Genomic DNA, 72,089 nt, shown 5'->3' with positions numbered 1-72,089 from the left:
TTCTAATAGATTGCAATTACTCATTTAGTATGATTTGCATAACCGAAACGCGTGTTCTGATGAATCGAATCAAACGAACTCAAATTTTAAAATTCCAAATTATAAACTAATATATTTTGAAAGAAAAACAAACAAAAGGGGAGGAGGGATCGCAACCTATATCCGAAAAAACTGAAACGAAACTAACTTAACTACATACAAGGAATACAAAAATCTATTTGAAAAAATTAGAAAGAATTCAAAAAATATATATTATTTAAAACAACTACAAAAAAGCAAAAGTGATAATAGAAAAACCTGGAACATATTGAAGGAAATAATAGGTAAAAACCATACAAAATCAAATAGTTTACCCGATAAAATTATCGTTAACGGAACTGAATATATCGACAAAATTTCTATCGCTGAAAACTTCAATAGTTTTTTTACAAACATAGGCCCTAACATGGCTTCAAAAATTCAATGCCCTGATATCTCCTTCGAAACCTACATCACAAACGAACATTTTTTCGCTAGACTAAACCATGAAGAACTAGAAATTGCAAAAAACTCGCTAAAGACGAATAAGGCTCATAGGATAGACGACATTTGTAGCTACATAGTTGTAAATGTGTTTCCGGTGATCAAACAACCAATCTATGAAATACTTAAATCTTCAATTATTACAGGATCTGTACCGAATAAATTAAAAATAGCTAAGGTAATACCAATATTAAAAACCGGGGATTCATTTACACTAAATAGCCTATACTAAACCTATCCCAGTTCTTCCTGTACTTTCAAAACTTTTGGAGAGAGTAATATACAGTAAACTGTATAAATATCTAACAAATAACAAAATTCTAAATGAAAAACAGTTTGGCTTCCAAAAGCAACATTCAACCAAACACGCAATTCTTGATCTTATAAATAATCTAAATGACTTCTTTGAAAACAAAAAATACGTCCTTGGAGTCTTTGTTGATTCATCTAAGGCGTTTGACTCAGTAGATCACGCTATCTTAGGAAAATGGAAAAATATGGAATAAAAGGTGTTGCACTAAACTGGTTCAAAAATTTTTTACTAGACAGAAAACAATGCGTTATTGCTCATGAAAAAAAATTTTCAAAATTACTCAAAATAAAATGCGGTGTCCCCCAAGGTTCCATTCTTGCACCTCTTTTGTTTTTAATATACATAAACAATCTTCCTAAAGCCTCAAGTAAATTGGATGTCATAATGTTTGTAGACGACACTAATTTATTTTATGCATCCTCATCAATTACAGAACTACAAATACTGAACTTGAAAAAATAAACAGTTGGTTAAAATCTAATAAATTATTGTTAAACACCGAAAAAATCAAATACATTCTTTTTCATTCTAACCTTATAAAAATACCTCTCGATTTACCTTCGCTAAATATAGAAAATAAAGAAACAGGGAGAACCCAAGCAACTAAATTTCTAGGGATATTTATTGATGAGAAGACCTCATGGAAATCACATATAGATATATTATCAGGTAACCAAAAAAGTTCGTGCGGTTTTTCAGTATATAATAAAAACACACAAAACGACAAAAGTAAGTACATTTATTCATCAAAATAGTGCCTTTAGCACCTAAAACCTTTTCCCAACGTAAAACAAGCTTATTTATTCCACTTCTAAAAAATTCTCGGTCCTTTGAGTCTATAAAAGCTTTCAACTCCATTTCAACCGCGTCCTGGTCTCGGAACTGCTGTCCTTTTAAATGATTTCCCAGGGAAAGGAAAAAATGGAAATCAGTAGGGGAGAGGTCTGGCGAGTATGGTGGATGAGGCAAACTCTCCCAACCAAGGCTTTGGAGCTTGTCCTGAGTCACGCGAGCGGTGTGCGGTCTCGCGTTGTCGTGGAGAAGCAGAACTCCTCTCCTGGGCACCAGTGCAGGCTGCTTTACAAGCAACAGGTCGTGAACTCGTTGCAGCTGTGCTGAGTAGACCAGTCCAGTAATGGTTTGGCCTGTTTGGAGCAGCTCGTAATGCACCACACCAGCTGTAGTCCACCAAATGCAGAGCAAAACCTTCCGCTCGTGGAGATTGGGCTTGGGTGTCTTTGGGATGGGGTCATTGGGGGACAACCAATGGTAGCAACGCTTGGTATTGTTGTACACAATCCATTTTTCGTCGCATGTCAATAAACGATCAAGAAAAGGCTTAACATTGTGGCGTGTTAAGAGTGATGTGCAGATCGTAAGCCGTTGCTTCTTGTTGTCGATCAACAATTTGTGCGGAACCCACCGACTCAGCTTCCACGCTTTCCCAATCGCATGCAGATGCAGGCGGATGGTTTCAACACTCACAGCAAACCTCACTGCAAGTTCTTGGCAAGTTTGGCTGGAGTCAGACTCGACAGCGTCCTTCAGTTCATCCTCATCAACCAACAATGGGCGTCCAGAAAGCGGCAGGTCTTCGATGGACTCATCTCCCGAAGAGAAAGGCTGAAACCACTTCTGTGCTGTGCGTTCACTTACTGTACCTTCTCCAAATGCTGTGCAGATGTTTTTGGCCGCTTGTGTTGCATTCCTTTCAAGTTTGAACTCGTAAAGTAAGCAAGATCGAATAATCGTTGGTTGGGTTGCCATCCTTTCTTTACACAAAACCTTTCCTGTAAGCTCGTTACAAGCCTACACTATATATGCAGCAACTGCGCGTGACACACGCGTTCTATTACGCAACAAAGCTACTTGCCTTGTGCGATGTGGGAGTTGTAAAAAATGCTAAAAACAATTCAATTACCAAAAACTGCACGAACTTCTTTGGTTACCTAATAAATACCAAAATATCAAAAAACATTGGTATCCTTTACCTCCTGATAATTTATAGTTCTTATACTTCTCGTTCATACAAAGCTACTACATATATACGCTAATATTGCATGGGCGAGTACTCATAAATCCAAACTAACCACACTATATCGAGAAAAAAAACATCCTGCAAAAATAGTTTTTAATAAGGATACTTTAAATATTTTAATAAGGAAAATAGTTTTTAATAAGGATATTTATAAATTTTAATAAAGAAAATAGTTTTTAATAAGGACTTTAATAAGACTCCCGCATCCTGAGCCACTTTTACAAAATTTGAAAGCATTAAATGTATATAAAATCAGTATATTCCAAAATTTCGTATTTATGCTCAAATATAAACTTGAACTTGTTCCTTCTCACTTTTCAAAGAATTTCTTCCAAAATAGCAAAAATAGATATCATACCAGAAGAACGGGAAACTTCAACGTACCATTTAAAAAAACTAATCTCTCTCGCTTTTCCATTTCGTGGCCTTGTCTGTATTACAAATAATTATCCAAAAATACTCAACTGGAAAAATTGAATAACTTAAATACTCTAAAAACGTTATTAAAAGATCTCATTTTAAACACTAACAACTTTATGAATTTTTTTTAACCTTAAAACATTTAAAACTATGTATAAAACTAACTTTGTTCCGAAACCAATGTAAACTCTAATAACTCTAAAAACTCTAAATAACTCAAAAACAATAACAACAACAACAAAAAATAGGCTTATTTATCAACACGTGAACGACTATATATTACCTATTTAGCAAATCGTGTACCTACTTATATTTATGTGTATTGAAATAATATTAAAAACTTCTTTTTGTCTGCATTTTTTGTTTTTCGCACTTTGCATTTTTATTTCCATTCTGCCAAAACTGATAACATTATTTAAATATAAACTTATTTTAAATTGAAGTATCCAAGAATATTAGTAACGCATAGCGGTTTCTTGATGACAAGACCATCGACCGATGGTCTTGTCATCAAGCTTCCCGCGTTCTTTGAAGTAATTTCTCATAATTTACAGTTTTATTTTATATATTTTTTGTATAATGTAACTTTGTGATTTTTATTTAAATTTTACTTACTCCGTAAAGGTTCTATTATATATTACGAATTTGTAAAGATTAAAAAACAAAAAAAACAAAAATAAAAAACTCACGGGACATTGATCCGTTACTTACAGGACCAAAATAAAATCGTTGCAGGCTCTACGGAAATGCTTCAACTAACAGATTTTTAGTTTTAAATATAGAAAAAGTAGTTTATTGTGATTTTTTATAATTCTTTCTCTTATTGGATACGATTTTTTAAGCATAAACTTAATGAAAATGACATATTTTTATTAAGTTTCATCGTTGGAAAACTAAAACAAATATTATATATTGTCACAAAAATGAAGCTTATTTAAGTTATTTATATTTTTAAACTTCAAATAAGAAGTATTACATTTGTGGTAGGTAATTTTTAAAAAAGCAGTTCCTCTTAATGCTATACGCTTTAATCAATGAGCAACTTATTTACAATTTATTTATAAAAATTAACGCACAGCTTTAAGTCGCAGCTAAAAAATACAAAACAAACACAAATGTTAACAAATCAAAATAAAGAATCTTTAAACATAAAGTAACACAAAAATAACTTGAGTTTTGCTGGTAATTGGAATTTATTTTTCTGAAAATAACTCACTTGAGTATGAAATCGATCACGGCGTTAATTTTTGTTCAAAATCTCCCGATTGCCGTTTGCATGTGTTTACAGTCATAATAAGTGAAAACCATGTGAAAATAACATTTAAATTTTAATAGACCAATCGATATCAAAAGTTTTTGCGAGTGGTTTCTATCGGTACAGATATTTTGCGCTAAACTTGAATTTTATGTATAAGAAAATAAAGCGTAAGTTTACGTACCTCATCCTACCATTGTTTTAATTATGTCTTAAGATTATACTTTCACGTTTGGTAACATACAATTACAAAAATTGGATAGAACAATTATAATTGTACTTTTGAATAAAAATTAATTATTAAAAAACTAAAAATCTATATATAAAATAATTTTTCAAACTTAAAACTTTGCAACACACTAAAATTAAACAATCTCCAAAAATAATTCAAAGAAACTATGAAATATAAGTAATCTAATTAGTAAATAAAATTAAGGGAAAATTCTTCTTAGAAAACGCTGCTAAGAAAATTATTTTAAATTGGTTTGTAGTTGAAGGTTCTTTTGATTTCCTTGCAGGAAAATAAGTCGTCAAGTACAGACTGCCAATACCAAAAAAACAAAAATAAAAAATTACTACAGTCCGATCAATTTATCATACATGTTCTATTTTCATTCAATTTGTAAATTCTATTTCATAAATCTACACACACTGTAATTTGCATAGCTTGTTGAACAGCCTAGCTTTAGATATATTGTGGATTAAATGGCTAACCTTAACTTAATCTTAAACCAATAGAATAATTTATTCTTAAACCAATAAAATAACTTAACCTTAAAACCAATAGAACAACTATATACATCTCCACCTTAATTTATTTAAAAAAAAAAAGCATAACATTAAGAAAAGTGTCATCTTATTGATATTTTTATAACAGGTAATACTTATAAAATCTAATAGAAATAAAATATTTTCATATTTTGAATATCTTATCTTTTGAATGAAGGTTATATGAAAATATCTTGAAATGATATAAATAAAATCCAAATATATCAATTAATTTGAACAAATATAATTTCTGAAATCGAGATATAATCAAAATGCAAAAGGATTTTCAGAAATAAATTGAAACCAAAAAGTTTGTTGCTTGTACATTCCGCAAATGGTCCTTAGTGTGTTAGGTCCATATTTAGTTAGAGATTTTAAAGTTAATTCATTATTTTAGGTTTTAAGACTTTTTGAAAATAAAAAATGTCAATTTTTACCAAAAAAATGAAGACATTAATGCAAGTATGAATTTCAAATGTAAAACTGTGTGTATAGAAGAGGTAAAATAGTGGTTTATCGAACATCTTTTTGTAGACTTATTTATTATAATTAAAATACATACATTCTTTCACGAACAAAAAATATAACTCATACATCAACATATTAACACATCAAAACATTCACTTTTTGACCAATTAAGTCATGAACCTTGGTTACTTAACTGCATATTTTAGTGTAGACTGAACCAAACATAAAACTATTCCAGTCTACACGACATTTAGGGTGGAATGCAAGAAGCGAACTTAAGTCAAGTTCGACTTGAACTTTACATTGTAACCAATAGCGGCAGAGTATGGGTTTTCCTCTCAAAAAATACTCTGCTGCTATTGATCACAAAGTAAAGTTTAAGTCGAACTTGACTCAAGTTCGCTTCTTGCATTCCACCCTTAGTTTTAATAGTCGCGCGAAAAATTCTCGCTGAAAGATTTTTGGCCAAAAATTAACGCCGTGTAATTAATCTAATTAATTAAAAAAAAATTTAATTTCGTCATTGATTTTTTTTTTTTTTAATTACATTAAGACATTCTTTAATGCAGTGGTTGATTTTTAATTTTTATTTTTCTAAACTTGCCGTTACAAATTATTACTTTTCTTTTGTAAAATATACAAGAAGAAGACAAAAATAATCTTATTGCCAAGCCCCTAAATATCCGTACATAATAAAGTCATTAAAAACTTGTCATTAAAAATTGATGATCATGTGTTTTTCTGAAGTTTGAGTTTAATAAGTTTATTTTAGTTGACATTTGTAGTTTTGTATTTTTTGAAAATGTATCTAAAAAATTAATATCTATGTAGCTGAAATACCAAATTCTCCTGTTTTAGAATGTTATTTTAGAAAAAGAGAAACCTTTATGTATGTTATTTTAGAAAATATTTTTCTAAAATAACATATAAAACAGAAGAAATATTGCAAAAATAACAGAAATTTTGAATTACTTTATTTTTTTAACATATATATAGAATGGTTTAAAAAATATTATCAATGGAAATATAAATTAAACAAAAAACAAGATTTAATTTTAAATTGATTTAAATACAAGTATTGCGTGGTATGATACCGCGTGAAAAGCAATGTAAAAAGGTTTCATAATTTGAAAATGCGGCAATTCCTTTTATCAACAAACCGATTAAAATTACTTAATCAACTGCATCTTTAACTAATAGTATTAATAATAGTTACGTACAAATGAGGTCTTTTAAGGTGTTGTTAAAAACCATATTAAACTCATTTAAAGACTTTATGGTAACCAATAATATAATGTCTACTTGCGTAAATTTTGAGGTGTAATAGACCTTAAGTTTTTATTCACGTTAAGCTGAGCAATTACTGAGTAAATTGCTTAACTTTACGCGATTAAAAATTTGTGCAAAACTTCTCAATTTTTATTCACGTAAAACTGACCAATTACTGAGTAAAAGCAACTTTTTTTATTAACCCGGCCTATTATTATTATTATTATTTTAATTACTTCAGTTTACAAAGTCAGTTGTTAGGCAATAGAATAAAGTATTAAAATACTTTTACAAATATATAAATATAGCAGACTAACAATATAAACTAGGTTTCAGAAAGAAGATCACAAGGATCTTGTCATCGGGACCTTATAAAATATAATAAAATATATAGTTTTTTACATCTTTTTAAATATTTTTTTATTTACGATAATTGTGAAGTGCAAGGTATTATGAAGAATACATATATATTAATCTTTTACACGAGTTAAACTGTAAATAATATAAACTAGCAAAATATTGTAAACAATATAAAATACAAAATGTGAGAAAAAAATAAGAAAAAAAGTTCACAAGTTAAGTTAAAATAACAAGAAATTAAACTTTTTCAAGTGATTAGTAATATTGTAAAATGTTGTCTTGAGAAAGAATAAAATTTTTTGATTGTTTTTAAAAAGATGAAGAGAATTAGATCAAAATCAAAATTTGGCAAAACAAGTTTATTCCACAGGTGTGGCGCACGATAGGCAAGACAGTGTTGATTAAAATTTGTGTGACAAAAAGGTTTTTCTAAAAATTTATATTTCTAAGTTCGTATATGTTGGTTGGTTTTAAATTGAAGAGATCTTTAAAGACTGGAGGAGATTGTTTTTACACATATAAACAAAACATAAAATTTTCAAGACGTTGAGTTCATATATATTTAAAATTCTCATTTCAATAAAGTAAGGTTTACAATGAGAAAAACAATCAGCAAAGTTAATTATGCGAATTGCCCGCTTCTGACAGCGATAAAGACGTTGTAGTTTACTTTTTTCAGTACTTCCCCAGGCAATATTTGCATAGTTTAAGTAACAATGAATAAATAAGAAATAGAGTTGTCTTAAATTTATCTTATTGAGATAATTTCGAGCTTTGTATAAAACTCCAATGTTTTTAGAGACTTTAGAGCATATATAATTAATGTGTTGATTCCAAGTAATGTTCTCATCGACATAAACACCTAGAAATTTGGTGACGGGATCTCTTTTAATTTCAATATTGTCAATAAAGATTTGAGGCAAGTTTGAGGGTAAGGAATTTTTTTTCTTAAGCGAATGAAAAAGTGTTCATTTAGTTTTTTTGGTGTTTAGTGTTAGTTTATTAGATTTGAACCAGTGGGATAAATGTTCAAGTTCTTTATTTGCTGTAGCAAAAAGTTCGTTAAATCACTCTTAGAGACAAATAAATTAGTATCATCTGCGAACATGATGCTCATCAGATTAGTTGCTTTATTTAGATCGTTTATATAGGTTAAAAAAAAGAGTGGTCTAAGGATTGAACCTTGTGGAACCCTGCATGTTATATTTAGACAACTGTTTTGATAGCTGTCATTACCAATAACAAATTGTTTTCTATTCGATAAGTAACTTTTGAACCACCTTAACACTTGTTTATTTATTCCATAGTATTTCAGCTTTTCAAGTAAAATGTGATGGTTGACCGTATCGAAGGCTTTAGATAGGTCAATAAAAATACCTAAAGTATATTTTGATTGTTCAAAAGATTTTGAGATTTCATTTACAAATTGGATGATGGCATGCTCCGTTGAGTTATCCTTTTTAAAACCAAACTGATTAGCGTATAGTAAGTTATTTTTGTCAAGATGTTTGTATACTCTGTTACACATAATTCTTTCTAAAACTTTCGAAAATATAGAAAGCACAGAAATGGGGCGATAGTTTGTTATTTTAGATTGATCGCCCTTCCCTATTAATACGATTATGAAAAACCAATGATTTTGGTTAATAAATATACTTTTGGTAAATAAAACATACTTAAAAGCTAAACTTAAGTGTGATCTTGTGTTTATCACATTAGAATGTTTAGGAAAATGTCGAAACAACCACCTAATTCGGTTTAAGTGTAAACTTTATCATAACCTTTGAATTTTGAATTTTAAAACCTGTCGACTTAAATTTAGTGTAAGAAAATAAAAATTAAAAGTTACTAATTTGTTGCTCTTACAATTAGGGTAGGGATGGTAAATATTTTAGGGTATTTTTTTTCCAGGTTCCGATCACCACAAACATTATTTGATAATCTACGTATAAATCATTGCTTAACTACAGCTTGGGTTATACGTATATTACTCAGTGGCATAGCAAAGTATTTTTGGTCAGTAGACATGCGTGGCCAAGATGCCTAATTTCTGTTGCTCTGGAACAATAACTTTTCTAAAAAAAACAAAAAACCTCTTTAAATATATCTCAGGGCTCCTAAACCTTGCGGCTCAAGGTTCAGTTGCTTTTAGGACCATAAATTTTGCTTATACTGGCCTTGCGGTAGCTAGGCCACTGATACTACACGCAGGTAAAGATATTTACATACAAAGTTCTAAATTTTTCATGCCCATATAAAAGTACTGTAGTTTTTTAAACCAAGACTTTTAGAGTCAAAGGATATTCTTGAGCAGGTGGACTTTTTTTTATCAAAGTAGCAAAAAATCTTAACAAAAATAAAGCGCCCTTTTAAAAAGTTTGGGGCTACTTAATCTTCAAGACATGGTGTTTTAGCCCCCTTATTTTAGGACAGGTTTAAGTTTTCTCTCCTCAGTTTTTAAATAATAAATACATTTACTCAAAAAACCTGTAAAAAAGAACTAACAATTATGCTAATTATTTTCCTTTCAAATAAACTACCCTTTCTGAGTGTCCCATGGGTATATGCGCCTTCTGCTAACTGTCCTGTTTCAGTTTTGTCCAAAATCCAGACCTTCGAATGGTTGGCCAGAGAGTGAATATTTTTGAGACGGTTAGGTTCAGAGAATGGTTATAATAACTAAAACTATCATGACCGGAACTAGAGAGGATTTCTAAAAGATAATCATGGGCAGAAACCTATTACCGAATTAAACTTAGAAATAAAATTAAATAAGAAATAAATCAACAATGAGCAAAGCAACTAAGAGTCTAATAGAATATTTTGATATTGTTGAAATTTTCAAACTTTACAGGGAAGAAACACCTAAAACCGTGCAAATCAAATGTTGCGGCAAACTAAATGTTAGTGACTTAAAGTTTTACTTTTTTGCATTACTTTTGTACAAGATCTTGTTAAAGTTATTGTAAAATATAAGTAAAATTACTCACTTACTTTATATAAATTACTTTTAATTTACTTTACAAATTATATAATTTGTAAACTTATGTAATTTAAATTTTATTTTATACAATTTATTTTTAATAAAGATTTGTTATTACTTTTAAAATAAAAAATTCCTACTTAAAAAATATTATTTTATTTGTAAATTTAATTTACATTTGGTAGCATATTACTTTTATGTAATTTACTTTCATATGCAAGTTACTTTTTAATATAATTTTGTTTTAATTATTTACTTTTATAGGTAAATATAAATTACAGTATGAGGAACTTTTATTTAATTACTTTTTGATGTAATCTTCCTTTACATAACTTACTTTTAAAAGCAAAAAAACTTACATTATAATGTAAAAGTTGTTTCAAAAAAAATAATTACTTACGGAAATGAAAATTTACATAAAACATTCAAAATTATTTATGTAATTTACTTTTTGATAAAAATTAAATTAAGTAAAAAAAAAGTAAGTAAAAGAGCCATCCCTAATCATCCCATAAGCAGGATACGTGATATACCCTCATTAAAGTATAATTCTACCTTCTAAGGTAGATAATAATACTTTTAAGGTAGAAAATTGCATAAAAAATTATTATTTTCAATATAATTTTATACCTCAGAAAGCAAAAAATTATACCTTACGTATAAAATTATACATTAAAGTACAAACTTCTCCCTTTGTTTTTTTAGAGTTTAGCTCTGCTATTATGATTTTATCTTCTCGACAAGTAAATAAATAATCTAGTCGAGTAAACGAAAATTATTATTTATTGTTTATCTAACTATATTCTAGGAATTAAAGGTGTGCCATGCTAGACAAGAATAAAATGAGGGTAGAAAACTAGGAACGAATAATTTCAGAATAGAATGTTTTATAATAGAAATAAAGAAACCTTACTAGAAAAGAATTTTTACAAAAGAATATTTTTTGGCAGAAATTTTTAAAAGAAACTTAAAATACTTTCTAAGAAAGAAAATTTTTTAATAAACGTAAACAACTTGCTTGGAAAGAATTTTATTTAATAAATGCGAAAAACTTGCTAGGAAAGAATTTTATTTAATAAATCTAAAAAACTTGCTACGACAGAATTTTATTTCATTAATCCAAAAAAACTTGCTAGGACAGAATCACCATTTATAATAAAAGTGAATCACTGATGAATGATTCATTGAGACATTGGGCGTTGTCTCTGGATGGTTGTTCTCAGTAGCAGCATCAACGTCAGAATAGTCCTTAAAAAAAAATAATAATTGATTGATAAAAGATTTATTGACAAATTGCGCGCAAATTCTTTCTTAAAATTTCTTTGCTAGCACGTTTTTAAAATTTCTTTTCTAAAATTTCTTTGCTAGTACGTTTTTCCAATTTTCTTTGCTAGAAAGAAAATGACTTTTACTTGTGCGATTTCTATCCTAAAAAAGTCTTTGCTAGCAAATTTTTCATTTTTCTTTGCCAGAAAGGATATATGTATTTCTTTCTTCTTTTCTATCCTTCAATTATTCTATCCTAAAAAGTAATCACGTTTTTTTCTATCATAGCAAGAATTTTCATGTTTCTTTCCTAGAAAGGCTTTCCTGAATTCTTGTCTAGAACCGGCCACCGAATTAAACTTAGAAATAAAATTAAATAAGAAATAAATCAACAATGAGCAAAGCAACTAAGAGTCTAATAGAATATTTTGATATAGATGAAAATAAACGTTCAAAACAATTTGTAAATTTTGCAAAATATAAAGAAAAGGAACATCTGGTTCAAATTTTTTTTTTACATTTTACATTGCATTTACATTTCTTGATTTTGAACTTATTTCTTTGCATAGTATGGATCCATATAATTTCTTTCCTAAATTCAGTCACTAAATGCAGGGAGATCCTGATAAAAAACAGTTCAAAAAGTATTTAAAGATTTAGTGATTGTAGATATGTCAATATAATAAGTTAGGCGTACACATGCATTTTTGTTTATGAAGTAATTATACTTTTGCATACAATATAGAAACACAAAAGTAAAAAAACTGATTTTTCAAAACAATCGGTATCGGCCGATAGCTACCAAGACCGATGCTAATGCTGATGCATCGGCTAAATAGTCGATGCATCGGTGCACCCCTACTTATTATACGAGTTACTACTTGTAATATATTGTGCTCTTGCTCTGGCCATTTATTATGTGTGTACGATCTTTCTTATTGTAAATTTTTTAAACGGCAATCATTTATAGATCAGATTTTTTTTTTTGCAGAGGGAGGGGGAATTAGTTGCGTAATTCTGGCCGACAACTTACCCGCGTAATAAATGCATAAGTAATATAACGATGAATCAAGCAAATATTTTTAAGTAAATAAGTTTTAGACTTGTTAAGTTTACAAGCTCACCAAACCCGTAAAAGTATGGGTCTTTGTAAGTCTATTCTACACCGACGTTTGCTATACTTTTTCATTATATATTCATATATATATATATATATATATATATATATATATATATATATATATATATATATATATATATATATATATATATATATATATATATATATATATATATATATAAATATATATATCCTAGGTGTCTGGACCAACAAAATACGGGTCTTCATCAAACCAACCGTTTCTATACTTATCTATTCTACGTCGATCTTTTTTATACTTATGTCTTATTCACTTCAATATTTTTTAATATCATAGAGTACCAATATAAATTGTCATACGCAAATATTGTCATACCTGGCACCGAACTTGGGAGCATTTAAATTTTGAAGCAAGCACCATAACTAGTATAACTCTAGATAACTTATCTAGAGAGGATAAAAACTTTTTTTATTTAGATTTTAAATATTAAATTATAAGTTAAAATAATTAAATTAAGTAAAATTGTAATCCAAATTAGTGTGTACTTTACGAATATAACAACGTGTTAAAACTTCCTTAACTAATAAGTTAACCTTATGCAAAAAACGCACAAATGGACATTAAGTTCGCTTTTAATAATTAGATACTCAAATGTTATTAAATAATTAATAAAATATATTATTCTTAAATGTTTTTACATCATAAAGTTTTCTATTCTGAAAATGTGATATTAAAACACTTAATAAAAATTCTATTTATACAAGCTTAAAATGTAAGAAATGAGCTCTGCTTTACTGTTTAACTATTCATTTAAATATTAATAATTAATAAATTAGAATTTTTTTAGTTAAATTCTGGTTAGCATCAGTAACAGTAATAGTTTAAAGCTTTTAAAAGTTTAATTTAGAAAGATTTTATGCTACGACATGCAACATGGGTTCGAAAATTCAACAAACAAATAATAGAGCCTTCGAAATAACCTTAAAACTAAGATAAACATTATACTTATAGTATGCGGTCAATGAAAAAAAAAGTTTTGTTAATGCCAATGTTAAAAATTTTACAATTTGATGAATTTTTTTGCGTGAAAGAAACAAACAATGGCACCTCCAATGATACGGGAAAACGTTAGTGGTGTATATGGTTATCCAACGTCAACAATGGATTGGTGTGAAGAAAACTTTGTGGTTACTTATGCCATAGCTGAATTTTGGAATACAATTAGTAATTGGGTTATGATCTTTCCTCCTATGTTTGTTGCGTATCGTTTATGGAAATTTCAACTTGCTGAAAACCGTGTTATTACAGCATTCATCGCTTTAATGGCAATTGGGTTTGGATCATTTGCTTTCCATTGTACTCTTCTTTATCAATCTCAATTGTTAGATGAGTTACCAATGATTTACGGCACGTGCGTTATGTTGTATTGTATGCTAGAACTACGCGGAATAGAAAACAAACTAAATATTTTTACATCTGCTGTTTTATTAGCAATTTCTATTGCTATTACCATGATATATGTTTTACTTAAAAATCCACTTATATTTTTGTATAGTTATGGTACACTTGCAACTACTTTGTTTATGCTAAATATCCGAGCATGTGCCAGATACACGGGTAATAGAAAGTTGTTGATATTGTCTTTAGCTAGTTATACTTTTGGTTTTATTTTATGGAACATTGATAATGAATACTGTCATAAAGTTCGAAAAGTGCGTAACGCTTTGCCATTTCTTTTTCAGTCAATAACCCAATTGCATGCATTATGGCACTTTTTTGCTGGCATCGGAACTTACGGTCAAATTATTTTTACAATGGATCTTCGTATAAAATGTTTACGCTTCGAATCAAGATCAGCGTATATATGCAAATACATTTTATACTTTATAAAAGCTCAAAGTTTTAAACACAATTTTAAAGCTAACAAAAATTAGCTTTCTTAACAACTTAGTTATCGTGTTTATTAATATGAGCCGCAAACGTTAAATGACTATCGAGTCGCACAATTATGGCATTAAGATTTTTTTTTCAAAAAAGCAAATTTTTACTCGCAAAGTTTAGTCTAACAAATCTACATGATCTATCCATATACTGTCAAGCTGGTTTTTTTAGTTTATAGAAAAATAAAAAAATACAAAAAACATTTTTACTATTTTTGTCACTGTTATGGTAAGAAAATAAGAAAATGAGTTTTACGGAAATTAATTTTTTTTTTGCTTTCAACATTCGCTTTTGTCTCTTTTAACTTTCACAAATTTCTTCACTTTTAAAATTTATTTTTTTCTTTTCAAAAAAATATGGCTTTTGATTTTCTCGTTTTTTTTCTTATTTGCTAACGGTTTTAAAAACTTCATTTTTTATATGGTAAAAACCACCACGATTTTACCGAACGTTAAATAGCAGCAATAAAGTTAGGATTGTTGCTTTTGACTTATCAAAGATTTTAAACAAAGTTTCTTATGCTGATCTTCTTCTGCTGAAGTTCTCATGTACAAAATAAATTTTTGAAATATCTTTTCACTCCGATTGCAAAAAAATAAAAAATAAATATTTAAAAAAATGCGTTCTTTAATATAATAAGGTCGCCATATCTAGGTTGGTGGCTAGGTCTTCGAATTATACTTTTTCTCATCTAGAGATAATACAAAAACACATTATAATCATAGTAAAGCATGCTCAAGCAGCCAAATAAAACTTTTGATTGTTTGTGACTGTGGTCACTGGATTAACAAGCAATAATCTTTGGTCCCTGGACGAACAAGCAATTATTTTTTGTTACTTTCAACAAAGTTCTTTTTTGGCTTAACTTGTTAAGCCGCATCCATTTAAATTGATTGTTCTTTTGGTTTCAAATCTTTTTATTCATCTAGTTTTTTTCGCATTTTTTTACTATGAAGTTCTTTCTCTTTTTATGCTTTTTCTGGGTAAAAATATGCAGCTTTTAAAGCCGTATCTTAACAGCTTTTTGCTCTTTAATCGTCTTCATGATATTTTCAGTTACACGGCAACTTATTAGAATTTGTTAGAAATGAAAATTACAAATTGTAATTTTCTGCAAAGACCACATTGTAATAAAATGTGATTTTCGCAAATTTTCTTTACAAAAAATTGAAAATTAACTTAATTAAAAAGTGTTAGAGAAGCTGAAAAACCATTGAACCTTAAAATAACTATTATGAGCTGAAAAGTTTGCAGCAAACTCAATAGTTCGCACGAGGGAAAAAAATTTTATTTTTTAATGGACCATTTTTTGAATTGTTATATGAAGAATACTTTTAAGAGGCTAAATGAGTTATTCTTCAAAATAGATTCGGTTTGATACCATATTTTGTGACCTTTCTATAATCCATTTAAAATCTAATAAGTATATAACCCAGTTTTAAAAAAATTCTTACGCCAAAAATATGCGACTAATTAAATTGTTTTAACAAACTAAACTAAACTAATGATGTTTTACATTAAAGACAGCTGACATTAACCAAAGTATGAAGAGTGAATGCAAATTAAGTATAAAGAAAAGACTGTAATTATGAAGTAAGAAGAGAGATTTGGGACATCAAGACTTTTTCCGAGTTTAAACGTGATATTTTTGTGATATTTTATCTGTTGAATTTAATATTTACAAATACAAATTCACACGCGCGCGCGCACACACACACACATACACACACAACTTAAAAAACTGTCAGTCAATGAACATTAATATTTTGTTACTATGTTTGTTCTATCATATTGGTTCATCACCTTCGTGATTTTTTTATTTACAAGTAGAAAAAAATTGTAATCAATCTTAAAATTTAAAAACAATATACTCGCCATCTGGTCACGCGACCGGGCAAAATGGTTTACTATGTCTTTTCTGCTCCAACTTTATTAAGTTTAAAAAACAACCAACAGCTCTACCTCAAGCAAATTAAAAAAATAAATATTTACAAAAAAATATTCCTAAAAGATTTTCATATGTCAAAAGGTTTTCAGTCGTCAAAAGGTTTTCATTCGTCAAAAAGTTTTTGCTCGTGGACAAGGGCTGCCAACTCGCCGGAAATTCCATATATCTATGTGTAATTGGCCGAAAAATGCATATTGGGATGTCTTGCGGGACCAAATTCATATAAACAACATAATCAGTTTATACACTAAACACTGTTTATAATATATATATACAGTGGCGGCTCGTCAATAGGGGCCATAGAGCCCGGCCCCAGATTTATTTAAAATAAAGTATTTCTTAATGTAAATATGTATGTAAGTATGTAAATATGTTAATGTAAATATGCAAATCTATATATGTAAATATCCACTTATTAGCCTAAAATAATTTTAAATCATTTTATTTTTTAAGTAATATGTTTATTTGCAATTTATTTAAAGTATTTTAGCGTTGTAATTCATTGCCAATAATAGCTGGGCCGATTTTTACTGGCCCTATTTAATTTGTTTGTAGTAATATAACTTTTGATGCGCGCGCAGAATTTATTGTGCTTTCAGGTGGACGAAAATGCGCACCCCAGCACCTCATTGAACTGCGGCCGTATTCTCATCTCTCCGTTAAGCTTAACCAAGGACGTAAAACCAAGGCATCTGAAAAGAAGTCGGCTAACTCGTCAAGGTCTAGCTCGATAAAATCTTCAATTTCAATTTCAGAATCAACATTTTCAAGCAAAAAAGAATAATCTTCTTGATTAATATTAAACTCATCTGTCATATTCATTTTATGTTTATCTGTTCAAAAAATATATTTTACGAAATCTTAAGATATTTTATTGGATAGTCGAGACCTACTTTTTTTGACGTCGAATCTAATAAAAATATTCCCACATTTTGCAATTCTCCCGTTTTCGTAACAATTCCGTAACGCGCATATCTTTTTTTTTAAACAATGCGTTGAACGCCCTCGGCATAACGGAGCTATTTTACGCCCTTGGCTTAACGGAGCTTTTGTTTGAAATTTCATTACAATATTTTTAAGTAAAGAAATGACGAAAATTTATATAAATTCGTTAAAATAAAACTTATACCAAAATAAAACATTTATGTTTAAAAAATTATAATTTTAAATAAATTTTTTGTTAATGTAATATAAAAATTTTATTTGACCAACGCTCCGTTAAGCTTAACGGAGAGATGAGAATAGGGCTACTGGCCTGAGAAGTAAAGAAGTCTAAAAACATCACTAAGCTGTAAAATTTCATCCAACAATTTTTAATTCTCGATTTAAAGAGTGAAGAATTTACTGCTGCAAAAAGTCAGAAGTTTTGTTGACTCAATAAGGTAATATTAAGAAACTTTATAACATTAAATGTAAACGTTTATTTGTAAAAATAATGTTGTAAACATAATACATTTGTTAATATTGGAGTTTTACTGTGAATATTAACAGTGTTAATATTACAATATTAACAGTGTTAATATTCAATATTAACAGTGTTAATATTACAATAATAACAGTGTTAACATTACAATATTAACAGTGTTAATATTACAATATTAACAGTGTTAATATTACAATATTAACAGTGTTAATATTACAATAATAACAGTGTTAATATTGGTTTCTTCACCTGGATATGTAGATATAAAATTTACCATGTAGTTATTAGGAGTATAAATTAATAGGAATAGGAACATGGCAAAAACATGATATTTAAAATAATGTAACAAGAATTACAGTTAAGTAAAAAAGAATTAATTTATATTAATTTTCAGAAACTAGGTTTTCTAGGACAAGTCATTTTATTCTATCATTATAACAATAATAATGGTAAAAAGAATAAAATTATGATTTTAGAAATTCTAGGGAAATTGAACAGTTTAGAAAATTGATTTTAAAATATCATGAAAAAGTTTGCATTTCTTTTATAATCAACAATCTTGTACATTTTATAACTTTTGTTAGTGAACTACATTTTCAGGCATATATTGTTTTATTTTTTTAAAAATTTATAATGCTTGTTTGTTTTTGTTTTTACAGGAACAAAATAGTGGCTCAGCCATATTAATGAGAACCTTGATTAATGCATTAATCGAACAAATGTATCGCAAGTGTATGAGAATGTTTAGCAAGTTTATATATTGTGACACGAGAAAGCTTAGCCATTTCTACAAATATAATAAGAGCTACAAACTGTTTGTACTTTTGAAATTCTTGTTCTATTCTCAATGAGGGATTGCTGAAGTTTATTTTTTCCAAATAGTTTATGTATTATATTCTGCGGCATAATGAATCAGCTATTGAAAATTGTTTACATTGTTTGGTGGCAGTTGAGTTATTCTACCTTTTAAGTTGCCAATTAGATCGGTGCTGAACCAGAGCCAATTTCAACCATGATGATAAGCATCGATCACAAGTTTTAAAGAATTTTTTTTCAGCAAAAATATGCAACTGGGTTTTTAAGAAATATTTTAAAATTAGTCAATATTATTATTAGTTTGATATAATAAAGGTACAAACAACTAAAACAACAGAAGATATAAAGAATTTTTTTTTTCAATCACAAAAACTGTACCACTGGTGGTACTGTTACATTTCTTAATACAGCTTCAATAATTGATACTTCCAAAAAGGCACTAATTAAAAAAATATACAAAGTTTAGATTATTTTAAAATGTTTGACATTTAGATTACCATAGAAATAAAATAATCAGAATATTTTATTGAAATGTTTTTTTTTTGGGGTTAAAGCTGAAGCCAAATAACTAAAACTAAATAAACATTGAAGTACTGTTATGAATGCTTACAAACAGATGTTAAGTTTTTATCTTTAATTACATGAAATCGTTAAAGCGTCTTTGACAATGTAAATAATCTTGTGAAGTTTACTATTATTTATGACTGACATTGCAAATGTTGTATTTAAGAATTATGGATTTAATTAAGTAAAATATGTGTTGTATTATGAAAAAAATATTTAAAAAACATGTTTAAAAATTTTTTAATGTTGTAAAAGTATCTTTTTTGTTTTTGTTGACCCTTTCGCCATTCTCAGAAAACTTTATGTGAACCTATCATAGGGTTCAATGTATATGTAATGTTACTTTCTTTATTATTTTATCGATTGGTAATTAAGAAGCCTTAATTACCAATCGATAAAATTTAGGTTCATTAATTTATATACAACATTTCCCTCGGAATCATATATAAAATATTAAAGTAACTAACCAATACTAAGTGAAGTTAGGTTGGTGTCGGGATAAACCGTTTTGTTGAAAATGCTGTTTTCAGTGATATCGGGACAATTAATGCCCTATCCCAATTATGCATAGAAATAACCTGGTTGAAACATTTTCTGAAGTATCAAATTGATGGAGATTGTTTTGGTCACGCCTGTGTCTAGAGCTGATGCTGAACGGTGTTTTATTACTTTAAAAAGAGTTTGACACTTTTGAACTATTAGGGCAGATTTCAGTCAGTTTTTGCTGGTTTTTACGTAGGTTTAAAAGATTCAATGTCATTAAATACTTTATTTTGAAAGTATGCTAACCCATAACTCTCTCAACTAATCAAAAAACGCTAGCGTCCTAGCAAACACCAAAGCATCAATTACGCTGACAGTAAGTCGTTGCGATATTGTTCGGGTAATATTTCCTGGCCCCACCAAAGTGTATTGCCACCGGCTGCCACTGTATATATACATAGATTTATTACATTTTAAAATATTATTAGCTTTAGCTTTTCAGGAATCAAATTATTATTTGTAATCCCTCATATAATTAAATATGCCAGCTTTTTGTTCAGCCGTCAATTGTGTAAACAAACGTGGAAAGAATGTTGAAAACAGTGTTTCTTTTTTTAGATTCCCAAAAGAGAAAAACAGGCAAGTAACTGTTCACCATATTGGATTTATTAATAAAATAAATATATCAAAACTTTAAAGATATTTTTAAAACAATGTAAATGCATAATATGATGAAAAATATTGATACATAATATGATGGAAATAACTGCAACAAATTTATAAGGTTAACTTTTTATTAGATGCAAACTTTGGGTTCATAATTGTCGTCGTCAAGATCTTGATACAAAATCTTGTGAAGAAACTAATCTTAGTTATACGATTTGCAGTGAATATTTTGATTCATCCTAATACTATCTAGCTAACAATGGCGGTAAAAGAGCACTTGTAACTGCTGTACCAACAATTTTTAACTTTCCAAATCAACCATCTTTGTTAAATTTAAAGAGAAAACAACCAACAAACAGAACTCATTTACAGGATAAAATACAAAAAAAAGAAGTCAGTAATACAATTGAATTTAGCGCAAGAAATAATGTTGATACTACTGGTACACATAATATATCAGCTGTCAAAACCAGTTTTAGAAATAAATAGTTATCATCTGAAGTGAAAATTTTTCGTGCTTAAAAAAAAAAAAAACTTACAGTTAAAAAACAAAACATTACAAAATTGTGATGGTTCAATAGAACACATAAATTTATCTAAAAAAGTTTTAACTACTACACAGCAACAATTTTTTGGAAGTCGCGTTAAAAAAGGAAAACGTTGGACTGTTAAAGAGAAACTGTTAGCCTTGAGGATTATGTATCACAGTCCACAAACTTTTAAAATGCTAAGAAGCGTTTTTTCATTGCTAGAAGCACTATTTTAATGTTTCTAGAAAAATCTTTTGGGACTCTAGTGTCTGGATTTTTAAATAAGATTATGGTCTTATTAAAAATGAGAGTTGAAACCATGACAAAATTAGAAAGGAACTGTAGCCTTGTTTTTGATAGAATGTCTTTAAAACAACATCTGGATTATAACAAAAACAGTGACAAGGTTGTTGGAATTCAATCGAATGGTAAACCAGTGAACCAAATACTTGTATTGATGGTTCAAGGGTTATCAACAAAATGGAAACAACCAATTGCTTATTTTTATAGTAATAATGCCATGAGTTCAGCCAATTTAGCTAAGATCTTAAATAACGCTATGGTTCATCTACATGCAATAGGTTTAGCTGAAAGATGTCTTGTTATTGATCAAAGCTCAACTAATATTAGAGTTATTAAGTTTCTAGGATTTTCATTATCAAATCAACAAATTTTTCATCCAACTACAAGAGCAAAGGTATATATAATATTTGATCCACCGTAATAGAAATAATTTAATAGTCAGAAATAATTTAATACAACATGACATTCTGTCTGATGGTAAAATAATCTCGTGGAAACATCTGCAAGAGCTCTACAATTTGGAAAAGGTTAATGCTATCCGCCTTGCTCCAAAATTGACAAATTGTCATTTAGATCCAGGATCACAATTAGCTAAGCGAGTTAAGTTGGCAACACAAATTTTTAGTAGTCAAGTTAGTACTGCTTTGAATGTATATGCTTCTACAAAACTATTGCCTAAAAAAGTTTTGTCTACATCCTTTTTTATTAAAAATATGGATATTTTATTTGACATAATGAATTCTCGAGAACTAATAGCAGATAAACCAACACGTTCTGCTTTAACGCTAAATGATAAGTTTATCCAACAGCTTGAAGATTTGAGAGTTTGGGTTAAGGGGTGGCATTTTTGTGGTGCTCGTAGCCAAAAAGGTATATTCAGTCATTGGGGTTTAGATGTTACTATTTCTAATATTCTTTGTCTCACAAACGAATTGCTTCATGAGGATTTCTTTTATGTTTGCACAGCTTAGTTTAATCAACACTGTTTAGAAAATTTTTTTGCATTAATACGAAGCAAAGGAGGTTAGAATGACAGACCAACAGCATTGCAATTTAAATCAGCATATCAAAATGCTTTAGTACTCCTTTCAATAGAGCAATCTAATTCTAACAGTAATTGTCTCCCAGAATCATATTTTTTGGTTGCAGTTACTGTAGATTCAATTATCAACAAAGTATTTGAGAACCAAATTTCTACAAATGAAAAATTGATTTTTAAACAGCCATCTTCATTATTAACAAAAAAATTACAACCTTTTATTTTAAAAAATGTTTCAAGTGATTCACTTTCGCAGTCAGTTAAGCAAGTTTTAAAATCGATTGCAGAATATTTAATAAAGAAAGATCAAATTTGTCAAAAATGTGTCCAAGTTCTTTCATGTGTCACATCAAGTGGAAGTAACTTATATAATACTGATTCTTTTTTACAAAAACTTGATTTTTTTTACAAAACTTGCTTCAAGATATGGAAACTGTTTTTATAATACAAATCAAAATTTTATTACTAAAAGAAACATCATACAACATGTTATTAATGAAATAAAAAATCATTGCAAATTTAGATTTCTTTTTGATGAACATGTTGATCATGCCTTTCTCTTGAAAGAAAGTTTAATTAGAAACTTTGTTATTATGAGAATGTCTTATTTTATACGCTTTTATAATCGAGATATACAACCACGAAACAAGGCATGTAAAAAAAAGTTGGCTCGTATTATCCATAGATAATGCTTGCATTAATGCTTGTGATAATGCAATTATAGATCCATGCTTGCTTTTTATATTAAATAGAAATGATTTTATTAATAAAAGATATTTCTTATTAGAAATAGTGTTTTTTTTCTCACAGCATCATTTATTAATTTAGAATCTAAATAAGAATATATTTAAACGAATAAGGTGATAACAATGCTTTTAAATAGCAGTTTTGCAAGTTTTTATCACTATCATAAATATATTCATGTTAAGTTAATAATGTTATACAAGTAAATTTATGAATAAGTTAATTTATTTCAAAAGTTTAGTTTCTAAAGGAGTTTTCTTCAAGCTGTTATTTAAATTTATGTTATTAAAATTCATTAAGTTTGCGTATTAAGATTATTTTGGTCCCGCAAGACATCCCACAATGCTTTGCGGATAAAATTACACTATTTTGTCGGGAGTTGGAATAATCTCAACAATAATACTTTTTTTTAACGTAAAAAACAACTTAAGCGTATAAATTAACGCTAACAATATTTTTTAAAATTTATATTTCAAAACACAAGCTTTATATGGAGCTTTTCTTCTATCTGTTTTTTAATTTTTTTATGTTAAAAAATTCAAAAAAAATGGAAGAAGCAAAGCTACATATATAACTCGTATTTTAAAAAACCAATTTTTAAAAATGTTGTCAGCGTGTTTTTATAGTTGGTATAGAAAAAACCATCTTGTACCATCTTCCTCAATCGGATTTATTTAAAAATAAACCTTGCAGCATCTGCAGCAGTTTTTGATTGGTAGCAAATGTACTCCGTTATATCAGTAATCAACTAAAGTATTCTATAAAAAGTATACTATTGTTTAGTTCCATTTTAAACCAATTTAAGCAAATTTTTATAAACTGTATTTAAAAATGTTCCTAAGGTATGGTTTTCCTGATAAAATTATATTTGTTTTTTATATTTGATGACTATTTATAATTTTTTTTTAAGCTTTTATTTTTTGCTGTATACTCGCGCCACTCTTTTAAGTTTAGCTTTTTTTACGTTTTTTAAGTTTTTAAGGATCAGGGTTTTCAAAAGATTGGCGTGTATAGAAATTTACAATACCAGGGGCGGATGCAGGATTTTTTGTGGGTGTTACCTGTTTTATTTCGAGTTGTCATAATATAGTCGGCGATATATCTTTGTAAACCCCTCCCCGAGCCAGCGAGGGGAGGAGGGGGGATCGGTTGCAAAAAAATATCGCCGACTATATTTTGGCATTTCGTCATAAAAGCGGCATCAGTACTTTATTATTACTTACTTGGCATTGTTCTCAATTACCCATATAAAACAAAACTAATAAAAACGTTGCCTTGGCTATTCTGTTCATAAATTAGACATTTTTTACTTGTCTAACCTATTTAACGAAGTGCACCAACGAGAAGGTTAGCCAAAGGACTTTGCACTCCATCTGTAAACTGTCATGTGGCCTAAGGTTAGCCCTCCATTTCTGGATTTTTTTCCTTTTCTTGATAGACAGTCCGTGTAAAGTATTTGTAATGTTGCCTTAGGTTAGCCCTCCATTTCTGAATCCTTACTTTCTCTTGATAGACAGTTAATGTAAAGTATTAATATTGCTGCCTTAGGTTAGCGTTCCATTTCTGGATTCTTTCCTTTTGTCGATAGGCAGTTAGGCCAAGCTTTTTTATAGTTTTTTTTTAATTTTTTAGGTTAGTTTTTCTAATTTTCACTAAATATAAGATAAACTTAAATATAAAATAAAATAAAATAAACGAATATAGTCAATAAACAAAAAAGAAATTAATAAACTAATATTAGGTAAAAACCAACTCTAAGCGTCGTTCCCCTAAACAGAAAAAATATTTAAAACTCTTTCTACATCAGGAACTATTTCTTGATGAATAGCTAAAGAATTAAGTCTTGGCTCTGTCATGTGGCTTCGCACATAAGTTTTTAGTCTGCGTATAACAGAAATGCTCCTCTCGCATTCACATGTAGTAATTGGAATTGTTCCCATTATTAAAAAACCTTCCCTAATGTTTGAGAAACCCCTCATATCAATAGACTTTAAAGTCTCTGTAATAGTGGATGGGATTACAGATTGATTGTTCCAAAATGTTTCCAACAAATCTAATTCAGCATGAACTGATGTAGGTGAGGTATATCCAATATATAAAAATGCAAAAATTCCATAAAATCTAACTTCCAAAAACATTTTTCTTTTTTTTTTATACAACGGTTGCCGGAGTACCAGATAAACCTTTGTAAACAATCATCTCACCTTCATCAAATCTATCTTCTGATTCATTAAATAAATGATCTAAAAGAGGAGATGTGATGGAATATTTGAAATAATCTAAAACTGTGTCAGAGGGATAATTATCTCTATAAATTTGTCTGCCACAGAGCCTTGGTTTAACTTCTGAAACATCAAAAGTCTTAGCTAGATCAAGAGTAATTAAGTACCATTCGTTATGATAGACATCAATACTTTTTTTAAATCTAAAATTTGAGTTTTTAAACAATTTATTTCCTTACACTGTTGTGATATATCAAACGCTTTAGTTTGGAGAAAAACAGTGATGGCATTTTTTGAAGAATTATCAATATTATAACTCTTACCTTCATTGTATGTCATTTCTTCCATTGAATGAAAAATGGGTATGTTGTTATAAAAAAAAACATCCAGACCTTTAAGTTTCTAAACCCATCTAGTTCGACATGTATCAATTAATGTTGCTTGACCAGGAAAAATGAATTTATTGAGACAGCTGGCACGTTTAGGTGATAAGTTAAAAAAATATGATATATCTTTGATTTGATCAAGAACATTTCTAACACTCTGAACATTGCATGATTTACTAACAACTAAATTAAGTTTATGGCACAGTGAACAAAAATAGCCTTTGAATTGATAAGTTTAATTCCAGATGAAATACCTTTTAATTTACCCGATATTACCCCAGCACCATCATATTCTTAACCACTACATTTTTGGATATTAAGACAAAGATCATCAATTGCAGAAACTATGTATTGCGCAAGACTAAGACCAGTTGTACCAGATTTACATTCAATAAATTATAGAAAGTCTTCACAAATAACATTATCACAGTCAATGTATCTTATAACTAGAGATAGCTGTTCATCATTAGAACAATCAGAGGCTTCATCACACAAAATAGAAAAATAACCTGACTTTTTAATTTTCTTAATTAGAACTTCTTTGATTGTTTTTCCACAGCATTCAATAAGTTCGTTTTGTGCGGTTTTAGATATATAAGTTGCATTTTTAGGAGCAAAATGAATATGGTGCTCAAGAACTTTATCAGCTGCTTCAATACGAAAATTTAAAAGCTCTACAAAGTTACCTATACCAATGTTGTCTTTACATGTTTCTCCGATCTCTGGACAATATTTACTGCCATCACGATGACCTCGAAAAGCAATATCATTGCGGCCGATAAAAATAATTGTCTTTATAATTGAAATTAATTTATTTCAATTACTTATAATAAGTTTTTTTTCTCAAATTATCGATGTCAACTTCAATCAGATTTTTTTTTGAATTAGATTTAGATTGCAGAATGTTAAGACATTGACATATGATGAAGTCGAATTATCGATGTCAACTTCAATCAGATTTTTTTTTGAATTAGATCTAGATTGCAGAATGTTAATGCATTGACATTTGATGAAGTCGACAATTATTATTGTGATCCATATAAGCACGAGTTGTATTACCCCATATTGTAAAAGGTTTTTGAATAAAGTTGATTATTGTGATATTGTTTGGAATTCTGCTACCCAACAGTGTATATGGAAGGCAGTATACTCCATCTTCAATCTATGAGTAAGCTAACCAAGAATATTCAAGTAGCCATTTATGTAAAAAGGATCTTTTTTTCTTCACTAGAAACAGGAAAAACAAAAGACAAGTTAGGAATAAATATTTTATTAACTAAATCTAATAAAATTGAATCATCTTTGCCAGCAGATAGATGTCTACCGCGCTCATAGTAAGTAGAAACATCATAAAAAGGAAGGCTTGAAGACTGATCTAATGCACAAGGAATACAATTAAGTAAGACTGGATTAGGAGTAATACCAATATTTACATCTATAATTTTAGTTTCATTATCTATCCAAAACTTTATGAGGGATTGAACTAATGATTTTTTATTTGATAATAGATTTTTAGGAGGTTGACAAGATAATTAAGAACCTTAGTGGCAACAGAAGAATGCGATAGAACACTTGGCAAAACTGAACACGATCCTCTTTTTAAACTCCTTTTTGACAAATTTCTTTGAGCATAAAACTTCTTTTTTCACAATAGAGACAAAATGATTTGGTGACCACATATCTTTATCCTTGGAAATAGACAGCAATCGGTGTTACACTATAAAATACTCAGAATTTCTTTATTTGTTTTATGATCACCATGTGGGTATATACTTACATTATATAACTTTTTATATTTTTCAAATCTAAATTCAGGATAAACAGACTGAACTTGTTTATTAAACACTGTAGATTATGCAATTAAACAAAGAAAAGAAGCAAATTTATTGTTTCTGCAATTGTTATAGGCTTCTTTTTTTATAAGTTCAGAAATATTTATATCATTTAAATCTGTAAAAGAATCAGAAGACTCAAATGAAACACATGCCATGAAAATACTTGAGAGTGAAGAAAAACTTTTAGATTCCACTAAAATTCCATTGTAAAATACACTAACATAATTTACATATATATATATATATATATATATATATATATATATATATATATATATATATATATATATATATATATATATATATATATATATATTTTTATTTTATTTATTTAAGTTTACAATGTTAGTCGTGTTACATAATTCATAAGCCGTAATACAATTACGCAAATAATACAATTCAGCGTACTTACAATATAAATCTAGGTTTCCAAAAGAAGATCATAAGGATCTTATCATCGGAACCTTAAAAAGTAATATTTATAACGTATATATATAAAATAAAATATATACATTTATATATACACACATACACATACATATATATATATGTAAAACATATATATATATATATATATATATATACATATATATACACACGCACATAGTATTTATATATATATAATACTATATATGTATATATTATATACATATATATATATATATATATATATATATATATATATATATATACATATATATATACACACACACGTAGAATTTTAGAATGTTGTCCATAGAGGGAATTAATTTTTTTAACTGAATTTTAAAAACAGGAAGAGTAATAGAAGGATCAAAGTTTGGTAATACTATTTTATTCCAAAGATGGGGTGCACGATATAAAATACAAAATTGATTGAACTTAGTTCTACAAAAAGGTTCACTTAAAAAACTAAAATTTCTTAATGTGTATTTATTTATTGGTTTAAAAAAAAAAAGGTCGTTAAAAACAAATAAAGATAAATCGTTTTTCCATATAAAAGTAAAACATAAGGCATTAAATACGTTCAGTTTATAAACATCTAAAACCTTCATATAATCAAAAAAAATATTTTGAATGTGAAAAGCGATCCGCATAATTAACTACGCGGATTGCATGTTTCTGACGCCGATAAAGATGTAATTTACTTTTATCCGTACTTCCCCAGGCAATGATTGCATAATTTATATAATTGTATATAAATGAATAATAGAGTTGGGTTAAGTTTTTTTTGTTTAGATAATTTCGGGCTTTGTATAAAATGCCAATGTTTTTAGAAATTTTTGTGCTTATATGATCAATATGTTTTCTCCAAGTAATATTCTTATCAAGATTAACACCTAAGAATTTTATAATGGTATCTCTTTTTATTATCGTTTCATCAATATAAATTTGAGGCATATTACTTGGTAAAAAACGTTTTTTTGCGCAGGAGTGAAAGATAATCCATTTTGTTTTATTAATATTTAAAGTTAATTTATTAGCTTTGAACCAATTAGAAATGAGATTGAGTTCTTTGTTTGTAGTTGAAAAGAGTTCATAAACATCAGTATGGGATAAGAAAAGATTAGTATCATCAGCGAACATTATATTTTTCAATTTGGAAGCATTGTTCAAGTCGTTTACATAGATTAAAAATAGTAGTGGTCCAAGAATAGAACCTTGTGGAACACCACAGGTTATGCTCAGGGGTTCACTTTGCTCACCATCATTACTATACACAAGTTGTTTTCGATTTGTTAAATAGCTTTTAAACCATTTTAAAATTTTATTGTTTAAACCATAATGTTTAATTTTATTGATTAAAATTCGGTGATCGACCGTATCAAAAGCTTTTGATAGGTCAATAAAAACACCTAGTGTATATTGAGATTTTTCAAAAGATTCAGAGATGTTATGTATAAATTGAATAATGGCATGTTCAGTTGAACTTCCTTTTCTGAAACCATACTGATTGTCATGAAATAAGTTGTTGTAATTAAAATAATTGTATACTCTGTTGAAGATAATTCTTTCTAAAATTTTAGAAAATATAGAAAGAACAGAGATAGGACGATAGCTACTGATATTGGATCTGTCGCCTTCTTTATGGATATATCCATGAAGAAGGCGACAGATGAAAAATACCTTGATGAATAGATGCTCTGAAAATATTAACAATAATATTTTTTAAGTGCTTCTGATATTTACGTGTAGAATTCTAATTTGAACATTGCTTTCTTTGTTAACATTCTTAAATAGAATTCCTTTTAATTCACTTGGATAATATTAAGAACATTCGATTTTTGTATCATGAAAATAATTAATATCTGGGTCGAAGTTTTCGTGTAATGAAAAAAATTTCGTTTCAAAAAAATTAAAGGCAAGAGTTTCAAAGTCACTTTTTAAAGCCATGATTAGTTATAACAAATAAATTAAAAAGGAATTCTTTTTAAGAACGAACACATTTACTTCCGAAATTCTCTAGAAAAAATTTTATGATATTTAATAACTACATACTTACCTTCGAGTCGCAGCTTTTTGACTTGATCCCACAACTTTTTTCGGTTTTCGATCGTTTCTTTAGCGAAATCTTCATTAATATAAATCCCTGTTCCTCGCAAGTTTTTTGTAGCATTAAGTATTTTTGTTTTGTCTTGAAAATTTAACAACTTTAGGACAATAGTTCTTGATTTTTTATCTTCTTTAGGTTGGCCTATTCTATGAGCTCTCTCTATAACTATATCATTTTTAATTTTTAGTTGGTTTTTGAACATTTCCTTTACTACATTTTCGCACTCAGACCAATTTTCATTTGGTTTTTCATATATCCCGTCTATTCTTAAATTATTCCTTCGAGACCGGTTCTCCAGATCTAATGCCTTTTTGTTTAAATTGTTAATTTCTTTTTCATAACGCTTCGTGATCTGATTTAATTTTTCCGTGATGCTTATTTCTTGAAAGTTAAGACTTTCTTTAAAATCGCGTAGGTCTTTTTCTATGCTCAAGACTTTCGATTTGTTAGTGCCTACTTCTTTTTCAATTTTATCTAATCGATTAGTGAGTATTTTTAAATTTGCACTAATTATACCAGTAAAATTTTTTTCTTGATCTTGTAACAGGCGCTCCGTTTCTTTTAAAATACTCTTTTTTTGTTCTTCGAGTTTGTTTATAATTAATTTCTCTATATTTTTCAATGTAGTTTCCATTATTTCTTCTTTTACTTTATTATGATCAAGTTCTTTTTCTTTTATTAAATTCAATTCAGAAACAATTGTGTTCAAATTTACCAAAAAAACAAAACAAAAAAAATTTGCCAGAAAACAACAAACAGAAAACGAAAACTTTCAACAGCTGAATTTATTGAACAACTTTACAACCAGAAAACAACAACCAAAAAACAACAACTTTCAAACAACTTCAACAACTGAATATATTGAATTTTGAATATATTGACTATGTTCTTTATTCTTTTTACTTTGGTGATTGCTTTGATAACCACGGATTAAAAGAAAAGTAAATTGATGCTCAATTAAGCCGCCATCTTCGCTCGCCGATCCCTCCATCCTTCCATATATATATATGGAAGGATGGAGGGAGAGGGGTAAAGTATAAGTTGAAGTTTTATCAAAAATTAGCTTAAAGTAATTTTTAATACGAATTTTATTTTTGTTTGCAGTTATGGATTCGTTGCTATCCAATGCCATTAAAGCCAAACATTTGCCTAATATTACGACTTACAAAGTGAAGCTTCGTAATAATCTCAAAGATTTTAAAGTACAAAAAATACTTCATCAACTTGTTGCTCTCACGTTTGGGGCAGGGGAAGCGAAAATTTTGGGGCTTTTTTGTTCCAAGCCTCCAATCATCGCAATTTTTTGCAAACCCTCATTATTTGACATCAGTATAAACATATAAATGTTTGGAGTTTGCTCCATGTCTGGAAGTTACCTATCTCGAACACCAAAAAATTCTTTCTACGCCTCTGATATAGTGGAAAGCCAGTTATAAGTGGTGGTTAGTATTATGCTCATGGTACGGTAAATCTAGTGAAATACATTGTAAAAAACTTTTCATGAAATTAAGATATTAGCCCAAAAAAAAACATATATTTTGATTGTTTTAAAACATCCCAACCGATAATTGAGTTGTTCCAGGATCATAGGGTAACATGCATTGGTTTGGCCTAACCAATAATTTTCAGGTTTTAATTTTCAGATATTCTTTACTAACAACTCTGCTATTTCTTCATTTCACACGTAATTCTTTCATCTTTTATTCAAATTCAAAGATTGTATTTTGTATGCTTAAATTTATTTTTTAAGAAATTCAAAACCCGCATCATCGGCTCTGTTAGTGAAAGTCTATAGGGGTGACAACAAAAAATTTTAATATGCACTGGGTGACACCATCCCTAACAACGCTACTGTCTCGTTTCAAAAACCGTTCCAAGATATACTTGAAAACATCGGTTTAACGAAAATTCGAATTGGTTTTAAGAAATCCCCTTAAATTACTAGGTGTTGGTATATCAATCGTAGCGCGGACGATGTAAGTAAGAAAGTGATAAAAGCCAGGACGCCTATAAATATTTTTTCTACAAGTAAGGTCTGCAATATTTAGTTGAAATGAAAGCTAGCTTTAAATTATATTTCGAAACAATAAAATTGTTGTCTTAAATTTTGTTTAGTCATTGATGATTGTTGAATTTCACTTGTTGTTCATGAAAAAAAAATGTAGTAAGCGCTGCTGATTTCATGAGTTTGCAATAAAATTAAAAATTCATGATAGTAACAGTCGATCAATTGTCACACATGTTATCCAATCTTTTTACTTTTTTTAAATTTGTTTTTAGTTATTAGGTGCTCGAAGAAGTTGCTAGGGTTTTATTTTTTTTCTTAATTTTTAAAGAGCATCTCAGAAAAATATTTAAATAGGAAAGTTTACGCCTCCTTCCTTAACAATAATGCATATATGGCCAGAGCTAGGGTTCGGACTGTTGTAATTATAATTGTAAAAACAATAATGCATATATGGGCCAGAGCTAGGGTTCGGACTGTTGTAATTATAATTGTAAAAATTAAATACAATAACACATTGCGATACAATAATATTGTATTGTAATACCAGAGATGTAATTAAAACATCATTTATTGTTATTGTATTGCTGTGATGAAAAACAGTTATATTGACTATTGTATTGTTTTTGTTCTAACAATACATTGATGTTCTAAAACTATTGTATTGTATTGCTGTGATGTAAAACAAATACAATAACTTTTGTATTGTATTGCTGAGATTGAAAACAATTACAATAACTATTATATTGTTTTGTATTACTATTTTAAAGTCCAATAGCTACTGTATTTTAAAGTATTTAGATTCTTTTTCATCGCGTTTATTATTATTTGGGCAATAGAAAATTCAGAGGTGTCCGTGACGCTCGTTTTTAGCAGTCATTTATATATATAAATTTTTTTTTTTTTTGAGAAATGAAGTGAAGCGAGGAAAGCCAAAGAAGTATATATATTACATATATTTAATAAATATTAAGTTCAGGGGCGCTCGTGGCACCCGTTTCTAACAACCATTTACATATATGAATTTTATCTATTTTGAGTTCAATAATATAACTGTTTATAGAATAATTTATTTAGAATTAACATTAACGATATTCATTCAAAACCATACAAATATATAATTTATCAAATGCTTATAGTTAAATAGTTATTTATTTGTTACATAAATCAAGAACAATATTTATTTGGTTTTATAACTGCCGCATTTTTCAAAAATGACCCCTACAAAATTTACTGGTACGTATTTATTATAAAATTGAAGTGAAATTTTGGATTTTTTTATAATTTTGTCTAAACTGATATCGAAATGTTTCACTGGATGGTGACGTCTAAACTAATTGATTAACTACAAAAAATGCATGAAAATATTTTTTTTTAATATAATTAATCGCTAATGAGTAATAAATTACAGCGTTATGGAATCAGGGAACCATTGACCTGGGTAATCAACAATTAGATTGTCGAAAAATGTGAACTACTTTCGTTTTGCAAAACAAATTTTCTACATTTTCAGATTACTCATCACCTATCAGACCGTACCAGTATTTAGTAGGGGGTCATTTTTGAAAAATGAGGTAGTTATAATACCAAATAATTATTGTTCTTGATTTAAGTAACAAAATTCTTGTGTAGCTTTGCAACTAGATCGAAAAGTCCAGTTACTTTATGAAACACATACAGTCATAAAAGCCTCAAGGAAAAAAAAAAGAGACCAAATTATATTAGAGTAAGTGTAAGTTAAGTAAGTTTGGAAACAATTGGAAAACAATTGGTGCCTAATGTAAAAGCAAATAACTAAGTGGAAGAAATGGTAGTAATTGATCATGTCTATCCTCAGCAGTAAAAGAAATACAGGTCAGATCAAACTCACTTTTATGGAGCTATATAAAGTTTGCAACGAGGACAAGTGATACTCAGTAAATAAAATAGAAATTGAATCAATAATTGTATATTAGTTGCACTATTTCAAGGTCACATATCTCGGAGACCGAACTGTTAAAACATTTAATAATTTTGACATTACAAGAATTTTTTTAATTACAATAACAATAAATTGTTATTGTATTATAAAGATGAATTACAATACAATAATTATTGTTATTGTAGTGGGTCATTACAATACAACTTTATTTTCAGATATTGTTATTGTAATATTAAGATGAATTGCAATACAATATTTATTGTTATTGTATTAAAGTATTAAAATAACTGTAAATCACAAGTATTGTTGTTGTTTCTAAAAAAGTTAATACAATAACAATAGTTATTGTCTCTCTTATTGTTTTCAATACAATTACAACAGTCCGACCTCTAGCTTGAGCAGGCTTTGAACCACGGATCTTCAGTTCTGACGTCAGAACTCTAATAACTACAATTTATAATCAATCATCAATCAATCAATCATATATATTCTGAAAATAAATTTTCACGGCTATTTACAAATAGTATTGAAATACTAATCTCAAGTAAATACCTTAAAAAATAGTTTATTTATATACAATTAATCTTAGTAATAATAATAATAATAACAACAATAACAATAATAATAATAGTAATATATTTAATAGTAATAACAATAATAACAAAAATAATAATAATAATAATGATAACAATATTAATATTAGTAGTAATAGTTAAAAGTAGTTAATAATAGTAATGTAAATATTTATAGAAATAACAATAAGCAATAGTAATGACAACAAAATATATAATAAAAATTAAAAAAAAAAAAAAAAAAAATACTAAAGACAACAAAAATTGATAATAGAAATTATAAACACTAACTATATTTTTTTAATAAAAAGTAGAATAATCTAGTTTTAAAGGTTGAGAATGAATTGAGAGCTTTTAGTTCATAAAGAAGGTTGTTCCAAGTTTTAATGCTTTGATACTTTATAGATTTATGTCCGTATTTATGAGAGCAATGTTTAGAGACAGACAGGTTTAAATTACTATTGGAACGAAGGTGATAACGAGAGTTGGCACTTTTGGAAAAGAAATTGATGAAAGTTAAAGGTAGGTTATTGTGTTGGTGGTTCCAGACAAATTGGCAGTTTGAAAATTGAATATAGTCACAGTTTTAATACTTTAGAAGTTAGATAGAGCACATTAGAATTAAATTTAATATTCTGAAAATAAATAATTTTTAAAGCCTTGTTTTGGAGGTGGGATAACCTAATAAGAGCTTGTTGATGGGACTGCCCCCAAATTTGGCATGCATATATAAGATGTGAGCCGAAAATAGCATGGTATATGTTCAAAAGTGTTCAAGATTAACATAATGGCGAACTTTGGCCAACATACCATTAGATCTACTTAGTTTCATTGCTAAGTCTTCACAGTGGGATAAAAAGGAAAGATTTGAATTAATTTTTATACCAAGATATTTAATTGAGTTAACAGGTTCAATTTTTTTGCCACTTAATCTAAAATTCATATGTTTATAGATTTTTGTTTTATTTGATTTAAAGATAATAAGTTCAGTTTTGTTAGAGTTTAGAAAAAGTTTGTTGGAGCGAAGCCACTGAACTAGATTGGCAAGATCATGGTTAATGTGTTTGTTAATTTTTTTAAAGGATTTATTAATTAGCATTAGGTTAGTGTCATCAGCAAAGTGGTAAACAGTAGCAAACTTAATGGACGTATGAAGATCATTAATATAAAGAAGGAAAAGCAGTGGTCCCAATACTGAACCCTGTGGAACACCATTAGAACATTTTACAAGGGTAGATTTTGAGTCATTAATAGCAACAAATTGTGTTCTATTGTTTAAGTACGAAATAAACCATTTAAGGGGTACGCCTCTGATCCCATAATATTCTAATTTTTTTAACAAAATTGAATGATCTACTGTATCGAACGCTTTCTGTAAATCGACAAATACACCGCATGCAAAATATTTGTCATCGATTGCTTTTCTAATCAGTTCAGTCATTTCAATGAGAGCATGAGTTGTGGAGTGATTGGCACGAAATCCATACTGATGGGTGTAAAAACATTTAAATTTTTCAAGAAAAGCATAAAGCCTAATATGCATTGCCTTCTCAAATAGTTTACCTATATTAGAAAGCAAGGAGATGGGTCGATAATTTGTGAAATCTAGTAAAGAGCCTTTTTTAAATATTGGAATAACTTTGGCAACTTTAAAAATATCTGGGAAAATACCACTTTTAAATGAGTTATTTATAACAGTACAGAGAGGCTTTGAAATAATGTGTGGGACTAGTTTAAGGAGGAATGTAGGTACGCTATTAGGACCAAGACTTTTTTCAGTTTTGAGCTTGTTTGTAATGAGACCAGATATTTCATTTTCAGTAACAGGATTAATAAAAAACGATTTAGCATTTGGAATGTTAAGAAAGTCACTAAATACGCGTTTTGGGGTATGGCTTTGCTAAGTAGTTTGTTATGTATAGTGCTAAAAAAATTGTTAAATATATTAGATACGGCAGTGTGATCAGTGATAAGATTTTCGTTCAATTTAAGTTTAAAAGATGTATTGTGTGTAGAAGGTCTAATATTAATGATTTCTTTTATTCCCTTCCAGGTGTTTTTAACACTATTCAGATTATTATTAAAATACGTAATATAGTATGTTTTTTGCTAAATTTTAATAAATTGGAAATTTTGTTTCTATAAAATTTAAATTTTGTAAATAATTCATTTTTCTTATAAATATTTTTTGATTTTATAAACTTTTTATAAAGTTTGTTTTTAACTGAGATAGATTTAAGTATTCCATACGTTATCCAAGGTTTTGATTTTAGTTTAATTTGTTGGTTGGTTAGTATCTTGTAAGGAGCATGTCGGTCTAAGATTTCATCAAATGTTTTTAAAATAAAAACCATAGACTTATTAACAATAAAATATGGCAAAAATTAACGCTTTAGTGATGTGTTTTTTTACAAGATTTTTGATGTGTCAAACTAACGCGACAAACTATTGAAAAAAAAACTGACTGGAAATTGTGACTGGAATCTTTATAATAATTTTTTTCATACAACCTACTATTTTCAATAAAGTAAAAAAAAAAAAGAAAAAAAAGGTGTTTCAAAAGGTTACATTTGCCCAAATAACACATAAACCCTAATATATAATATATGTGCGAATTCTAACAATTCTATAGTGATGAATCATTATTTCATCTTTTATTATAGAATTGTTAGAATTCTATAGTGAAAGATGAAATAAAGTTTTTTTTCATTTAAACAGATGGACAATAAGGAAAATTCTTTGTAATTTCTGACACTTTCTGATAAAAAGATCGAGAAAAAAAAAACGCAATTCGTCAACTTACCCCTGCTACTAACTTTAGATGAACTCAGAAAGAAGTTTTATTCCCACAAGTCATTGACTACATTCCCAACCCATTTATCATTCGTCTTTGTCTCCATTCCTAACCCACTCATCAAACTTTATGCCCACCCATCTTGCCCACTCATCAAACTTTATGCCCACTTATCTTGCTTACTAATGCGGTAGTGGTGTAGTGGTAGTGCGCTCGCTTCATAAGCGAGAGGTTCCGAGTTCGATCCCCCACCACGTCCCTGGTAGTACCGCGCTCAACTTGTTTCTCCGCGCAGCGGCCTTGTTCGTCAAGGTTCGTGTTTCGGAGTTATAGAGTTGAGAGAGGGTTATAACCACAATTAAGTAGCCTCCTCATCTGTAGTGGCCTTCTGGGCCTTGGGGAGGTGAAATAACAAAAAAAAAAAAAAAAATCAAACTTTATGCCCACCCATCTTGCCCATCATTTCATGTCATCATCTTACCATAGTATCAAAAGTTAAAATGTATAAATGGTATTAAAGTACATAAACGGTATTTAAATATTTATAACGCTTTAAAAATATGAAAACAGTTTTGAAAATTTATAGGAAAATATATTTAATATTTTATTACTCCCATATAATTAGAGAAAATATTAAAAAATTATAAAATTTCAGAAAAAAAGTGTGTATATATATATTTATATATATATATATATATATATATATATATATATATATATATATATATATATATATATATATATACCCACGCACACATACACACACATACACACACACACACGCACACACACACACACACACACACACACACACACACACACACACACACTTTTAGAACATTAATAATACAAAAATATAAAATATATAAACTTTTCAATCATAATATAGACTCAAGTATGCCTCTCTTAACTGTATTTTCTTGATATCTTTTTCTGACTTCAACTAAATTAAAATAAAATTGCCATTATTACGTTTCGCTTCAAATAAACTTGTTACCAAATATATTTATTATTAAAATTTTTATTTTTCACATTATTTAAATAATCTTTTAAATAAAAACAAAGTATAAATAAAATATAAGGAAGATGGGGTAAGATGACGATCGTTTTAAAAATCCTTAATTTTAGCAAAACTGCCAGTCATGAAACAATAACATTTTGTTAGTATGTTTATTTTATTATAATGACTGATTGATTGCCTGCATGAGTTTTCAGTTTGCAAGTAGAAAAACTCTGCCCAAACACGTGATCAGATAAAACTTATCATCTGGTCACGACGATTGGGCAAAATGATATACTATGCATTTTCTGCCTCTAGCACTACAATATAAACATGCTTTACAAAAAAGCAACCGTAAAAAAGTTTCTCCTGTGGATTATCACCCATTAGCTATAACCCTATACTTAGAAGATATTTTTAAACATAAAAAAAAATTACGTAGGGGAAGTTTGTGTACTTAGAGCCGGAATTTTTTAATGCCCAAATTTAAGGCATGTCTAAAAATGGCGAAACTGATATGATCATATCTCCATACTAACTACCTAGTATTAATGTAGATATAATGATTTAAATCATAAAAGTCTGTCATGTAGAAGGGTTTCAAAATTGGTGGCCCAAGATACAATAAGCTTCTTTTTAATTGTACTTAGGGACACTAGCCATTTTACCTAGGGCTGCTATCTGAAAATTAGGTTTGAACTCCATAATAAATTGACAACAAAGATAGACAGATAAATTTAAATTTATTTAATCTTAGATTGCTTTCAACAAATTTATCTAGTGTTACTTGATTACAACACTTAAATAAATAACAAAGTTGACTAATAGTTCTGAGCAAAATTGACAAATAAGTCTAGGCGGAAAGTGGTAGTCCCAAAACAACCGTGAGAAAAAAAAAATCTGCCCGATTCGAAATTCAACAATCTAACTCAATATCAAACAAATTCTTTATGCACATATGGACCTAGGTACAAACTATATGGCCTTAGATACAAGAAACAATAGCCTCATAAAAACATCATCTATTAACAAACGAGAAATACCACAAAGGATAATATTTAAAAATCAATCAGTGGTAAATAAAATTTGTTGTTCATTTGAAAGAAATCCAGATTTGACGAATAGAGAAAGATTTCTGATTTTTTAAGAAAAATGAAGACAGTTCTACAAATGCATGGCGTATTGGTTAAAGATGTAAAACAAGAAAGACGATTAATACAGTTTAAGATTTGATGAAGACATGGTCAATGATAAGCAAGAAAATTCAAATAATAATTAAGCAGAAGTTAATGAGTACCATCAGTAATATCTTATTATGTTACTAAAAGCATTTTTATACTCTTTAAGTTCTTTTCTTTAAATTAAAGTTCAATTTGTAAAAAACAGATCACTTTTTTGAATTTTTTTTCAAATGTTTCTCCTTTCTCATTGTTTTTCTTTCTATTTTGTGCAAAAAATATCATAAGGGGGTAAAAATTAGTTTAAAAACTGATCATATATATGGTGCATTAAAAAAATATTAAAAGAATACAGAGGAATTTCTCAGGATAATAAAGCCTTGATAAATAATGATAGTGTGGTAATGTGCTTACTTTATATTAGCTTATCATTATAAAAAACACGGAACATTTACCCTTTACTGCAAGTGCACATTTTTATCAGTATGCCACATTACATGGATAATGCTTGATTCGTAAATAAAAATTAAGGTTTTAAAAATTGTTGTCATTTAATGAAATGACATATAATATAATGAAAGACAATAGTCTAAAAATTTGTCTTGTAATTTTTTTCACTTTTTTGGAAAAAATATTAAAAATTATTAGTTAACTATTGTGAGATAATTTGCACACACACTATCATAAGATTATTTGTACACACACTATTGTGAGATTATTTGTACATTCACTATTGTGAGATTATTTGTACACACACTATTAAGAGATTACGAGAGGCAACAAGAAAACCAAAACAAAAACTTTTTGGTTTTAAACAAGCTAATCACAAAAAATTTAAATACATTATCTAATTTCAATAAAAAATAAAAATACCTGTAGCTTTGAATTAGTTGTTTCGTGATAATGTACATTACTGCAATCTCGAACTTTGTAATATTGTGATAATCTTGAACAATAATAAAACTTAAAATTATAAAAACAATACAACAGTGTTATATAAACACATAAAACAATAACCAAATAATTAAAATATTTAAACATTGTTTTAAGGATTTCTTGAATGAATCCTAATACTAAATTATTTTTCACAAAAATGCAGTTTTAAAGTAAATCATCTTATCTATAAGATGATATATACAGTAACTTTGCAATAGTCTTGATTTACAATTGACAAGAATTTTTTAGTGTACTTTTAAAGTTAACAGCAACTTTACATTTGTATCATTTTACATTTTTACAATAATACCATTTTACATTACAGCATCTTCATATCACCTTCTATCACCTTCATTGTTAATTTACAGTTTTATAAAACATATTTTTTTACAATGAATGTGTGTTACTACAAATCAACTTGGTTGTTATGTAAGTATATTTAAGCAACATACAACATATTACAACATATTTAGGCAACATGTGTTTTAAAGCTTGATCTTTTGCTGATGTAAGCTTTGGTAATCATAAAGTAAATTTAATTGTATATTGATATTGTTTATGAATGAATTTTGATTATGATTTTATTATTATTATTTTGCTTTCATATTTTTTTTAAGAACCAAGAAACTTAATGGTTGAAGCATCTTTAATACTCTGAATAAAAAATTTCAATATCTTTTTAATGTAATTTTTTATGTTGATTTATGCTCTAGTCTAGTTACTTTTGCAGGCTTCTGTATATTAAGGAGCTAAAACTTGTAACAAACTACTAGTCTTTTAAAAAGTCTTGTAATGAAGTATATACGTATTGAAGGCTGATAACATGTAAGTAAGTTGCTTCTACATAAACTAAGGGTTTAGGTTGGGGCAGCGATGAGTTTTTTTTCATTATTATTTGTTTGTGTATACATGTGTGTAACACTCCCTTGTAGCAGTAAGCTATAAGAGAGTCAATGTAGCAGCATGCTATAAGATAGCTGATGTAGCAACACATCATGCATGTTTTACAGTAAAAAAATAAAAACATTCAGAATGCTTTTATTAAAAAAATAAATAAATAAAAACATTCTTGCCTTTTAATTTGCGTTTTTGTGGTTTTTTAAAAAAAATTTAATTAGTTTCCTCAATTAAATTAATGCATTTTAGCATAATCTGACCTTAATTTTGTATTATGTCATAGAGTAGTAAGGTGCTGTTTTTTATATAAAAATCTTTACTATAGGAATATATATATATATATATATATATATATATATATACATATACATATATATATATATATATATATATATATATATATATATATATATATATATATATATATATATATATATATATATATATAGTTCTATAGTTTGTTGCATTTGGGAAGCACATAAATAAAAAAATGATTCTTACTCCAACACATGCGTCACTTTTAATTACTTTTGACTTTTGTCCAACATTTGCGTTTTACTTTTGACTTTTGTCCAAGATTTGTAATTAATCGTTTTTTTTTAAATGATTAATTTACAAATTAATCGTTTTTTTAAAAAACCGCAAAAATGCAAATTTAATTGACTAGAATGTCTTTAAAAACATTCTGAATGTTTTTAACAATATAAACAATGTTTTTATTTTTATTTTTTTAATAAAATATTTTTTTTTTTTTTTTTTTTACTGTAAATCATGCGCGGAGTGTTGCTACATCGACTACCTTATAGCCTGACTCGCAACAAAGTGCTACTATATCGACTGACAAATAGCCTGACTCGCAACGGAGTGCTGCTATATCGACTGACAAATAGCCTGACTCGCAACGGAGTGCTGCTACATCTACTATCTTTTAGCCTGACTCGCAACGCAGTGCTGCTACATCAACTGAGGGTTTGGTTGGGGCAGGCAGTCTATCAATTAATTAAAAAAAAAATTCTGGTCTTGCATTTTAATTTTTACTTTTTGTCAACAAAATACAGAAAAAACTTTCTGACAACATATATGAGTTCTATATATATATATATATATATATATATATATATATATATATATATATATATATATATATATATATATATATATATATATATATACATATATATATATATATATATATATATATATATATATATATATATATATATATATATATATATATATATATATATATATATATATATATATATATATATATATATACATATATATATGTATATATAAATGATTTACAGTAAAAAAAATAAAAATAAAAACATTTTATTAAAAAAATTAAAAGTAATAACATTTTATTTAAAAAAATAAAAATAAAAACATTGTTTATATTGTTAAAAACATTCAGAATGTTTTTAAAACATTCTGGTCAATTAAATTTGCGTTTTTGTGGTTTTTTAAAAAACGATTTATTTGTAATGAAATTAATGGTTTTTACTTTCGTCCAACACGCAAATGTTGGACAAAAGTCAAAAGTAATTAAAAGTGACGTATGTGTTGGCGTAAGAATCACTTTTTTCCTTCCGCTCTTCCCAAAGACAACAAACAATAGATCTATATACATATATATATATAATTATATATATATATATATATATATATATATATATATATATATATATATATATATATATATATATATATATATATATATATATATATATAGTACTATAAATTGTTGCATTTAGGAGTACGGAAGGTAAAAAATGATTCCTTTTTCAACAAATACGTCACTTTTAATTACTTTCATCCAATATTTCCATAATGTCAGAAAGTTAAAATCATTAATTTAATTACAAATTAATTGTTTTTTAAAAAAACCGCAAATTTTATTGACCAAAATGTTTTTAATAACATTCTGAACGTTTTTAAAACGTTCTGAATGTTTTTAAAATGTTCTGAATGTTTTTAAAACGTTCTGAATGTTTTTAATAATATAATCAATGTTTTTTTGTTTTTTTATAAAATATTTTTATTTTAATTTTTTTTAGTGCAAATCATGCATGGAGTCCTGCTACATCGACTGACAAATAGCATGACTTGCAAGGGAGTGCTGCTACATCGACTGAGGGTTTGGTTGGGGCAGGCAGTCTATCATGTAATAAAAAAAAAATTCCGGCCTTGCATTTTAATTTTTACTTTTTGTCAACAAAATACGGAAAATTTGTGACAACCAGTTAGGTGATATATATATAAATAAATATATATATATATATATATATATATATATATATATATATATATACTATATATATATATATATATATATATATATATATATATATATATATATATATATATATATATATATATATATATATATATATATACTTAGACTTTCATTCAACATTTCTGTGTTATTATAAAGCCAAAACCAATAAATTAATTGCAAATGTAAATATTAAATTACCGCAAAATGGCAGATGTTTGTTTTTATTTTTTAAATGTTTTATACTGTTTTTATTTTTCCATTATATTTGCCTTATTTATTTATTTTTTATTGACTGATTTATTTAGGGATTGGCACAGCGGAGTGTACATACATTGACTAAAATTGGTAGAATATGTCAAAAGTGCCTAAGAGATTCTGGAAAATGAGAAATTGAGATATTATTGAGACTTATTGAGGGATTGTTGGAAAACTAACAAATGGAACACTCGCCTAGTAAACTCTACCAAATTAAAATAATATGTTTTTATAAACATCTCTTTTCTAAATAAATATTCTTTTAAACAAACATTTCACATACAAAAAATATACCTTTTTTGTTTTTTTTCAGGTAGATTATTTTTAAAATTGTTATAACAAAGTCGACACAAACTCTTATGCTTGTTGTTTTTGTAGTAATCACCAATTATTTCCTTTAAGCAAGAACTACACTAAAAAAAAATTTGAAAAATGATAGAACTTAATACATTATTGATTTCAAGATGATTTACAACCTTTTTTTTAATTAACTTGTTTTTGCATGCAGCTTATTCATCAAGATTCGTGTTTCAGAATTATAGGGATGAAACAGAAATATAAGACTAACTTAAGAAAAAAATAAAATGAGCAACTTCTTTTAAATATAATAATCACCTGGCCACTATATTTAAGGTGGCTTTTACAACCAGTATAAGCAACTTATCTTAAATTATAATAAAAATGTTTAGGCATATAACTAGTAATTATAGAAAAATGAAAAAAACTGTAACTTACTTTATCTTTTAAACCATAATTGCAAATAAGCTGAACAGATGTTCGAAGTGTTTGAAGACCACCAAATGAGCAATAAAACTGGATTTTTTTATTGCAGGGAATATTGTGGTCATATGTACCTGGCCCAGGAATAGTTTCTCTTTTTATTTTTGGAAATCTTGAGTCGCCACATTGAAATGGTTTTAGTGCAAGTTTTATCTCTTTTTTCTCACTTATTATTGGTTGATAAGATGGAGGTCCTGGTCCATCTTCCTATTCAATAAAACAAAATTATAAAAATCAATATAAGGTAATATAAAATTTAGCTTTACTGTTTGTAACTTAAAAATTCAAGTTAAAAAAAAACTCACTTTTAAATATGTTAATAGCCTTATTCATAAAGTTTAAATCATGTTAGTTATTATTAACTTTATTTAATCAAAATACCCCTGGTGTCAATACCCACCATGCTGCATTTGAGTGAATAAAATTGGAAAAAAATTAATTTTTTAATTTGAGCTTCTGAACCCTCATTAGTTAGATTAAAAGTAAGTGATAAGTGATTTTTTTTTGTCAAAAGATAATGAATACAAAATTAAAAAAATCAGTTCAAACTTTAGCTATCCCTCCATTAATATCAAGGACTCTCATGTTTTTTTGTACCAAAAAATTAAACCTATGTTTATTAATGCATGCAAGTAAACTTTATGGTAAAAATAGAGAAAAATAACTATTATTTGGTTATAAAAATATTATTGATTGCATTCCAAATATTATACAACAAAAACAATTTGAAAACAACTAAAAAGTGTTCATTTGTAAAATAAAAAAAATGGGTTTTAACCTGCTTAACTTGTTTAATTACTCAATAACAATGAATATTTAAAATAAAATATTTTTAACATACTTCCCTTCACTAAAACAATAAAATTTTACTAACACAATAAGTGATTACCTGGGTACTTAACAGTGTTGGTAAAGTTGGGCATTAAGATAAGAGTTAATTGTGTTAGTTTTTGCTGATTACATTTAATCAAATTATTCACATCAGTTATTCTTAATCCCATTCAATCGTGCGGATCATGTTAGTTAATGTTGATCTCAATTAAATTAATCATGCTAGTCATATTTTATAACATAACTAAATATGTTAAAAATATATGAGGAGCTTATCTGCAAAACGCGCTAATTCACAAAAATAAAAATTTTGAGTTAATTCTATTTCTACGTTTTATATATGATCTATCATCAATTTAAATATCGGACCAATTAAAAACTTTTGGTACTAAAAATGGACAAAGAAAATATCAATTTCTGTTGATGCGCAACAAAAGTAGTTTAGTTTTTTGTTGTTTTCTCAAAATCAGTTTACTCGGACTTTTATATGAGGAGCCAATGCGACAAAAAGCGCATTTTGCAAATGGGCTCCTCATATGTTAAGATATTTAATTATGTTATTAACAAATATGGTTAACAATAACTTTTTTATCATTAACCATATTCAATTAATATATTGATTCTAATAAATTTTTTCCCTTAAATCATTTCAATCATAACTAACATTTTTCATAGATTTTCAAATCAAATTTAACATGAATTCTAAAACCAATTATTTCAATTTTGATTTATTTGATCAAACAAATAAAGTATAAACAAATTTAATTAAAAACATACAATTAACTTTTGAAACCTTTCTGCAGTTCTTGCACCAATAATGTAACCTTTTTGAGACATTGGTCTTAATTTAATTTCATCCATATTGATACTAAAATTTACAAACAACAATCATAAGTTGTATTATATTTATTATACGCAAAATATATTTATATTTATTTTAAATGTCATAAAATATAATATTTGAAACAAGAAAAAATTATTTCCAAAATATTTGCTACATATTTTTTTGGATTTTTAAAAATATTTATAATACTTTTTCCAAAATGATTGCTAAAAGTTTAAGCTTTGTTTTTGTTTGTATATTCAGCGATAAATTTAGCTAACTGTATTATTGCTGTGATTATGACAACCTGTCATTGAGATTAATTTCACTAACTGTATTATAGCATTAAAGTTGTTGTTAAAAATTAAGGTTTTCGTATTTTTACTATTAAAGCTCAAACAAACAGATAACTAAAATCATCTGTTTTAAATTTTAACCAATTTTGTTTGTTGTCAATTCAGTTTTGAAATATCATTTATTTGTATTACCTTATTAACTTATTTTACAACTTAAGCTTTACAGAGATTAATTTAAAAAAACTTTACCTTTTTAACAGTTACAATTCAACAATAAAATATCAGAGACAGTTCTGTTTAATAAAATTATCTCTGATTCTTAATGATTTTAGAAATTAGAAGATCATTTCTGATTTCTTATTTTTTATTCTTTTGATGTTTTTGTAACTATTTTTCATTTACATCTTACAGATATGCAGCATAAAAAAAACAAGCAAACCAAAAAAGCATCACAACAACTAGCGCAACAGCTTAAAATCTCACATTTTACTGAGAGCTATAGTTCAGATTTCAAAAATCATTTAATTTAAGGTAGTACTAAAATATTAAAATTGTGAAAAGAGTGATTTTAGGGTTTTCAGTTTAATATATGTAAAATTTAATTCTGGTTTTAAATATACAATACTTTTACATGGTTTTGTAATCAAATCATGAGATATGTCAGATCACGTTATCCTGCTATAATATGTCAGTATAATATCAATATATTATAATATATCTATATAATATAATATCTATATATTATAATATCTATATATTATAATATATTAAATATAGCTATATAGCTATAATATGTCAATATAATATCCTGCTATAATATCCTGCTATTATAAGTCAGATCAGGTTATCCTGCTACTGGTAACATGTAACCCAGTACAATCTGCTTCATGTCCTGCTGCCTTGTAGGATACGTCTTTTTAGGCAAAGGCTAGGAGATGCCAACTCCGATTTAAAACACCCCCTGCCTTGGGGCTCTTGGTTGAGTAAAGGCTAGAGATGGTGTCTTGATAAAAATACTTATTTTGGGCAGATGTTAAATGCACCCGGCTACTGTCTTGTAGAAGGCCTCCTAGGCAAAGACTTAAGGGGTAAACAGATTCTATCTGTTGACCAGCCTCGCACCCCTTCTTCATCTATTAGGCTGGCGCAGATGTATTTTTAATACATTGTTTCCAGTTTAGGATGTTGAATGCTGGATCTTCTTGACTCAATGCATGGGTTTTGCTTGTGTCTCTGTTTTTATGACTAGGCAACTCATTCTATTATCTCCTAATGAGGGTACAGCTCTAAAACTCAGTTTTATGGTTCTGAGGCCGGCTGGTAGTCAGGTTTCTTGAACTCTGTGGTAGCTCTCAGAGAGGCTGATTCCATCAACAGCTGAAAAATATCAAAGTATTAACAGTGCCATGTTGCGCATGGATTGTGTCCCTGTTTGTACTTTTGGTGTGCATTGAGGAGACCACATTTGGAGCCCTTAGTTACGGCTTAGGGTTTATTTGTAGTAATGAGGCAATTGCTATTAAACGGTGTTCTGAGTACTATCTATGCTTTGAGTCAAGTTCTTCAATCTAATTTTAAAATAAATAAAGGACCAAAAACTATAAAACACAAAAACGCACCATTATCACCAAGTTCTCTAAACCTACCGTTCACTAATATTCGTGGTCTTCGAAGTAACTTTTCTTCTGTTGAGTCTTATCTCTTGCAAAGTTCACCAGACCTACTTGCTCTTTGTGAGACTAATTTGAGTTCAGCTGTCTCATCTTGTGATCTTAGTGTTGATGGTTATCTTCCTTTAATTCGTAAAGACTCCAATAGTCACATGCTTGGCCTGGGCATTTACATTCGTAAGAATTCAGCCATTTGTCGTGAAACTAGATTTGAATCCACAGACTATTCTTTCATGTGCTTTCGTTTAGCACCACTTCACTCTATAGCCTTTCTATTTGTTCTATATCGCTCTCCTTCATCTCAAGACTGCACTCTTTTTAATGTTATTTCTGATCATGTTGACCAAGCCCTCTATCTTTATCCATCAGCTAATATAGTTGTTGTCGGTGACTTGCTCACCACTCTGAATGGCTTGGCTCTAGTGTCAGTGACTCTGCAGGCATTAAAGCCCACAACTTTTGCCTTTCTCAATCCCTAACTCAAATAGCCAACTTTCCAACTTGCTTTCCTGACAACCCAAATCATCTACCTTCTCTACTCGACTTATGTCTTGTTTCTGATCCTAGTCAGTGCTCAGTTTCTCCACATTCACCCTTAGGTTCCTCTGATCACAGTTTGATCTCTCTAAAACTAATATCTCATTCTTCTTCATCACTTGAATCCCCCTATTATCGAACCTCTTACAACTACAGTAAAGCTGACTGGGATCCTTTGGGTAGAAATGATGATGGCCTTTGGGTAGAAATCTTTCGTCTTCCTGTTGACAAATGTGCTTCTTAAATATTGGGATTGCCAATCAAAACCATTACTTCCATATTTATCAGCAAAACAATTCTCCAGAAAACAGACGTCTATTTATTACTGCTAGAAACAATTGTAAAAAGGTTTTGTCTAACGCCAAAACCCGCTATTCTCAGGTCATGAAATCTCGTATCTCCTCTCAAAAATTAAGCTTTCGTGACTTCTGGAGAATCTTTAATAATATCAATAATTAGGGCAAATCTATAATTCCACCTCTCTTGTATGGTTCAGACTTTGTCACCTCATCTAAAGACAAAGCCGAATTGTTTGCTAAAAACTTTTCATCGATATCATCTCTTGATTCCACTAGCTGCGTTCTACCTGGTATTGCCAACAAACAAACAGGTTGATCTATTGCTTGACATTCATATCACTCCAGCATCTGTATCTAAAGTGATTTCCTGCCTAGACTCTTCTACAGCTTGTGTCTCAGACAACATACCTGTTATTGTCTTGCAGAAGTGTTCTACGGAGCTGTCGTCTATACTCTCAAAACTATTCAACAAGTGCTTACCAGAGTCTTGTTTTCCAGCCTGCTGGAAAGCGGCATCTGTTATCCCTATCTTCATAAATTCTGGAGAGCGATCTAATTTGTCTAACTACCGTCCCATAAGTCTTCTTCCTATGTTAAGCAAGGTTTTTGAATCTTTAATTAACAAACACTTAATTTCTCATCTTGAATCTAATAACTTACTTTCTGACCATCAATATGGATTTCGATCTTCTCGTTCTACAGCTGATTTGCTAACAGTAATAACTGACGGGTTTTATCGTGCATTAGATAAAGGTGGAGAGGTTAAGGCCATCGCTCTTGACATTTCAAAAGCTTTTGATAAAGTTTGGCATGCTGGTTTGGCATGCTGGTCTGGCAACATCTTTAAGATCATTGAATCCTTCCTTTCCAATCGCAGCATAAAAGTTGTCCTCCATGGACAACACTCTTCTTCTTATTCTGTAACTTCAGGGGTTCCTCAAGGTTCTATCCTTGGCCCTATACTCTTTTTAATTTACATCAACAATCTTCCAGATATTCTCACATCTAAGGTGGCATTGTTTGCTGGTGATACTACCATTTATTCTTGATGTGATAAGAAACCAACACCCTCTGATTGCTTGGAGGGGGCATTTGAGCTTGAAAAGGATCTCACTTCTGCTACAGCATGGGGCTTACAGTGGCTGGTGAACTTCAGATAAAAAAATTTTCAGCCAATCGTTATCGCAATAATTTAGATCTTCCTATATTTATGAACGGTGATGTATTTGATGTGTCACCTACTCTTCATCTTCTAGGATTACCTCTTACTTCCAATCTTCCTTGGAAACCATATATCAAATCAGTTGCAAAATTAGCATCTGCTAAGGTTGCACCTCTTTATCGAACTCGTCACTTTCTTACCTTCGGATTCTATTCTCTATCTCTATAAATCTCAAATCCAGCCTTGTATGGAATACTGTTGCCATATCTGGGGCGGATCTTCTAATGATGCCCTTTCTCTTTTAGACAAGGTGCAAAAACGTATTGTAAACATAGTTGGACCTGCTCTTGCAGCCCACCTCCAACCATTATCACATTGTCATAATGCTGCTTCTCTTTCTCTTTTCTACAAACGCTATAATGGGCACTTCTCTAAAGAGCTAGCGTCTCTTGTGCTATCTACTAAAATTCATTCTCGTGTTACTCGTCATTCAGTTAAGTGTCATCCTTTTTCTGTGACTGTTCCTAAGTGCTCTAAAAACGCTTATTTGTCTAGTTTTTTTCCTCAAACATCAGTTCTTTAGAATTCGCTTCCTTCATCTTGCTTTCCTGATTCATATAATTTGCAATCTTTTAAGTCGCCCGTCAATCGTTATCTTGCTCTACAATCTTCATCTTTTCTCTTTCAGTAACTTCCAACTTTAATTAGTGGCTGCTTGCAGCCTTGTTGGAAGCAAAGATGTTTAAAAAAAAATGTGATTTTTAAAAACCAAAGTATAATTTTATTTGCTAAGTAAAATTTTAGCAATGCCAAACAAGATTTAGTTTTGCTCCAATATTATGAATAAATCATTTTTTTTAAACAGAGATCCCTATTGAATCTTTGCAAATAAGTTTAGAAAAAACATCAGATCAGAAAAACAATCAGCTTATTTTAATGGTGGCTAGTAATCAACTCAAATGTTTATTTTTACTAAAATGCTTATTTTTACCATTTGTAAATTTTCAAAATTGCAGAATATAATATCTTAAGATCTAAAGGTGCAATTACAATGAAATTTTCAGGATATATTCATTACAGTCATATTTAGGAGTTGTACTAAAAGTAGGTTCCAATGCAAATCAGTTCATGAAATATTGTCATATATATCCACCACATGATACCTGCAGCTAGCTGAATATGGTAAATTTACCTTTACTCCAAAACTATATCTATTCAACACATGATTCTAATACAACTCCTACATCAATATGAGATCTTTATACTAATTAAGTTTTAGAACAAATAAATGATCTTGATATATAGCATTTTTCTTTGTCTGTGTTTTAAGATTTTTTAAATAAGCAAGGCTTTAAAAAATATTTGTTACAAATTGTTTCAAAATGTTTATACTTTTGTTTTTGATATATAAAACATCAAATTTGAATTTTTTAAATTGATTATTTATCTTTTTAACTATTGCTTTAGTACCAACTTTAAAAGTTAATATCAGTGCTTTTCTAGCTGGTGATATCAAATATGAAAAAATAGTTAAAAGAAAAAAAAGTGATTTATTTTTCAAAGCAAGTTAATACCTGGCGGATCATGTTGTTATAAATAATTGTTTTAACTCAAAAAGTGATTGTCACACTTCCAACCAAAATTATGTGACAAATAAAATCACTAATCAATCACAATAAGTTGTAAACATACTTTAATTATCATATATTCAAACTTATTTATACAATAATATTTATCATCTATTTAAAAACTAAACGATTGTCCTCTTCAAACGTTTTATATATTGGAAATGATGTATGGTACAAAAAAAAGTCATATTAGAACATTTACTAAATGCTAAAATGAAATTACACAGCTACATAAAACAAGAAACACATTATTGTTTTTTAACTAGAATGACCATTGTTCCAGATTTTATGTAGAGTGCAGGGAGAAACATAATTAAAAATAAAATTTTAATTGCATCCTATTACATAAAAACTGAGATAACCAACCGCTTTTTAATTTATGACTTATTTAGGAAGATTTTCTACAGTTTATTATTCTTAGTGATAAGTTTAATTATTTGTTTTTTGGTAATACAATTATTAATATTTATTATACCTTTCCTTAATATTTAATGTTGAGTAAATTATTTTTGAAGGCAACCATATAACAACTTTTCATGCTGATTTTATTTCTGTGTGTTTTAAATAAGCTAAATATTTTTAATAAGCTAAAAAATTTAATATAAAAAAAAAATTAGTTGCAAGTTACTCATTAAAAAAAATAACTTTTACATAAGTTGTTTTTAAAATTTCTCTACTTAATTTTAGAATGTAACTTTGCTTTTTATTTTGAGGATTCTGAGAACATGTTATTTAAAATAATTTTGAAACAATTAATTTTACTGATTGAATATGATTTATGAATGTTTTATATCAAATGGAATAAAGGAATGCTTTAATATTATTAGAAATTCAGTAACATTGGTAGGGTAAAAGTTAATAGAAATTATATTAAGAATTTTCAAACTTAAATTTATTTAACTCAAAATGTACAATAAAACAAAGCATTAATTACCATAAAATTGAAAAAAAGCCAAATTACAAAAGCCACAGTAGATACAGCTAACATTAAAATTTTGTCATGCGTTCATCAATTTCTATTAACTTTGCTTTAGATATAGTAAAAATATAAGATGAAATATTAAGAAACTAGTTAAACATTTAATATCATAACCATGAAAATAAAAAAATAAATATAGAATATTAAAGGGGTTCAGATTTTTACTTGTTAAACTTTATTAGATGTAACTCAAAATCTAATTTCCTAGACTAAATCCATTCAATTTAGTCAATCAATTAATTTTAATGCTTTAATTTAAGTCTATTACACCAACAAATAATGTTGGTGTAATAGTGTTAAGTCATTAACACTATTACACCAACAGTAATTGTAATCGATAATATTTTTAAATGAGCATTTAATTTAAATGCTTGGTATGTCTGCTATTCCTTACAAAATGAGTTCTCCCAATTTTAAATTCTAAAATATATATCAGATGAACCAGAATTAAAAAGTATATTGCTAGACTAGTATTAAAAAGTATACTGCTAGACTAGGAGGACCATAAGTTATTTTATAAAATGCACATAAACATACATATAAATATCGTATAAATGATACAGAAGCATACAACATACAATGTTATACTATAACATACAATGTTATACTACAATATTATTATAGTATTTATTAATAATATAGTTATTATTAATAACATACAATGTTATACCATAACATACAATGTTATACTATAACATACAATGTTACGTACAACAATACATTTTACAATGTACAAATGTTATACTATAACATACAACAATACATTTTAAAGCACAGATTTAAAGCACACAAGACACAAGTTCATCTTTTTATACAATGCTACTTCTTGACATTTCAGACATAAATATTTTTAAAAATAAATAATTAATGACATTAAAAATAAACAAAGATTACAATTTTACAGATTTTCTGAAATAATTTATAATTAATTAATTAATTGAAGATCTTAAACTTTGAAAACCTGTTTTCTTGAAACTGTCAAATATGAATAACTGTTTTTTGTGCTATACACCATCGACATATAAAAATACTTTTCTGTATTTTAAAGATTTTTAAATTCTTTTTTTTTTTACTTCAAACGTTCGTTTTTTCAATAACATTGGTAAAGTTAGATTGGCTGACCCTAGTACTTGTTTTTATGTGCACAAATGGCATTTAACAAGCTTTGAGATTTAAGAAAAAGCTTTCGGTTGCTTTGGTAACGATATAAGTTATTAATACGGTGATTTGCTTAATAAACGGGTTCATGGTCTCAGTTGCGTTCCGTAAATTATCTCAAAATCTTTTAGTTAGATAAATATTTGCGGAACGGAACTGAGACTATTTTTTTTTTTTTTTTTTTTTTTTTTAAGTTTACAATGTTAGTCGTGTTACATAATTCATAAACCGTAATACATAAACATAAGTCGTAATACGATTACGCAAATAATACAATTTAGCGTACTAACAATATAAAGCTAGGTTTCCAAAAGAAGATCATAAGAATCTTATCATCGGAACCTTAAAAAGTAATATTTATAACGTATATATATAAAATAAAATATATATTATATGTAAAACATATAGTATATATTTTATTTTAGAATGTTGTCCATAGAGAGAATTAATTTTTTTAACTTAAATTTAAAAACAGGAAGTGTAATAGAAGGATCAAAGTTTGGTAATACTATTTTATTCCAAAGATGGGGTGCACGATATGAAATACAAAATGGATTGAACTTAGTTCTACAAAAAGATTCACTTAAAAAACTAAAACTTCTTAATGTGTATTTATTTATTGGTTTTAAAAAAAAAAAGGTCGTTAAAAACAAATAAAAATAAATCGTTTTTCATATAATATCCATAATTTCCATATTTTCCATAAATCGTACATTCATATAATCAAACAAATATTTTGAATGTGAAAAGCGATCCGCATAATTAACTACGCGGATTGCATGTTTCTGACGCCGATAAAGATGTAATTTACTTTTATCCGTACTTCCCCAGGCAATGATTGCACAATTTATATAATTGTATATAAATGAATAATAGAGTTGGGTTAAGTTTTTTTTGCTTAGATAATTTCGGGCTTTGTATAAAATGCCAATGTTTTTAGAAATTTTTGTGCTTATATGATCAATATGTTTTCTCCAAGTAATATTCTTATCAAGATAAACACCTAAGAATTTTATAACTGTATCTCTTTTTATTATCGTTTCATCAATATAAATTTGAGGCATATTACTTGGTAAAAAACGTTTTTTTGCGCAGGAGTGAAAGATAATTCATTTTGTTTTGTTAATATTTAAAGTTAATTTATTAGCTTTGCACCAATTAGAAATGAGATTGAGTTCTTTGTTTGTAGTTGAAAAGAGTTCATAAACATCAGAATGGGATAAGAAAAGATTAGTAACATCAGCGAACATTATACTTTTCAATTTGGAAGCATTGTTTAAGTCGTTTACATAGATTAAAAATAGTAGTGGTCCAAGAATAGAACCTTGTGGAACACCACAGGTTATGCTCAGGGGTTCACTTTGCTCACCATCATTACTATACACAAGTTGTTTTCGATTTGTTAAATAGCTTTTACTATAAATCCGAGTATTGCATTTTTACAGATGGTGAATGTTATAACAAACGCTTTTACTTGATTAGAATTTTTATTGCCTATTATAGAAATCTGCAGGTTGCAGGTAAAAAACCGGCGAAGTCAACTTTTTAAGATTCGAATTTAACTGAAAGACGAATTTAGATCATATGCGTTGCAACGAATTTAACTGAAAGTCCATATATGTAGCCTGAATTTAACTAAAAGCCGAATCCGGATTTTAAAAATACATTTAATTGAAAGAGAAATTTTATAAAAACTTCCAAAAATTTGTATTTTTATATATATATATATATGTATATTTTTTGTTTGTTTTAGGTGCCTTAATCTTATAACGAGCATGAACAAAAGAACATAAACAACGTTCATTCAAAAATTTTAATGTCAATTTTGTAAAGAAAAGGATGATTAAGAATCTTAGGTTAAATATTCACCTGTTTCTTAAAAGCGATAAATAAGCAAAAAAAATTTTTTTTACTGAATTTATGGAATTTATGTTCCTAAGGCCAATTTAGTTGAGGGAGCTACTTGTATTTTTTTTCTTTTTATAGTGGTTACAAACCTCTTTCAACTCTTTCATTCCAAAACACGAACCTTGACAAACAAGGCCGCTGCGCGGAGAAACAGGTTCATATACATAAAACATGTAATATATTTTTTAATTATTGTTCTGTTTTAATTGAAAAAATTTATGATCTTCAAATTTAATCTTCAAACCTAAAAATAGATTCAAAACTCTGAAATGAAGTTTTGCAATTGTTACTAAATTACTGAAATTTACCTAAAAGTTAACTTAAAAATTAACTTTCAGTAAATTTTCCGAATTTTAACAAATATTCGCAGGTCTTAATTTTAGGTCATTTAAGTACAGGTTGTAGGTCATTCTAAATCTTAGATGTTAATTTTGAAAACACTGTGTGTTGAAGTTAGAAATTATGACATAATTTAAAATTTTTTCAAGCAAACTATAACAAAAACTCAAATTGTACCAGTACACTACTATTATAGTTTGTAATTAAACATCTTTCTATGAAGCTTACATATGTGAAAAACTGTTTTTGAAAGTAAATAGCACTGTAAATTTTTTATTGCTTTACTGAATATACTAAAACTTGCTGAATTGCTTTATCGTTAATATTACTAATATTGATAAAACAGAAGTTTGTTATATTTTTATTTATGTGTTTATTTTAGGTGCTCCAAGAAGTCCTTTCGGTCTTATCACAGAGCACCGCAGAAGACTATTTGAAAGGAAGTTCACGTCTCCTTCCGGACCGATGTTATAAACTTGCCCAGTGGCGTTGAACCACGGATCTCGATGTTATAAACTTGCGTTGAACCACGGATCTCTAATTTCTGAGGCGTTGAACCACGGATCTCTAATTTCTGAGGCGTTGAACCACGGATCTCTAATTTCTGAGGTAAGCGCGCTAACCACTGCGCTTCGGCTGCTCTTTATGATTTAAAAGAATTTATACAAAATAACATGAGTTTTAGTAAATATTTTAAAATTTTTTTAAATGTAAAAAACAACCATATTATTGGCTAAATTAAACTCAACAACTGTAGAAAGTACAAACTTTCTATTATATATTTCTATTATATATAATGCATAATGTTTCAATCAAAATATCAAGAACAAGGTGCTTAATTCAACTTTATCTTGAATTGATACTGGAAAAACCATCCAGCATAGTTTTATTATTAAAATCATTCATCAAGTTTTTTTCAATAAACAGTCAAAGTTAGATGAGCTTAATTTTGTGATAAAAAACTGCTCTTAACAGTTTCATAAAACTTCACGACTTTTTAATAATTTGTGCTTTTCAATTTTGGAGACACCCATTTCAAAATTAATACAAATTTCGGATAACTGCTCTAAGAAGAGTCTATTGCTGAAAAACCAGAGGACAAAGCAAAGTATAGCGTTAAACCAATGGACATAAATCAACCAGTGACGAGTATGTTTCTCTTAACGTAAACCTTTTAACATTTTCTTATTGTACACTTTTGTCATTCGCTGACACGGTGAATAAGGACTGGCTAGCACGACCAAAAAAAACATATCATGTATTTTCACTTTAAGCAGTTACTAAAATGTCATATTTTTAGAACTATGAAAAAAAGTAATGTAAAAGTTTAGAAAGACGCTAATGAACAGCGCCTTTTACAATATTTTACATTAAATTTACAATTAAATTCAGTAACTTTACATAACACATTATCACTTTACAATTTGTTACATTATAAAAAACTTAAAAAAAACGCTACTATGCTAAATTTTCAAAAAGATCAAAAATTTAAAGCCCAAAACATTTTTTGATATTGAAAGCATTCACTTCCCTTATCAAAATTTTTTTTTTAGTTATCAGATGGCTTAATCATTGTTGAATTGTGTTTTAAAATAAACATTTGATATTTTTAGTTTATTACAGCATAAGTATACTCATGTCAATTTTAACCCTTATAGGGGTAACATTGGCAGTTGAACCCCATCAACAAAACTGATTATCTATCAATTATATTATAAAACTAATTAAATTCTTCATCAGTATATGGCAGCAATACCATTGGTAAACGTGTAGAAATATTGCATATCAAATTTAGTTTGTCAAAAAATTAACTAAAAAAAATTATTATTTTCTAAAGATGTGTCATTGTTACCCCCACTTTACCTTACGCAGTTTTGTAAATTTACAAAATTGCGTGAAAATAATTTAATGTATACGTAGAGTAGATTAGGGTAATTTGAGTACGTTAAGCAAAAATTATAATATTTTCAAAAATAATTATGCTGGATCCAAAATTTTTGCTAATAAATAATTTTTAGAGATCACTACTCATGATCCACTTATATATTTTGAAAAACACAAAGGTTTTTAAAAAGTCGCAAAAGTGCTCATATTACCCAGATCATTTGGAAACATGAGCACTATAATTTAGCTCAAAAAATAGCATTAATTAATTTAAAAAGTACCAACCTGACAATTAGAACTATTTTTGTGAATATAATGATTCGTTATTAACAAAACTTATCCTTATAAGATCAAATTTTAAGCCACTTTTTATTGAAATAATACTACTTTATTTTCTGCAAAAAAAAAAAATTATTTTCATACTTTTTCAATTTTATTAACTCAAACCTTTGAACGATAAAAATTTAAATTTTTTTTTAAAGTATTAAAATTTTTTACTTTATTTGCTTTTATTCAAAAAGCAATTAAAACTAAATATTTAGTATTGCTGAAATATTAAAGTTTTTTACTAAGTTTTGTTTTTATTCGAAAAGAAATTAAAACCACTGCGATTTTAGGACTTTAAATTAGGTAACTTCAATGAAAAACACCGGGTAATCTGCAGGGGCGAGTTTTGATATTCGTCAAGAAGGGGGTTAAAAAGATCTTAAAAAAAAAGAAAAGGTCCGCATTTTTTCATTTATGAGTAACTTTCTTTTTTAATTTTTTATACTTTAGTGTAATAATCAAGTTCATTTACGTATAATTGTGTATAATAGCCTATTTCATTTGTCATTATAATAGTCCAATTTTGTATAATAGTCTTAAAATGGTCAATTTACAAAAAAGTATTTCTGAAAAAAGCCCAAAGGAAGGGGCGGGGGAGCTACAAGCCCCATGGATCCCCCCTCCCTAAAACCCGCCACTGGTAATTGCTCAAATTACCAGTGACATTACACAAAAATGGCATCTCTAAATAAAATTAAAACTAAATGTTTCTATGCATTGTTTTTCAAGCAAAAATAAAACAGATTTCTAGCTAACATATTTTTCATTATGAAAAAATAAATTTCGTTATTTTAGCACCAAAATTTCGCGCCACAGATTAAATCATGCGTGGTGATATTATTTTAACAACGCAAAAATTTAATAGCGTTTTAATTTAAAAAAAATAAAGTTTTGACCTTCTCCAGTAAAAATCTGTAGAGCAGATATGCTATATTATCTAATGCTAGTTAGGCGGTTTTGCACTATCCCCAACGGTATAAATTAAGATTGTAACCTTGAAAGAAACAGTTGTTTACTTAAGATTTTTTTGTTTTTTAACAAAAAAGATATTGATTTAACTTTATATAACTTTATTTTAACCATTTTAAGTCTAAAATCTATACTGTTTATTTGTTTTTATTATATAATATTTAAATCAAGGAAAAAAGCAAAAAACAAAAAAAACAAAAACAAATTTTTTCGTTGAGTGTAAAAGCTCTAACTAGTCTTTAATAATGAAGAATAAAAATGAAATTTTTGTAGAGAAAAATGTAAAATGGCAATATATATATATATATATATATATATATATATATATATATATATATATAATATATATATATATATATATATATATATATATATATATATAGGCCCGTAGCAACCGGGTGGGGGGAGCGGGGCGGTAGGGGCATTTACCCCTGCCCCAATAATTTTTCAAAAAAATAATTTTGAAGAAATTGACTGAAAAAATGACTAAAAAAAAGCAAAAAAGTCCCCAAAATAATTTGGGGTTTTACTGCCTCCTCCCCCCCCCTCCTTAATATAATTTTTGTTCCTACGGCCCTGATTTATATATATATATATATATATATATATATATATATATATATATATATATATATATATATATATATATATATATATATATATATATATATTTATATATATATTTAGATATATATTTAGATATATATTTAGATATATATTGGTATATATTAGAGATGGGAATCGAACCCTTTTTTAAGTTTGGGTCCGGTTTGGTTCGGTTATATCTAATGTTCGAGTTCGGTTCAGTTCGGTCTCAAGCACAGTTCGGGTTCGGTTTGGTATCAACACAACTGTTTTTTTATTTGTTACAAAGCTTTACATCCACAATGATAAAACACAAATAAATTAAAGTAATATTAAGTAGTTGAAGCATTGCAAATAACTTGAAATAATTTGCAATGCTTTTATACTGCAACTTCAAAAGTTCAAAAAACAATGCAGTTGCTAATAGCTGCAGTTAAAGTGCACAAAACATTAAAGGAGTAACTTTCCGAACACAGATAGAGGTAGCTTAAGTAGCCTAATGTCAGTCAAGTAATCAGGGCTGCATGTTGTATTTGAGAAATATCAGCATTTCCAATGTTTCTGGGTTTAGGCGAGCCTTGCGCTCATTCATCGTCACCCCACACACTGAAAACATTCTTTCACTTGCAGTACTTGTAGTAGGAATAGCCAACAACTTTCTACCAATCAACGCCATTGTCGGAAGTTTATGTTCACGGTCATTGTCTTTCCAGAATTGCAAAGCATCACACGCTGTCACGGGCAGTGCCAAGTATTTGTCAAGTTCATGTCTTGTGTCATTAGTGTCGGCGTTAGACAATGGAGTGGCAGCTGTTTCAAAGTCTGCCAGCAAAGCATACAATTCATTTATTTATTTATTTATTTTTTTTTTAAGTGCCCCAAGAAGTCCTTACGGTCTTGTCACAGAACACCGCGGAAGTGCATTTAACCAGGAAGTTCACGCCTCCTTCCGTACCGTGACGCGAAAATTTGTCCAGAGCTCGTTTCGAGCCTCGATCTCCTGCTTATAAAGCAAGCGCTCTAACCACTGCGCCACGGCCGCACCAATTCAGGGTCAGCTTTATTCTTCTATGAAGGAGGCAGCTGATCTGAATAACTGAATTCACTAAAGCTGTCTATATCTGTGTTGTCTGAGTCCTTTCGTATCACCTGATTTAGTGAAGAAGAAATAACTTTGTCCGCCATACTACGCATCTCTGAATAAACAAAATTGCGCTCTTCTGTGTTGACAAAAGTCACGTATTTGTAAGAAGGAACAATAAGTGTTGATAGCTTGTGCAAACGATGAATGATATACTTTTCATTCAAGCTGGATAGAAAAGCTGTCTTCAAATCACGGATACTGTCACTGTCTGAACCATTGATCTTACAGACTGACCAAAGACAAAATCGTATTGGCCATACATCAGGGGGCGTCGGTACATGTGACAATTGTAAAAATTACTTAAAATTTTAGCTTAGTTTTTAAAGAAACAATAACTTAGGCTTTAAATAATTTTGATTCAAACAAGTTGTTTAGAAAAAAGTTTAAAAATAAAATATATTTTAAAATTAATTATTACTTACTAAAATTACTTACTCATTTATCTCCAACACTTAAAGTTAGAGATAGAACAAAATAATTCTAAACTCGTGGTATGTCATGCATTAGGTTATGTATTATGTTATATATCATGTTATGTATTGTAGTGATGTGCGAATTGCAAAGTTTTAACTTTTTCAAGCCTCTATTTGGCTTGGTTAGGGTGAGGACAGTTGGTTTGATTCGGTTTGTTCCCAACAGTTTTAAAGTTCGGGTTCGGTTCGGTTTGATAACAACTAAAGTTCTGGTTCGGTTCGGTTCTGTAGTAGATAAGGTTTCAGTTCGATTCGTTCGGTTCGTTTTCCATCTCTAATATATATATATATATATATATATATATATATATATATATATATATATATATATATTATATATATATATATATATATATATATATATATATATATATATATATATATATATACAAAATTTTAGCTTAGTTTTAAGCAAAATTTTAGCCATCTCTAATATATATATATATATATATATATATATATATATATATATATATATATATATATATATATATATATACATATATATATTTATATATATCAATATATATATATATATATCAATATATATATATATATATATATATATATATATATATATATATATATATATATATACATACATATATAATTATCATTGCGCATTTTCGCGCTCTTTAAGAGCTTTTATTTCATATATATTCTCATATATAATACAGACATATAAAGAGTATAAATTTTAGACTTAAAATGGTTTAAATAAACTTATATAAAGCAAAATCGATGTTTTTATAGTGAAAAAAAAGAAAAGAAATCTCGCTCGGTGAAGTTAAGGTAATATTCTGTTAAATGGTTTGGAAAGGTCGCAGTCACAGTAGGATGAACTATGCCCAAGCACAAAAATTTCTGTTAAATGGTTTGGAAAGAGGGAAATATGTGCAAAATGTATTGTAGCAAGAGATACTTTTATATTACAATTTTGTCCGCCACAACTATCGCAATGCAATATTGAACGGTCACAGTTTCTGGTATGAGTCAAAAAACATGCTCAAGGATACACGAACCTATCTTTTGAGTACCTATGGATGCTTGTTCTTCATTCCATACATACATAATCCTGTCTTTAAGTTTTCATTGTGGATTCTTAGATTGTAAGTCCACATTTGTCTTTAAAAGTAGGCTGTTCTTGTACAAAGTACTGGTGTCGGTAAATTTTTCAAAAGTCAAAAACCAATACCCTCTTATTTGGATTTGTATGTGAATCCGCTGTATCTTCTTTCTTTTTTTTTTTGCCTTACTGTTTATCAAAATTATTATTATAATAAGTTCCCTCTTAACAATGTTTTTTTCTTCACTCTCTAAAAGATACACCATTTTGTTGTTAAATGAATCACATATCTGACATATGATTATGAAATAGTAAATTGAATATTATATTTAATTTCACAACAAGTGGAATTCGGGTGAAATCATTTTTATTGCAATTGTAAACGTATTTCTCATACATTGAAATTCGTAAAATTGGAGGCAGATAACTTCATTACTGGTTATCCCTTCTGCTATAGTGGGATTAGTACGTCGGAAATAAGCGAATAAATCTTTAAAGATATTTGGCGTCTTTATCATTACTTTTGTTTTTTGGAGACAATGTACTCCTATGGTCTTTGAGAGGTGTACCACCAATTTTTTTCCTTGGTAAAATATTTGTCGTTGTTTCATCAGGGATCTGCGATGTTACTTTGAAGAAAGGTTTGCAAACTTTTTAACATTTCCGTCTTCGTCAGTAACTTTATAGACACGACTATTTTCCCAACAGGAGTCTTTTGATTGTATACATCCTGTGTTTATCTTTTACATAAACAAAACCCATTACAAAGGCGTTTTTCACATTCCAGCTCATGGTGTAAAAGTTAGAAAAATTTGGTTACGGCTATAACTGTTGTTTTACTACAACACTCTAGATTGCAAACCTTCTGTCTTTGTCAATAAAAATCTTTGGTTCAACTACTTTATACTTTGTTGTAATATATCCATCCCCTATTGACCTCTTCTGTTTCAGAACATTTTTTGTGAAGTTCAGGATGGGCATGTTGCTAACGACTATGTCTGTCTGTCTTCTTTTTTTTTCTCAAAAGGGACTCGGTTTCTTCTCTTACTTTTTGGGGAAAGTTTTTGCCTTCTCCAACTTCTCCAACAAGGTTAATATTTGAATCTGCAATAAAAATATTAGTTGAAAATTTGGTTTTAACAAGAAGATAATTTCTAACATAACAATTTTTGTTATGTTAAAAATTATTTTCCAACAAAATTTAATGCCAGACCTAAAACCAATGTAAACAACCGGTACTGAGCCTAACAATCAAGACTCAAAAATATATTGTGCAGGTCTATTTATTTTACAGCAGTTTGTACATACCATTAAAATATGTTAATATTGGTATAGATCTTGTAGTTTTTATAACATATTGATCCCCAATACTTGAATCTGCAATAAAAAAGCGCATGTCAGTTTTAAAAAAACTAGAAGAGGAAAACATGCCTAAACAACAACGAGGATAGAAATATAATTTCAAAATAGTTTCTATCCTCAGTGTTGGATAGAATTTATATTGAGTTTATCATACAAGAATATTATTTTTTTATCTTATGTCTTCTGGCGCCTCAATTATCATGGTGCCCTGGCCCCTGTTACCATGGTGGCCCGGGCGCCATGATAATAGGGGCGTCAGAAGACATAAGTAAAAAAAACATAGTATTAGTAGTAGTAGTAGTAGTAGTAGTAGTAGTAGTAGTAGTAGTAGTAGTAGTAGTAGTAGTAGTAGTAGTAGTAGTAGTAGTAGTAGTAGTAGTAGTAGTAGTAGTAGTAGTAGTAGTAGTAGTAGTAGTAGTAGTAGTAGTAGTAGTAGTAGTAGTAGTAGTAGTAGTAGTAGTAGTAGTAGTAGTAGTAGTAGTAGTAGTAATAGTAGTAGTAGTAGTAGTAGTAGTAGTAGTAGTAGTAGTAGTAGTAGTAGTAGTAGTAGTAGTAGTAGTAGTAGTAGTAGTAGTAGTAGTAGTAGTAGTAGTAGTAGTAGTAGTAGTAGCGGTAGTAGCAGTAGTAGGATATTCTTATTGAATCTGGTGTCGTAGCATCTGGCTCTTTGAATGGAGTGTTACGAGGGAAGCACTATAATCATTCAGTATATGCCTATAAAATCTTATACGAAGCCTTACAACGATTAAGGTTGCATTCATTCACTGAAACATTGAATTTAAATGAACTGGATTGCCTCAATACTCCTATTGCAATGCTGAGAGAAAAATTTCCCAATCAGTTTACAGATCATCTAGTAGAGGACGACTACTTGTCAATCTTTGTGAGGTATTTTTGTTTCCTTTCTTTTTTCTGAAGTACTTTTGAAACTGTGCTTTATATTAACTGTCATTTTAAAACAGCGTGGATCTGCAATTTTTTTTTCTGAAATTATTAAAAAACCCTGTAGTTTCCAATCATTTTGCTAAATTTTCATATTTTTTGACTATTATTTTGTTATAGGTATGATGATTTTATTCTCGAATTAAATCAACAGTCACCAACGTTTGCATTCTGGTCATCTTTTATTGAAATGATAGAATTGTTGTTATTATTTCATTAGTGCTACATGCTGCGGTGATAGGAACCTTCATTTGTCAACTACCAGATCAATTTTACCTTGGTGTTTTAGCTATAATTGAGTTAACTATTCAAGGTATCTCTCATCATACTGGTTAGAAATGACATTGCTCAACAAAACACATCCTGATAAGTTTACTAACAAGGCGTTATGATTGTTTGTAATAGGAAAGTTAATTATAAAAATTAAATACAATTAAAGTAAGTGGTTTCTTATAGGGGTCAAACATGAGCTATCAAACCAATGGACAGTCCAACGGCAGACTGAATATGGCTTTTCATCAGTTGCATATGACCAAATCATTGAACAAACAGCTAACCGTGATTGCAAAACTACTGCTGGTATTGTTGGCTCTACCTTACACCAAGGAGTAGTTCATCGGTGGATTTTAGCTCAGAGTGATAAAGCTGCAATATCGAGTGAATGCGAAATGATGGCAGGCATTAATTTAAAAAAAAGGTTAGTATGGTCATATCTTCCTCCCTACCTGGAGCCAGCCCCTATCGTGATTTTTTTTAAATAAGAAAATTTAAATGTTTTTTTTCATTAATTTTTTTTGTATTGTTTTATACAAAACTAATTTATTTCAGTAATTATATATTTTTGAATTGATTTGTTTTTAAAGTTTTTAGGTTTTTTTTATTTGCGAATGATTTTTATTGCTTTCTTGTAAAAAATGTATTTACTTTTTTTTATGGCAAAAAATTAATATATTTTTTTGATCAAAGTAATTGTTCAAGCATATCAATTATAAAATAATTGTTCAAGCAAATCTAAATTTTATCGCAAAAATTGTAGTTTTTTTTTATATAACGTTGTATAATTCTTGATACGGTAGGTGATTACGAACATTATATGATTAGCACAGAAATATTATTGGATCGGTTTTATTTTATTATATATTTTCTCTAAGAAAGCAAATAGGTTACCCCAATTAATAATTAAAAGTTATTAAGCTCTAGGGAATATTTATTTTATATGATTTTTATACTTTATTTAAGATGTGAAACAAATGCTTATAATAAGATTCAAGATTCGAAAAAGAAAAAAAATACTCAATTAATTATTCTTGATCTTACGAAAAATTAAAAATAGCATTAAAAAAAAATTTAATAATTTAGTATCATTATTCTGCGCTAAACCCAAATTTATATCTGTTACCGTTTTGGAGTTTTTAAGTTAAAAGTTTTCACGGTATGGGAAGATAAATAATTAATTAATTATCTTCCCATACCCTAATCATATTTTCTGTATTCGCCAACGTTACAAAAGTAAATAGTAATAAATTAAGATAAGTAGTTGTCAATTGAATCAATTCTTTAGGTACAGAAAAAACCTTGATCAGTCTAGAATACTAAAAGATAAGGATAATGTCCGAAATGTGATGAATACCATTGATGCAATGATAAATCCATTTACTATTGAAAGCAAAAAACTACTCAATATTTCAACAGGCTCTACTGCTCCCACTGATATTGAATCTGATCTTTGTAATGCCCATGATATAGGTGATAAACAATTTACCTCATTCGTAAAAGAGAAACTGTTGTGTGAAGATCCTGATATATTTTCAACAATAAAGCGAAATAGTTTGAAAACATTTGCTAGCTTAAAGCAGGTAACAAAATCTAAGTCTTTAAATGGTAAACTAGTTACATTAAAGAATGAAAGAGGCTTATTTGTTAGGCTAGTGCTAATTGGTAAAGATAGAGAAGTCGATGTAAAGGCAATTTTAGCTTATTCATTGAGAGTGTATCCAGCCTTTATCGAGAATCACAGGGTCACTTGTAAAAACATGTAAAGCCAAGTTACTAAATGTTATTGAATCAAAATGTAATGATATTACTGTGACCACTATTCCTACAGACAACGCGCTACTCGATGATGCTATGGCAATTTTACAAAGCTTAAAAGCAATAGCGGGCACATTCAAGGAGCTAGCAAATAAAGTACTTAAACAAGTAATACGATTAGCTGATTACCATAAATCATCTCGTGTTAAATTTCTATCTGATTGCTACCCATTAATTAGCACAAAAAATGCTGAAAGAGAAAAAAGTGCACAATCCGGTGTACAAGCATTTACCATCTATAGTGCTACTCAACAGGTACCAAAGCAATGGAAAAAATTTATGTCTCTCGGACGAAATAAAGAGGAGCTAATAAATTTTCTATACATGTCCTGGTGTGAGTGTGATCAACAAATTCTTGGCAACATAAATCTCTACGTAACACACACGAGCTTGTGTAACAAAATTCAGTCAATTGACAACCTCATTGTTGTAAGTGAAGTTCATGAGCTTGCCAGTGACCACGAAGAAGCTGATACTAAGTTGATTTTATATGGATCACATGCGTCACTGCACTATCAAACTGTTGTTATTAGTAGTCCTGATACTGATGTATTTGTGTTTGCTCTGTCAACTTGCCTTCCGTCAACTATATACTTCGATTCTGCTGTTGGTAACAAACGTTGTATCATTAATATAAAAAAATATGAACCTGATTTTGGTAAAGATTTTTCGATTGCTATGACTGGCTTTCATTTGTTTACAGGTGACGATTTTTGTTTCTTTAAAAAATATTGTAATGTTTAGACGGGGTTAAACTATGAATTCAGATTTTTAAATTTATTCAAGTTTATATTTATAGTTGTTATTTAGGATGCGGTTCAACAAGTGCATTTTATGGAAAAGGAAAAGCAATAGCTTTCAAAGTCCTACGGAAGAAAGCAAAATATTTAGAAGCTTTTAAAACTCTAGGTGATTCAGTACCACCATCTGATGAACTAATAAATATGCTGGAAAAATATGTCTGTGATTTATACGGGGCTGAACAAGAAGAATCAGTGAATGTAGCTCATTACACATTGTTTAAATCTAGTAAATTTAGCAAAGAAATGTTGCCACCGAATAAAGATTCGCTTGTGCAACACATAAAAAGAGCTAATTATGAAGCTTTTATAAGAAAAAGATCACATGTAGCATTGATTAATCCACCAAGTCCTTTTGGAAATGGTTGGTTTAATGATCAAGGTTCCATTGCCATATCTTGGATGGAATCGCCTGCTGCACCAGATTTGGTGCTTGATTTTGTTGAATGTTATTGCCGTGGTGATTGTTCCATAAAAAGATGTTCATGCAATAATTGCTTAACATGCTAATAATTTGCACAGATCTTTTCAAATGTAGTGTCTGCAACAATGACCATCCCAAGGAGGAGGATGACGAATAGTCAGACAAACTATCCGAGTCAGAGTCCGATTGCGATAGTAATACGGAATAAATGTTTAATTTTTTTTTATTATATCATTGCTATTTTTATATTTTTGGACATTGAACTGTGAGATAAGCATTAACAGTAGTAATGAAAATAAAAAATTCGGTTATAATAATATTCATGTTTTAAATACAATACTCTTTTGAAGCGGGGCATAAATATGGTAACTGATAATTATCCAAAGAAAACAGCGCACAAAAATACAAAGGTGTAGAAGTCAAGTTACCCATATCATAAATTGTCAAAAATTTTATATAATATTGGCAATTTATTGAGGAATACACTAACAAAATTTGAAATCACAAATATTATTTATTTGGGGGTAATTAAACAAAAAGCAGACTTAGGTTTTTTTTAGTTAGTTGAAACCGTCTCTGTTAAAATCATAGGATGGTTTTTATATACAGCAAATGTTTGACCTCAGTTATCCGGTTACTGTGACTCTAAAAATCTGGGATCTTTTGGGTATTATATCAGGTTATTTAGATCTTCAAAATAACGCTTTCAAAAATTAGTTACTAAATGTGTCTAACGAAACTCTTTTTCTAGAAGACTTTTCTGTTAACAGACGCCGGCCTAATGCTAATGCTTGCTAATTTGAACTTTTTTGCACGCAAAAATTTTTTTTTTGACATACATGCTGATTTAGAATTTTTTAACCCAATGCCATCTCTGTCACAGAAGGCAAACGATCTTTAAGTAAACTAAAATTGACTTTAAAAAATGATTTTATGGCCACTATAGAATATGAGCGTTGATCTAAATAAAATAAAATAAATTAAATAAACATAATAATCCTAGCTAGTTTAAGCTAGTTTATATAGCCCTTTGAGGGCCCCCCCCTCCCGCCGGCCTTGGACGTGGTAATAACTGTACTTGTAAAAAAACAAGAAACTAGTGTTTTTAATATTAATTTCAAAGAAACTGAATCTTATTCGTAACAAGTAAATGTGTTGCATTAGTGATGTTTAATCCAGATGTTGTTCATGAATACATGAATGTAAAGTAACGGTATTAGAAATAAAAGTCATTAACTTGTATAGTTAGTTGTTCAAGCTTTTATTTTAAAATATACAAGCTTATAGGGGCACCCAATTGCTGCAATGCCGAGGACGTCATGAAAGCTTTCGGCGGTCCTGTATATATGTAAATGTATATATATATATATATATATATATATATATATATATATATATATATATATATATATATATATATATATATATATATATTTATATATATATATATACATGTATATATATGTATATATATATATATATATATATATATATATATATATATATATATATATATATATATATATATATATATATATAAATTAAAAATAATTTAAAAAAACGTGTTAATTAGGCAGATTATTGGTAAAAATATTCCAAATCAGCAAAATCAGTAAAAGACAACTTTGCTCTTCACAAGTAAGTTGCAAAATGCTTTTAATATTCAAAATAAAATTTAACTGACACAAAAAACATACTTCCGTTTTACCCATTCCTTAAAACTGTTTATGACTTATTTACGTCAGACTTAATAGTTATATATATATGTATTTACGACAGACTTAATAGTTATTTAACAGTAAACAATATGCTGTATAATAAATTTCGCTTCAAAGATTATTCAATGGATCACAAAACGATCTTTTCGCCTGTAAATTTTCTTAATATCCGTGGATCTGCAAATTACAAAATAGTGAAACAACCTCATGTAATATATTTAAAGTATTATATTTAATTCGAACTTACTTTGGTTTGTAAAAAAATTATCGCATCGTGCAGCCCAAACGTTTTTCTTTTGTTTTCAAAAAAAGTATTGATGTTTTGGCCAAACCCTGCAAATAAAAATCACCTTTAAGGTTATCTACGTTCGGGGGTAGATTATAACGTTCGAGTGCATTTAAAATACACACTTAGGATCAAAGAAATTGCAAATTTTTTTAAGAAAATCACGACTTTTTCATTAAAACAAGTAAAAAAATCAAGTCTATTTAATTTTTTTAACGTAGAGTTTTTTTTTAACTTTTTTTTTGTTTTTCTCTCAAAAAAGTCAGTTTTTGCCGATTCTGCAAAATTATTTTACTTTGGCGAAATAATTGCGTATCCTTTTTTCGTGATTTTTAAAAAAAAAACAACAACAACAAAAAGAGCAACAATATACAAAAATAATGACATTATTTCGTTAATTTTTTAAAATAAATTTATTTTTTCGCTATTTATTAAGCTTGAAATAAATAGCTTTATATAAACAATTTAAAATAAATTTATTAAAATAATTAACTAAATAATGTATTTTTTTTGTATTTTGTTGCCTTCTTTTTTTGTTTTTAAATTTTTTAGCTACATTTAGTGTTTTTAAAGATTTTTTTAAAATCAAATTTTAGATAAGACAAGAAATATTTCAGTTTGAACTACTTACTGGTGGGAAAAAGAGAGGGGGGGGGTTCCAAAAGCTAGCTTTTTTTAAATTTTATGTAGTTTAACCTCTTTTTCTTAATAAATTTCTTATGCTGATTTTGAATTACTCAATACTTTTTTTTCATTATAAATATTTGGTCTTCTACTTCAAAAAAGTGATTATTTTGACAAAACAATCAAATGTTAAATTAAATGAAATCATTATTATTATTAAAGTAAAATCTGTGGTAAATATATTTTTCTTTTCGTCTTATCAATAAAATACGTAATCATTATGTCTAGTTATAAATACAACAAAAAATTAGGCATTATACATGAAATTACTCCATATAAAGAAAAATTTCTAACAATTCTTAGTAAAAATGCGAAACAACTTCGTTGCAACAGTGGTACAGTGATATGAGTTCTTTTTCATTAAGAGGTTCAGGGCCTTCGACATTCACTTAAGAGGTCTGAGGTTCAGGGCGCCTATGGCGCTTGGGTCAAAAATGGAGAATGGCGCCTCTATTTTAAACCAAGAAATTGCAAAATTTAAATTTTTGTGAACGGCGCAGTTATTTATTTCTAATACAGCACATTTTATTTCTGCTTTACTATTAAATCTAAGGATTGAAAAACGATTCATTAATCAAAACTGGCATATGAATCAAAACATTAGTTTTAAAACCAATAAATAAAATGTCAACAAAATCTTTAAGAAAAGTAAATAAGGCGCCTAAAAATGAACTTTTTGAGCTTTTCTGACCGCCCAAATACTAATGACATTGTCGTAGCTTACCTTTTAAGCCAAATCTTCTTCAATCGAAATAATCAAATATCAGTAACGCGATCCTGGTCCATAGTCAAACGGAGAGAGTTTTTTACATTTTTTAGTTTACTAAACAATCGTTAACCTTCAACAACTGATTCAGCAATAGTGCTAAAAATTTGGTGCATGATACAAA

The 72,089-nt window shown here is 28.3% G+C and overlaps 3 protein-coding genes across 6 annotated transcripts in view; 1 reads left to right on the top strand and 2 right to left on the bottom strand.

Moving 5' to 3' along the window:
* Positions 1 to 2,602, bottom strand: part of LOC136078560 (histone-lysine N-methyltransferase SETMAR-like) — a 3,762-nt gene extending 1,160 nt beyond the window's left edge. The window contains exon 1 of the mRNA XM_065794337.1: positions 1,573 to 2,602. Within this exon, the coding sequence (XP_065650409.1) occupies positions 1,573 to 2,602 (1,030 nt within the window). The remainder of the gene's footprint in view (positions 1 to 1,572) is intronic.
* An 11,031-nt stretch (positions 2,603 to 13,633) lies between these two features.
* LOC100208433 (alkaline ceramidase 3) lies at positions 13,634 to 14,880 on the top strand. Its single transcript, XM_065792646.1, has one exon. It carries the CDS (start codon positions 13,863 to 13,865, stop codon positions 14,694 to 14,696), a length of 834 nt encoding a protein of 277 aa, XP_065648718.1. The 5' UTR covers positions 13,634 to 13,862; the 3' UTR covers positions 14,697 to 14,880.
* Positions 14,881 to 38,057: 23,177 nt separating this feature from the next.
* Positions 38,058 to 54,207, bottom strand: LOC100214475 (uncharacterized). 4 transcript variants are annotated; one of them, XM_065792643.1, is made up of 6 exons: positions 53,992 to 54,207; positions 46,423 to 46,513; positions 44,770 to 45,021; positions 44,329 to 44,447; positions 40,539 to 40,611; positions 38,058 to 38,430 (listed from the first exon to the last, which is right to left on the bottom strand). In XM_065792643.1, the coding sequence occupies exons 2-6, from the start codon at positions 46,504 to 46,506 to the stop codon at positions 38,362 to 38,364; spliced, it is 597 nt and encodes a 198-aa protein (XP_065648715.1). In that variant the 5' UTR covers positions 46,507 to 46,513; positions 53,992 to 54,207; the 3' UTR covers positions 38,058 to 38,361. The 4 variants fall into 4 exon arrangements, with proteins under 4 accessions (XP_065648715.1, XP_065648714.1, XP_065648716.1 ...); XM_065792642.1 differs by having other exon boundaries at positions 54,001 to 54,207; XM_065792644.1 differs by lacking the exon at positions 53,992 to 54,207 and adding an exon at positions 52,995 to 53,087.
* Between the last annotated feature and the right edge of the window lie 17,882 nt (positions 54,208 to 72,089).

This window comes from Hydra vulgaris, chromosome 03, assembly GCF_038396675.1.
Source record: "Hydra vulgaris chromosome 03, alternate assembly HydraT2T_AEP".
Taxonomy (NCBI): domain Eukaryota; kingdom Metazoa; phylum Cnidaria; class Hydrozoa; order Anthoathecata; family Hydridae; genus Hydra; species Hydra vulgaris.
The sequence above is the reverse complement of the archived record's forward strand: the minus strand, read 5'-3'. Positions and strand labels throughout refer to the sequence as shown.

Coding starts and splice junctions, on each gene's coding strand:
- LOC100208433 (XM_065792646.1), top strand. CDS start 13,863: ATGGCACCTCCAATGATACGGGAAAACGTTAGTGGTGTATATGGTTAT.
- LOC100214475 (XM_065792643.1), bottom strand. CDS start 46,506: ATGGATGAAATTAAATTAAGACCAATGTCTCAAAAAGGTTACATTATT. Junction 44,448..44,769: donor ATTATGGTTTAAAAGATAAA/GTAAGTTACAGT, acceptor ATTTTTTTTTAG/TGTAGTTCTTGCTTAAAGGA. Junction 38,431..40,538: donor CAACTAATTCAAAGCTACAG/GTATTTTTATTT, acceptor ATTTTAATTTAG/TTGAAGTCAGAAAAAGATAT.